This window comes from Vombatus ursinus, unplaced genomic scaffold (genome assembly GCF_900497805.2).
Source record: "Vombatus ursinus unplaced genomic scaffold, bare-nosed wombat genome assembly UNPS02014816.1, whole genome shotgun sequence".
Lineage (NCBI taxonomy): Eukaryota > Metazoa > Chordata > Mammalia > Diprotodontia > Vombatidae > Vombatus > Vombatus ursinus.
The window spans coordinates 20621108-20689707 of NW_020954594.1; the positions used below are offsets into that span (position 1 = coordinate 20621108).

Below are 68600 nucleotides of genomic sequence, written 5' to 3' on the forward strand. Positions count from 1 at the left end.
ATAGGGAGACCTGTGTCACTCCACTAGATCTTTTATTTAGATTCAGGGGACTGGTGTTCAGAAGTTCCTTTAAGATTGTTTAGTACAACACTGTCATTTTACAAATGAGGGAATGGAAGCCCAAGGGGTTAATTGACTTGCCCAAATTCATCCAGGGTAGTAAGTAACAAAGCTGGGGTTTGAACCCAAACCTTTGTTTCTCCTCATCTCTCTGCCCAATTCCAAATCTGTTGCTTGCATCAATCCATTAATCAACACTTTTCAGGTCTAATCATTCATTCAAATAGTTCTTAAACCCAACCAACTGTACTATCATTCAGCATGTATTTTTTGTCATTTTTATCTTCAAGAATATCATGATAAATTTTTTCATGCCTTGCTAAAAATGTACATAGTCTATACCTTCAGAATTGCCCTGATTTATTAGTCTAGTTATCCTGTCAAAAAAGAAATGAGGTTATTCTAGCATGATTTGCTCTTAATGAACCATGCTAGCTCATAATTATCACCTCTTCCTTTTCTAAGAGTTCACAAACTGCTCTTTAATAACCTGTTTTAAGAATTTTGCCAAGAATTGATGTCAAGCTCACTGACCTATAGTTCAAAATGTCTACCTTCAGCTTTTTTAAAATTAGGGTATTTTCCTGTCACCAATGCTATGACTATGTTTCCCCAAAGAGCATTAACAGCTGCATTGGCAACCACTTCCTCAGATTCTCTGGATCTTTATGAAGCAGTTTATCAGGGGCTGGTAATCTGATGTAATTGAGAACATTTAGGAAGGACATTTAAGTGTTCTCTTACCATCTCCTTCCTAATCTGGAGTTTCCATTCCCAAACTGGAAGTAATATTGGGAGCCTCCACGTTCAGGCAAGTCTGTTCCTTAATTTTTCTCTTGTCCCCAATATAGATTTTTTTTCTTACTGCCTTTTTCATTGCCTTTAGCAGTTATTTTAAGCTCCTGCTTACTCTGGACTTTAGTCTTCCTGATAATATTCTTACAAAGCCTTTCCACTTATAGTCGTAGACTCATCAGTTATCTATTCTCATTTATATCTCTTGTGAGTGTTCTTTTTAAAATGTGAGCTGATTGCCTTGTATACATTCTGGTTAATAAAATTATTTTGAAAGAAAGCCAAAAATTTATTAACTGCTCAGCTTTTATGAGACTTACTTTACCAGACTTCCATATATTTCAAAGAATTAAATTTTCCCATTGCAACTATAGTCTAACTTTCCAGGCTTTGTGATCTTTGTCAGAAACTTATCATCCAGTTCCTCCAGCTGCCTTGGCAACTGAAATGCAGGGTTGCCAGCTGTGGTCACCAATCACTGTGCAGCCATGGAATTATTGCAAGGAATTCACAAATCCACATACAAATCTATAAATAAGAAAACATATCTTGTGTAGGCTTACTAAATAATATCCAACAACTGCACTATGTACAGTGCCCGACAGATAGTAAGCATTTAATAAATGATTATTAACTAAATTTTGTTTTATTATTGCTTTTCAAATGAAGGTGGATACTGTTTTGAATATTAACATTGTCTGTTGTTTGTTCTTTGTTCTTGAAGAGGACCATGACATCAGGAAGGTGATGCCATGACATGCAAGTGAACTGGATTTAAATGAGGGAGGGCTGTGCAAAGTCACCAGCCTCACTTTCTCCTCCACAGTTATCTGGGTCTAGTGGCAAGATATAGATCAGGACAACTGGAGAAGGCCCTGGATGAAGCGGGAGACCTTGGCCTTTTTAAGTTAAGGTCTTTAACAGGTCTCAGTTTGACTGGGGCAATACTCATTCAGTGATTAAGGCTAGGTAAAAAATGAAGCAGAGAATGGCCTCTGGTAATAAAGTACAAATTCATTTAAAACACTACTGAATTAATAGGGTTATTTTGCCATGTATGTTTTCCATGTTACTAATGGTGCAATTACTTTAATGTATGTCTGCAGTTGTGTTTTTTTTTTAATTTTCAAAAGAGGTCTTCTTATATAAAAAGTTTAAGAACCACTTGTCAATAGTATGTTCTCACCACAGTGTCACATCTTTTTCACTACTACCCAAATTCTTTCTTCTTTTAGGTTCATGAATTTCCACACAATCGTATATTTTATGAGGCAGCTAGGTAGCCTAGTGGATAAAGTGCTGGACTTGAAGACAAGAAAGGCCTGAATTCAAATCCTGCCTCAGAAATTTACCAACTATGTGACTCTGGGCAAGTCACTTCACCTCTGACTGCTTCAGTTTCCTTATCTGTAAAATGGGAATGATAATACTCTGACTCATTGAATTGTTGACTAGGATAAATTGAAATAATATTTTTAAAGTGTCTTATAAATTTTAAAGTGCTATATAAATGATACCTATTTTCATAATGATGACTAAGTACAATACAACCTTAGGCCTCCATTCATATAATTTCTTCCTTTTGAACAAGGGGTCTATTCCATTTTTAAATACCAGTTTAAATAAACATCAGTGATAACTATGAGATCATATTTACTATAGTTAACTATGTTTATTATCCTTCTTCTTATTTTTCCCCTCTTCTTCAGTCAAGCTTCTTGGAGAAGTTTTCTGTCTAATATTTCCATTTTCTCACCACAAATTCTCTTTCCAATCCTTTGATATCTGATTTCAGTACCCACTACTCTATAGCAATGGTCCTCAAAAGTCAACAAACTGGGGCAGCTAGGTAGTGCAGTGGATAGAGCAGTGGCCCTAAAGTCAGGAGGACCTGAGTTCAAATCTGGCCTCAGACCAAACATTTGACACGTACTAGCTGTGTGACCTTGGGCAAGTCACTTAACCCCAATTGCCTCACCAAAAACAAACAAACAAAAAAAAAAGCCAACAAACAAACCCAAAACTCAGGTCTAATCATTCAAATAGTTTTAAACCCAAGCAACTATACTGTCATTCAACCCATATTTTTGTCATTTGGTCTGCAAGAATATTGTGAGAGTCTTTGTCATACCTTGCTAAAATCCACATATTCTGTATCTACACATTTTATGGCTTTTCTAAAATCCTTATCCTTGTTTTCTCTTTAGTGGCATTTGATATTGTTAACCATTCTCTCCTATGGAATGCTTTGTTGATCACACCTGATTCTCCTACCTTTCTGACCACTACTGTGGCTGGCATTGGTTGCTACTACTCTTCCTGATTCCTTAAGGCACTTCAATCTTTATAGGCACTTCAATCTTTATAATCCCTTTCCCTTGGCAATCTCATTCACTCCCAATTGCTTCTACTATCACCTCTATGACTATGACTCCCAAATCTATATACCTATCCTCTCTCAGGAGGTGATATACAGGATACACTTCATAAAGGACATACAGCACAGCTCCATAACTTAACTTTAGTTAGTTAACTTAACTTAACTTAAATTCAGTCTATGTAAAACCAAACTTTTCTTTATCCTTCCACTATCCTTCCAGTCACTCAGGTTTTCAAAACCATGTATCATCTTTGACTCCTCACTTTGTCTCACCCAACATCCATATTCTACTTCTACCTTTTTCAAATCTGTCCCCTTCTCTCTAAACACAGTTACCACCCTAGTCCAGGCCCTTATCATCTTTCACCTGGACTATTGCAATAGCCTCCTAGTTGGCCTTCCTGTCTCAAATCTCTCCTCACTACAAACCATCCTCCATGTGACTACCAAGGTGATTTTCCTAAAGTACTCATCTGAGCCCACCATTCCCCTACTAAATAAATTTCTTACTGGCTGTACAATAAAATATTATTTCATCATTATGTCATCCTTTTTGAACTGTTTTTTTGTTTAGCTTTTATAAAATACATATTTATTAGTATAGTAGCAATACACAGTTACAAACAATTCAGTATATACAGATTGGGTATACGTGCTCAGGAATGTTTTTACTGATGGGATATGTAAACAAAGGAAAGGTTAGATACTACTGATTTAGACTATTCCAATAGCCTCCTAATAATTCTTTCAGCCTCCGCTCTCTCCCTCTTCTAATTCATCCTTTGCCTATCTTGACATATTTAACTTTCTTATTCATGAATTTGGTCATTTAAGTTTTCTTCTCAAAATCCTTCGATGGCTTCCTACCATCTCCTAAACAATAAACTTTCCATCATTCAGCGTCTTCCATAATCTAGCATCATCCTTTGTTTCCAAACCTATTTCATTATATCTGCCTTTACATGATCTATCTACATTCTTGCCAAGTTAGACTAATAGTTATCTCCTGTACCTACTTGCTACTATACTTGCTTCTTTCTACGTCTTTCCTTAATTTGTTTCTCATGCTTGGATTGTGCCCTCATAACAATACATACCAATTCAGATATTGTCAGACAGACAGACAAACACACACACACGCACACACACACACACACACACACACACTCCCCTCTAATACTCAACCACCACTTTTCCCAACAGTGTATTTCTATCCATTCTTTAAAGCCCAACTCAGTTGCTGCCCCTGACAATAAGCTTTCTCAATCCTTCTCCTACCAGTAATTACCTTATTCTCTCAGGTTTCACATAAGAGTTTGCTTTCACTTTTCAGATTATATTTTATTTTGTACGTGTTATTTGTATGTGTGTCATATCCTACTATGCTTTAAGTTCAATGAAGGCAGGAAATTCTGCCTATCTTAAATTTATTTCAACTCCTGACATAGTCCTTTGCACACAGTAGGTATTAATTAGTATTTATTTAATTGAATTTTTATGCTGGACTGGGAACCTAACTATAGTTTACAATGCTGTTTTCTTGGAGAAATGTACTCTGTTTCAAATAGCAGCCTTCCAAATGATATTTTGGAACCCAGCTCATTCATAAATTGGTGACTTCCTGTATTACCTTCTAAATAAGCTTGCTTTGTTTAAAAATATATATATAAAGACATAGGAAGACCATGCTTACTACATTATAAAAATCAAGTTATATTTAGATGCTAATATTAAATCAGCACTGCTCTTTGAAATACTCATCTTAAATGTAATTCTGCCAGCTCTCTGTTTTGTTACCTATCTGCTTTAGTTTGTAGGAAAAAATAAAACATATCATAAAGTCACCAGTCCAAGAACTGGTTGATTCCATTAAACTTATTCAAGTAAAATTTTCCACAAAAAGAGAAAAAATAATATTTACTTTCTCTACAATATCCGATTTGCCAAAAAAGTGTAATAACATATTAACTTGATTAAGTCTTAGGTTTCTAGTTCAAGAATTTACCTAATCTTATTTATCCTTGCTATTTACATACCTATGCAAATAAAGACTTAGCTGGTGTAGGAGAAGCTTATTATTTCTGAAAGCTCAGTTTCTACTGTTTGATAGGGAAAATAATACAATAATAAGGATTCAGATATTCATCCAACCCAAATGTTTTGAGGTGATGAGCAAGATTACTAGCCTGCTATTTAACATTGATATTTTAATGGCATTCTGAGTGAACTTGTTCTTTTTTTTCATTAGGCAAGAAGATTAATTTGGTGGTAGCTATAAAATAAGGATATCTTAGCATCTCTTCAGTGGACTTTTTCCTATTCTAATCAAGTGTTATCAGAATTTTACTTAGTGTTAATTAGGCTGATTGCTTTGTGAATGAGACTTTTAATGCTGTTCAAGGACTATATTCAGTTTTAATGTATTCATCATGGTACCAACTAATAACTATTTTAATTTATCTTCTCTTTAATAGTGGCTAGCTCCTAATAATCCCACTACCCCCTCACCAGGTAGGCAAATAGCCATAACATTATAGGAATCTATCAATGAACAGGCTTGTTCACTGATACAGAGTTAAACATATGAAGTGGTGCTTATGCTCATTATACCAAGCAAACATGTTTCCAATAATTTTAAGGTTCTGGTAAGTGAGAAGATTTGATTTTCATTTGGAAAATAATATCTTAATACAGTTAAGGCTTAAGCTGTACAAATTTAAAAGATCTCATTTAATGGAAATGGGGTTCTCTGTACCACTCTAGCATCCTAATGCATTTGATCATTCTCTAAGTGAAAATATGAAGGTCTTTTTTTAAATTTTTATCAGGAGACAACTCTTCTTAGTTATGGAAAAAAAATGAAAGCATGGATTTTAATGTCTTATTTGAATATGAAAATAATACAACAATTATATGTCTGATTCATTGCGCCAGTTGCTAGAGATACAGAAACCTAAAGTTTGCTATTCACATGTTCACAAATAATTGTACTATGTATCAGAATGTGGTAGATGAGGGAGAAGTTAGAGAAGTACAGTATAATAAGGATAATAGGATACCATTGGTACAGAATTTGAGATTTTGAAGGCACATCAAAGGCCATTGTATACAACCTATATGCAACAGTAATCCCCCCTGTAATATGCTTTACAAATAGTCATCCAGGATCTGTTTGAAGACTTCTGAGGAAGAGGAACTCATCACCTCTAGAGACAACCCATTCCAATTTGGGGCATTTCTAATTGCTAGAAAATATTACCCTCTCAGTAAAGTTCTTCCTATAAAGTCTCGATGACCACTTGTCAGACAAGTGCTAGAGATAATTATTATTGACATATGGATTGGTCCCTGAAGTCCCTTCTGACTCTCAAATTCTATGATTCTGTGTTTCTTTGAAAGATGTGAAGAAGGAGTAAGGAGAGGGACCGTGTGTGTGTGTGTGTGTGTGTGTGTGTGTGTGTGTGCTAAAAAGAGAATGGGATGTGGAATCAGAGAACCTGAGTTGGAAGCCTGACTGCCACTTTTTACTTGTTCGATCTTGGACAAGTCATTTAACTTTTCTGATACTCACATTTTCATCTATAAAATAAGGGATTAAATCATTAGATTATCACTAAGGGGCTTTCCATCCTTCTATCTACTATTCTATCAGTGTTACAAAATAAAGCTAGAAGGATAGAGTGGAACCAATTTGTAGAGGATACTGAATGCCAAGATAAGAAGCTTAATGCATTATTTGATAAGCAATAGGGAGCCAGTGATAGAGTGATATGTTCATGGTGAAGCTTTCAAAAAACATTTCAACACACATATATTACTGCATACCTCCCTCTCTAGAGACAGCACATGTTGGCCATGGAAGAGTGAACCTGTTTTTAAGTGGCAAATTGTCACTATTCTCTCTTTTTCTCTTTTGTTCTTGACTCTGAATCTGTTTGGCATACTTTCAGCAGGAATGTCTGCCCAATGAACTTCTGAGCTTCAAATATATTGTCATGAGATCCTACTTACTTTCCAGTTGCATGTATATTTCAGTTGGTCAATCAATAAACATTTATTAAGAACCTATTATGTGCCAAGCACTGTGTTAAGCACTGATAAAAAAAAAAGGAGGCAAAAGATAGTGCCTGCTCTCAAAGAGCTCACAATCTAATAGAGTGTGGGTGTGTGGGGGGGATGTGGGTATGTGTGGGTGTATGGGTGTGTAACAAGCAAACAAATGCATACAATCAAGCTATGTGCAGGATAAATGGGAAATAATTAACAGAAGGAGGAAGGCACTAAAACTAGGAAGGAATTGGAATTATTGAATTCAGCCCTGGAGCTGCTGAAAGATTCAGCAGTGCCTTCACCTGACCACATTCTACATTTTAGTAGCATTAACCCTGGGCCTCCACTTTAGCCAGGCTTAGATTTAGGCTGTGACATTTCCTCTGTATGTCCAGTAGTACTGCTGTGACATTTTCTTTGTGTATCTTCTTCGATCATTAATGATGGTTTTGAACACTTAACTTTCCCCATCTTGCATCTCAAATACTTTCTTAAACATATTTGGTATAATGGAAAGAACTCTGGTTCTGGAGTCAGAAAACCTGGGTTTCAATAACAACTCTGCTTTTTACTACTTCTGTTGCCTTGGACACATCATTTCATTTCTCTGTAGCTGTTTTCTCATATGTAAAATTAAGCAGTTGCACTCAGTTAAGGTCCCTTCTAGTTTTAAGTTGAATCATAGGTTGATGATACATAAATGATCTTCTGCCCTACATAAATGATCTTCTGCCCTTAATTGATAAATAGGTTTGACTGTTTACTAAGTGAGAATATTATCTTTTACACAATACTTTCTTCAACCAGAAATTGGGAATAAGGAATAGAATGTTCCTGCTCCTACTAGCTGCCTAATAACTATGTTCCTCACCTTATTTAACTTAGTGTGTGGTGTAAAGGTAGGAGTGGGGAGGGATAATTTGGGTTCATTAAAACCTGTTTAGGTCTCTAATATGGAAAAGAAGAGTCCATGTTTCCAAATGCCAAATTCATTAAGAATTCAAACCATGTTTGTATTGTATATGTGCATATATATATACACACATATTTATTCCATATTTTATAACATATGTACAGTAACACACGAACATATGTACCATCACAAACTGACATATATGTGAGTCCATGTCTTGGTACTTTTCATGTCATAATATCTCTCAAGTGCTGATGAAAACATTACTCTTAACATTACATTATAAGTTAGGTAATCATGTGTTCTGTCTGGTAGTCTCAATCTTCAGGGGGGATTACTATGTACCCACTCATAGACTATAATCTTCCTTTCTCTATAGGCACAATCAACTTTTGATCAATCAGGAATCAGACGCCAGGTGTCACACTGAACAGTGACTGCTGGTTTAAAGGCTTCCCCTAGACTTTTATGGAGCTAAATTCTCATTAACCTACTAGAAGCCTTGGTAACATCCAACTAGTTATTTTAAAACATTTTTGCTTCATTTATTTATTGACACAGTTTATACTTTGATTATAGAATACTCTTTATTAGGGTAATACCAGTCAGTCTGCTTAGTTAAACCACAGCCAATTATTCAGGAGGAGAAAATGCCTGGGTGGGGTTTCTCCAAAGGCTGAATAGAATATTTGAATTTTAAGCACCACGACAGCAGAACTTATGTGATAAATATATACTTAGACACATCTAGGTGGCATAATGAATATATCACCGGAAGTAGAGTAAGGAAGACCTGAGTTCAAATCCTATATCAGACACTTACTAGCTTTGTGACCTGGGTAGGTCACTTAATCTCTGTTTGTATCAATTTCCTCAACTGTAACTTGGGGATATTAACAACACTTACCTCAGAGGGTTTTTGTGAGGATCAAATGAGATGTTATTTGGAAAGTGATTAGCACAGTACTTATCACATAGTAGGTGCTATATAAATGCTTATTCCCATATCTTTCTTTATATGCAAAACACATTCTGTTTTATCTATGCCATATAGGGGCAGATATATTTGAATTAAAACACAAGTCAAGATTCTTCATCCTCACCTCCAAATTTTACAAGAAAACTTTGAAAAGATTTCTAACATCTACACACAGAATGACATTTATTTCTGTACCACAGTACTTGATTCTTGCTTAAAATCTAGCACACAAAACAGTTTTCAAACCACAAAGAAATATAGTCAACCTGAGTGAACAGGCTCCACTGAAAGAGATGTTTTCATGGAGAAAGGCAACAGATGATCAGGATTATTAAGAACAGGGCCTACTATGAACTAGTACTTAGAAAAGCTGAAGTTCTTTGGGGGCACTGGGGGTCCAATGGAGGGGAGGATTTGAGGGAAATAGATTAGTCAAAGGGTAATACTGGTCAAGAATTGGATAGGAATTTTGGTGAATAAGTCACTGGAATTAGACCAAGACCCACCCTTTCCCCCACCTATGATCACTGAAAGTAAATGGCATTCACTGGCACACATCAGTCTGGGACAATACTGAACTTGTAAGGACTTATTTCAGTGACTTTCTGGGAAATGAAGTGTCCAAAGAACTCCTCCTATACTAAAAGGAATGCTTTCTTAATAGCTATGGATTTGGTTAAGAATGGAACAGAATACCTGTAGAAGTCACAAAAGGAAATCTGGATATTAGAAGTGAATTACTTAATGACTTATAAGGTTTTAAAAGATATGTAAAAGATTCATAATACATTGGACAATGGAAAGTACAATAAAGAGCCTGAATGGAATGAGTGGACTTGAAAAGACTACCACATACAGATGAGATAGTAAAAATTGTATTACCCCACAGAGATGGAGCTTAATAAACACTTTGGCCTTAAGGTATTGATGTATTAGAGATCAAAGGAAATCTGAATTGAGGATAGGGATGAAATCATGGCAAATAGTCTATATAATCACACTTCTCACCCTCTTCATTTTTACAGAGAACTAGGAAATCTAATGAAGAATCGTGATTCAGATGAGTAAATCTTTCAATTTTTGTCAAGGAAATCCTGATGATCCTTTCTCTTAAATTCCAACAGAGATTATACACATCCTACCAGAATATATTTGCTGGGCACTATGTTGATTGCATAGTTCTAAGGATGATGTATTTGAGAAAATGTCCACTTCAGTATCCTAAAAATATCATGGAAGTTCTCACATTTTTGTGAAAAGCCTAGACTATATTCTCTTGGGGTGGTGCTTTCTACCACCTTCACTGCTCCCTAAATGGGCTTTTGGTATAGAAGGCAGTGTAGAATTATGTAGTAACATTGGTCTTAGAATCAGAAAACTTGAATTCAAGACTCATTCTGACATTGATTAGCTGTGGAAAACTGACTGGACAAGTCAGTTGACCTGTCTGTGCCCCAGTTTCCTCACCTATCCATGGGATTAAAAAAAAAAAACTTACACTATTTACATGAATTTGTATGGGGGAAATTGCTTTAGAGGTTTTATAGAGATATATAAATATTAGCTGTTAATGTTGTTGTTGTCATTGCTGTTATTATTATCATCATCCCTGGAGAAATTGCTTTGACCTAGGAGCACTACTTGTTCCTAACACAATCACTACATAAGCAAGACTAGAAGGGTAAGAGGATTTACATATCCATGTAAATCTCCTCCCACTGCCTACCTATGTCTTTCACTACCATACAGTTTTCATAGATGACTAAACCAGAGGTGAGGAGCCAGTAATTCAATTTGGTTTATAAGACTATGGAATAGTAGATTTAGAGCTAGAAGAAATCTTAGAGGCCATCAAGTCTAATCCCAGGTTTAGATGAGGAAACTGAGGCACAGAGAGGTTGTGATTTTGCTAGTCATACAGCTAATAAGTGTCTGAGGAAGGAGTTGAACCCAGATGTTCTTGAACATAAGCCTAGCACACTATCCACTATTATCATGCTGTCTCAACTGAGTTCAATTTAATTCAATCCAAGTAAAGTCAATAAGCATTTATTATGTACCTTCTGGGTCCAGAGCACTGTACAATATGGTGAGAGAAATATAAAGTTTAGATAAAAATGGTACCTACTATCACAGAGCTTAGAGTCAAATAAGGGGATGTGACATTTATAAATAATGATAAGACAAAATACTACATGACTATTTGATCATAAATATAAACAAAATGGGATGTGAGATCTTGATTACTGTTGTAGCAGTGAATGAAAGTTACCAAGAAGAGATATTTTTTGAGTTGGGCTTTAAAAGGACAGGTGGAGGGGCATCTAGGTGGTGCAGTGGATAGAGCACCGGCTCTGGAGTCAGGAGGACCTGAATTCAAATCCAGCCTCAGATATTTGACACTTACTAGCTGTATGACCCTGGGCAAGTCACTTAACCCCATTGTGTAACCAAAAAAAAAAAAAGGACAGGTAGGAATTTGAAAGGTAGAAAACAGAAAGGGGAGAAAATTCCAGACATGAAAAGGAATACTATCAGCAAAGGAATGGAGATAGAAAACTCAAGATCCGTATATTGGAATGGTGAGCTGTTTAAAGTGCATAGAGGAGAGTATGAGATAAATCTGGAAAGGTGGGATTGGTGCCACATGAAACAGGTACAGGTAAAAGACTTTGTGCTTTTCTCAATATGCAATAGAGAGCCACTGAAGATCTCTGAGCAGGGAAATGACATGATCAGACTTATACGTAAATAAAATTAGGAGGATGAAATGTTATGGAGGATTAAATAGGGGAAGGAAAAAATGGAACCAGGAAGACCTGTTAGGAAGCTATTACAGTAGTCTATTTGGAAAGAAGTAGTAGTGGTAGTAGTTGTGGTGGTAGTGGTGGTGGTAATAGCATTTATATAGCACTTTAAAGTCTGCAAAGCACAATACAAATGTTATCTCATTTGATTCTCACAACAACCCTGTGAGGTAGGTGCTAATGTTATTCCCATTTTGCAGGTGAATATCGAAGCTACGAGATGTTAAGTGACTTGCCCAAGTCACAAAGCTAGTAAAAGTGTGAAGCCATATTTGAACTCAAGTCTTCCTGACTCTAGGTCAAGCAATATGTAATGGGGCTTATAATAGTAGGAATAGAGATTGGGGGACAGACATGGAATATTATTTTTGAGAAAGACAAGACTTGGCAACCAATTATCAAGTTTAGAATCATTGATTTAGAACTGGAAGAGATTGTAGAGGCCATCTAGTTCAACCTTTTTATTTTATACACGAAGAAATCAGAAGTTAGGTGACTTGTCCAAGCTCATATATGTATAGGATCATAGATCTGGAGCTAGACAGGGCTTAGAAATCATGTAGTCCAATTCCTTTATTTTACAGATGTGGAAACTGAGATCCATGAATGTTAAGTGACAGGTCTAGGTCTTAATTAAATGTAAGTATTAAGGCCTAGGTCTTAAATGTAGGTATTAAGTGGCACAGATGAGATTCAAAACTAGATCATTTGCCTCAGATCCACTTTTTTCCCATTATATAATGGGAAGGGCAGAATCAGAAATAAGCATTAAATTTCCAACATAAGAGCCTTGATAAACAATAGTGTCACTTACAGAAGCAGTAAAATCAGGAGGAAGAAAAGGTGTAGAGGGAAAAATAATTAACTTATTTTGGACATGGTGCTTTTGCACAGCCAGGAACTGCTGATTGTTGTATGTATGGGGAGTAGTGGTGTTATTGGAATACTAAGGAAACAGAAAAAGTTGTGGATTAGTTGCTGTGGAGAATGAGTGAGTCAATAGCAGTACAACAGTAGAAGGATTGTTGAAGAGTGATGTAGAACCAGATGTGGTCACACCTCATAGATTTGTAATGGGGGAAATCAGCTCAAGTTCATGATTTTCAAGTGAAGCTTAGTGGACTAGGACCAGGTGTGAAGACATAGTTTCATATTGTCTTTGCCTCTCTAGCACTTACCACAGTACTTACACATTGCAGTCACTTAAAAATGTTTGTTGAATTAAAATATTGAGATATTGGCTGCCAGGTGTTACCAGAAATTAAGATAATCACATTAGAAATAATGGAAAACCAAACAAAGAGGAATTCTAGGGTGATTACTAGTGCAATATTAAAGTGGCAGAACATGGGACCAATTAAACTGGATATGGAGTCAAATTAAACCAGCCTGAGGGAGATTGACTGGGAGAAAAAGGTGTGGTGTCATGGTAAGAATTGTTGAATCATTTCAGTTGTGTCTGATTCTTTGTGACTTCATTTAGGGATGTTTGGCAAAAATACTGGAGTGGTTTGTCATTTCCTTTTCCAGATCATTTTACAGATGAGGAAACTGAGGCAAACAGGGTTAAGTGACTTACCCAGGGTCATACAGCTAGTAAATGTCTGAGGTAATATTTGAACTCAGAAAGATGTGTCTTCCTGACTCCAGGCCCAGCATTCTATCCACTGTGCCACAGTAAAAGTTCAGGAATAGGATGTGTGGAAAGATAAGATATTGTGGTCTGAAGGTAAAAGTATAAAGTTCAGGTTGTTGGAGGTGTTGTAGTTCTGTGAGATGAGTTCATGAGATGTTAAAGTGTGAGGTAAGACAACGCCAGTGCATGTCTGAAATAAGATGAAGAAACTCAAATGCTTTGTCTGTTGCTAACTGATCCTTCCTTCACCCTGACAGGTATACCAGTATCTTTTGTAAAGTTTTAGTCCATAAGTTTTTAATGAAACTTATTACCATGACATGAATTTGTATTTATTGGCTAAACCCAGTGTATCTAAATGGAATAAAGTCATTTCAGACTGAGATTGGTACTTGGATAGTACCTTAATACATCCAGCTAAGAGATTGGTTGTCCCTGTCATCTCCAGGCAACCAGCATTGGTCAGGCAAAAGTTAATGGTTGGCAGTAAGGACCTGCTGTTATTTGGGAAGATACCTGGGAGTTCAGACAACAGTGAGATGATCAGAAAAGGCTTCATGCAGGAGACTGATATTTGATTTGTACCTTGAGATACTGATAGGTTTTTGACTGGCAGAGATTGATGGAGATATCATTCCAGGGATAGGTAATATATAAAAGCACAGTTTGTGTTTGGGGAATTGAATGAGAAGTTTGGTCTTTCTTTGTTAGGCAATCAAAAGCTATTAAACATTAAAGCAGGTAAGTCACCTCATCAGAACTATATTTTATCATCAGAACTATATTTTAGAAAGATCTGGTAGCCAGGTGTGGTATAAATTAGAGAGGGGAAAGAGTGAAGAGACTATTTAGGTCACGTGAGAAGTAATTAGAATCTGAAGTAGGGTGGTAGAAGTGGGATGCCAAGATGGCAACAAGGAAAGATTGTTACAAATGGAGGAAGGACTTTAGTGTTCAATTCAACTATACCAGCTGATAATTGTAGTATATGGAATCAAAAACACACCAAGAAAACTTTCATTTAGAGCAGTAGTTCTTGGGGTCCATGGATAGATTTTAGAAAGTTCATGAACTAAAGTGGGAAATTTTTATATTTTTGTTTCAGTATAATTGGTTTCCTTTGTAATCCAGGCATTTTATTTTAGGTCTTTAAGAGCATAATTCTGAGGAGTCCACACTAGATTGCCAAAGGAATCTGTGACACAAAAAGGTTAGGAATTCCTGCTTTAGAGAGATGGGAATATTTAATTAGGAATAGGAAGCACATGCACTTTCAGACAAATTTCTAGCCAAACTATAAAACTTTTAAAACCCTTTGACCTACTATTAATCAATTATCCAAGCAAGAAGTATTTATTAAGTCCCTACTATTGTCCAGGCTTGTTGATACAAATACAAAGAATGGAACAATCCCTGCTGGCAAAGGGCTTATACTATACTAGGAAACAAAAAGTTATAAAGTGTAACAGAAGTCTTAGTGAAATTTTAAGCTTCTTAAGTTTAAAACTTTAAAAAAATTAAGCTCTTGAAGCTTAAAACTGCATTGACTTTTGGGATACCCTGTATAAGTATAGAGAACAAATATGAAGATAATAAATAATCAAAGTAGTTAAATACAAGATAGTAAGGCAATAGTAGTTGGTGGATTAGGAAGGTCTTCATGCGAAAGATAGTGGTATTTGAGCTGCATCTTAAAGGAACAGGGATTCTACAAGGCAGAGGTGAGAAGGAAGTACATCCCATTTATAGAGGATGACCAAGAGATGGAAAATGGAATATCACATGTGAGAGACAGAAAGTCAATTTGGCTGGATTGCTGAGTAAGGGAGGAGGAGTCATTGATAATGAGGTCAGAAAGATAGATTGGGTCAAGGTTGTGAAGATTTTTAAATATCTAAACAGAGAAAATTACATTTGATCCAAAGAACCAAAATTTACTGAGTAATGTGGTCAGATCTTTGCTTAAGGAAAATCACTTTAGCTGCAGGGTGGAGAATGAACTGGAGTTGAGAAAGACTTGGAGCAGAAGCTCTTTTTTGTAGTGGTAAAGAATTAGAAATTGAGGGAGTACTTATCAATTGAGGAATGGCTGAACAAGTTGTGGTATATGATTGAATTTGCATTTGTGCTATAAGAAATGATAAGCAGGCAGATTTCAGAAAAACCTGGAAATACTTACATGAACTGATGCCACTTACATGAACTGATGCCGAGTGAAGTGAGCAGAACCAGGGAAACATTGTACACAATAGCAGCAACATTGTGTGATGATTAGCTATGATAGACCTTGCTCTTCTCAGCAATACAATGATCAAAGACAATTCCAAAAGACTCATGATAGAAAATGTTATCCATATACAGAGAAAGAATTATGGAGCCTGAATGCAAATCAAAGCATGCTATTTTCACTTTTTTGGGGGGGGGGAGGAATTGTGGTTTTTCCCTTTTGTTCTGGTTCTTCTTTCATAACATGCCTAATGTAGAAATGTGTTTAACATGATTGTATATGTATAACCTATATCAGACTGCTTACCATCTTGGGGAGGAAGCTAGGGAGGGAAGAAGGGAGAAAAATTTGGAACTCAAAATCTTATTTAAAAATGAATATTGAAAGCTGTCTTTATGTGTAATTGGAGAAAGTAAAATACCATTTACTAAATAAATAAATAAATGATTTTTTTGAAAAAGACTTGGGGCAGAGAGACCAGTTAGGATGTGTTTAGTGTAATTTAAGTGAGAGGTAATGAGGGCCTGAAATAAAACAGTGCTCTGAGAAAAGAGAAGGGGTCAGATACAAGAAGGATGCTATAGAGGTAGAAATACCAAGATTTGATAGATGTTTCATGAAGTAGGTAAAGGACATGAGGAGTCAAGGGTAATACCAGGGATGCAAATCTGGAACCCTAGAAGAATGGTGGTACCTTTGAACAGAAGGAGGAAGTCTTAGAGAAGTAGGAATTTTGGGGGGGGAAATACTGAGTTATATTTTAGACATATTGAGTTCAAGGTATTTACAAGATGCCCAGTTCGAAGTTTCAAATAGTAAACTGGTGATGTGAGAATGAAGCTCATGATGGAACTAGGACTATATCTCTAGATCTGTGAATTACCAACATGTACTATAATAGGCTCAGACCTTAAGAATGTTAATAACAGTAGATGCTATTATCATTCCTATTTTACAGATGAGGAAACTGTGCCTTGCCCAGGGTCACACAGCTACTAAGTATCTGAAGTCAAATTTGAACTCAGGTTTTCTAGGCATGTTTCTCTTCCCACTGTTCCCTAGCTGTCTCCTCAAAAAAAACCATCCAATGTGGCATATTATGGATTAGAGACTGACTTTGGATTCAGGAAGACCTGGTTTCAGCTCCTGCTTTTGGCTATACTAGCTGGGCCAATAGCTCAACCTCTCAGTGCCCCAGACAATTGTCTAAGACTAGATTATAGACAAGTTGGTGATATTCATAAGTGTAATATGCACTCCACACCAGGAGTTCCCTATACTAAACAAATCACTGGGCCATCTCTTTCCTTCCCCTTTCCCCTTCCCCATTATAATAAAAACCATGTAGATCTATTAGAAAGAGTATCTGTAAATTGAGACTAACTTTAAGAATAGCTCAAAGATTATAGGCATATATATGTATGTATACACATATACATATGTATGTATGTGTGTATTATACACACCCATACATATACACACATTCTCACAAAGATGTAATTAGATTATTAACTAAGTAGTTTTCCCAGGCCCTATCAGGCATATTTGACTTTGAACTACCCCAATTTCAGATGAGATTCCTTAGAAGCCAGTGGATTCTCCCTCAATGGAGGTCTTCAAGCAAAGGTGTATAATGACCTTTTCTCACTTGTCAGGTAGGGTATAGAGGAGATTTCTATTAAGGTACCTTCTGAGGTCCCTTCCAACTTTTAAGATTCTGTGACAACACACAATCTAATAGTTCAACCATGAGGACAAAAAGACAAGATGGGGATCAAGAAGTTGTCAGACCACTGATGTGAAGGGAGAGTGAGAGAGAAAGAGATGAAGTGGTTGGGACACTTACAAGGGAAAGGAAAGAAATATGGGGAAAGGGAACAGAGAAGGAAAGGGAGAGAGATGAGGCCATAGGTAAGGAGGGAAGGAACACACACACACACAAAACTGAGGTTCTGCCAGAAGCCTGGCAGGAAGCCAGAGCTGGAGAAGTACTGTCTTTGTATTCAGTATAGTCTTCCAGTGCCTTCCAATATTGTCAAATCATGATTTATAGCCAAACAAAAATTACCTGTCCTTTGCTAGTTTTTCTATAGACTTCTTCTTAATCCCTCCTCAAGGTTGAAGGGGGTAGGGGGAAGTGCATTTTCTGTGTTCCAAGCTGGGAAAAGTGAATGGAATGATATGAAGAATACAGTGAAACAGTTAACCTTGATGAAGGAGATACTTTTTTCCTCTGAAACAGGAGGGAAAGAATCAGGAATAGAAATATAGAGAAAATTGTATATATAGAGAGAGAGGGAGAAGCTGAGGAAGCTCATGTCAAAAGGCCCCTACCTATCTTCTCACTAAAATAGGGAGGGGCCTAAGGCTTTGGTTTATGGGCTTGGAATGGAGAAGATAGTATCCTCCTCAGGGGCATCTCCTTTCTTTAGTACTAAGAAAATGACTTAGATTAGGGCCAGCAGGGTTGTTGTGAGCTTATCCCAAATAGGATTACATAATGTTTTCTGAATTTGTTTCATTATGACAGGATCATTACAATAGATCAACAATTACTAAGTACCTATTAAGTGTCAAGCATTGTGCTGGAATGCAGTAATAAAATGCAGTAAAAGAATGCAATAATTCCTACTCTTAATGAATTTATATATTACCAGGAGAAACAAATAATTAGGATGCATATATGTATATGCAAAATTTTTGAATGTATACTCAGAAAGTAATAATATAGTCTGAAATAGGGTCATTCTCTTGACACAATTGTTGGAGCTATATCTTGGTAGCCTTGATGCAAAGTAGGTTCTCAAAGGCCCATTATAATTCATGGTATGTGTGGCTATTGATAAATTCCAATGTAAGAAATCCTCAAGTAAGCAATTCCTGAGAAGTCTGCAGAGCAAGGTCATTGATCTACTCTACTTTACATCTGCTGCTCCACCTGGTTTCAACTCCACAGAACAAAATTCCACCACCACCACTCCACGCCTCAGAATAAGCTCATTACTTCTAATTTTATTACTATGCTGCTAACTCAAGCCTTGATTGACATCAACTTTCTCAGCCTCCTCTCCCCTCTGAATGGAGGGCTGGAGAGTGGAGTACTAAACCCCTTCCAGTGCCTTCCTTTGTAGAGAGAAGACTGGACTTTCAGCTCATTCCAATTTGCATCTGATGTTCTGTCTGGTTTTAACTCCCCAGAAAAAGATGCCCTACTGCCAGGTACCCCCTGGTATTTTGCCCACTCTCCCATGCCCATTTTCCTGCTTCCTTTTGTATGTTGTCTTCCCTCATTATATTGTAAGCCCCTTGAGGGCAGAAATTGTCTTTCTTTTTATTATTGTATCCTTAGTGATTAACACAGTGACTGGCATCCAGTAGGTACTTAATAAATGTTTATTCTGTTGAATTGAATACTTACCTTGATTCTCCTTAAAAATTCCTATATATCAGAACCACATCTGAATTTTTAAAATATATTTTATTGAGCCCAGCCCTGACCCACCACCCAGCAGGAGATACCCTGGACTAGCACTGGGCAGTTAGTCACAATGTCAGGTCAGTCACTCACCCACCAGATCACAGCTGCACAGCACAGCCTCACAGAGTCATTTATGGCCAAAGCTGTCTGCAAGGCAAGCACTCATGAAATGTTGGGGCCCAAACAAAAATACCCATACTGGATTTACCCAATCCAGTACACAAATGAGATGACCATGAGCATATCACAAAGGGCCAACACATCCCTGCACAGCCAACAGCAGCTGATTGGTCAGTTTTGAGGCTCTGATCACTACCTACCACCTCATGATGTACAGCAATGACCATTTCATACAGTACTTGCATGACAAAATATTCTGTTCAACTTAACCAACTTCCTGGATAAAAGTGTCATACAGGGTTATGATACATCTACTTTCATCGGGTAATATGGCAGATACTTGAATGAAAAAGCCCTTTCACATAGATTGGTAGCAGTTGCCTTCACCAAAATGAAGAGAGGGCCCGATGGAGTCATGAGGACCAAGAGTACTGACAAGGTCCTGAAAGCCCTTCAAGTTATTCAGAACCAGCTCAACATTCTGCTTGATTTTGATGTGCATCTCAATGAACTCACTAATGGTGTCATCAGTTCGGCCTTCATACACCTCATTAAGGATTACTTCGAGCTGTTTGTGGACTACAATGAAGGGATTATTAACCTACTTGAAAAGTACTTTGACATGAAGAAGAACAAGTGCAAAGAAGAGCTGGAGAGTTAAAAATAATTCCTGGGGAAAATGGCCATTGTTGGAGTTCCTAAAAGTTGCTGAGCAAGTTGGCATTGATCAAGCTGATATTCCAGATTTTACTGAGGCCGCAAGGAACCTCTTTAAAATACTAGAACAACATATAGTTTCTTTGGAAGGTCACAGGACTGAGGAGCTTTGGGCAGCTTTCAGAGCAAACAACCTATTGAGTGCTATGTGCACAATTATAGGCACCCAGAAGGCCTTTGAGAGAATGGGCAAGAATCAGAAGAAATGGATGTTGGTTGAAGATCAGGCAAGACTGAATGTCTTGAAGAAGTAACATTTAAAGGAAATTCCAGTGGTCCCCAATTCTGCCCCTGTACCTGAGTCTCTGAGGATTTTAGCAGGGAAAAGCATGGCCGCCTCTCTTCATGTAGACCTTTTTGCCCCCGTGATGCCTATACTCGTCTGGCCAATATCTCTGGTGATTTCTTTGGTTTTGAGCCTTCCTTTATTTTGAACCCACAAAACACTACAAAACCAAACCAAAGTTGGGGAGCAAACCAAACTCTGTCAGCTCTTTTGAGTTCTACCCCTTTAGAAGTTTCTGTGGATTTTGACTATGTGTTTTGAACAAAGTCAGTGGTCTCTGAGTACAGAGCTACAAACAATAACATCACAGTGCCACAAGCCTTATCTGCTCAGGAGCACAAAGAAGTTACTGCCAGCCAGCACAGTGGGACAATCCTAGAATGACCTGGACTCCTCCCTTGCTAACTTCATGGAAATGACTTTGGGATGAGCCCCCCAAAATCTGATATACAATGGAATCAGACCACTGAGAAGACACTGACTGGGGAAGTAAATTGGCATATGAAGATGAGTACATCAACCACTAGGAGTCCTGCTACCATCTTTCCTGTTCCACATATGATCCACTTTCTAAGTAGTAATTACTCAACACTAGCAAAAAAAAAAAAAAAGAGACCGAACACTTGCCATTTGGGTAATGTAGGATTAGAAGCAGGATACTCTTTTCCAGTATAATAAAAAATTATATAATATATATATGTATGTATGTATGTATGTATGTATGTATTTTGTTGCTATCTCTGTTTTTATATCACTTAAATTCCCTGTTGTATCACTCTCCCTCCCAAAAAAAAATCATCCCATATAACTAAGAATTTTTAGGAAAGGAAAATCCTATCAATACTGATCAGTACACAATAAAAAATTCTAACAGTATAATGTTCCACTTCTGTTAACCTCCCACCTCTGCAAAGAAGTTGGTGGGGGGAGGTCTTCTCATATCTCTTCTTTGGGGATATGCTTGTTCTTTATAATTTTACATTTTAAAAATAAATTTTTATCTTTTTATTTTTACATGGCTTATATTTCTCTATTTATCCCACTACCCCAGCAAATTATATTGTATTATAGAGAATTTTTTTAATATAAAAGAGGAAGAAAAGGAAAAAAACAAAAGTAAAATTTATCAATATATGCTTTTAAAAATCTGAAAATATATACAATATCCCATGCTTGTGAACCTCCAACCCTTGCAATGGAGGTGGGGAAGTATCTTCTCATATTTCTTCTTTTGGATCATGTTTGGTCTTTGTAATTTTGCAACATTAATTTTCAATTGTTTTGTGGTTCTTTGCATTTGTATTGTTGTGATCATTGTGCATATTGGATTTTTTTTGGCTCTGCTTACCTAACTCTGCATCAGTCCATGTAAGTCATTCCATGATTCTCATGGAATCCATCATATTCATCACTTCTTCAACACAGTAATATTCCATTATGCTCATATACCATAATTTATTTTTCCATTTCCCAATCAATGGGCATCTACTTTGTTTCCAATTTTTTGCTACCACAAAAAGAGTTCCTATAAATATTTTGATGCATATGGAGCCTTTTGTTTTTTATCTGTTACGTCCTTGGGCTATATATGCCTAGTAGTAGAATTTTTGGGTCAAATGATATGGACATTTTAGTCCATTTATTTGCATTTTTCCAAAATGTTTTCCAAAAATGTTTATGCTAATTCACAGATTCACCAACATTGTATCAGTCTCATACCCAATTTTTAACTCTTGAGTTTGGATATCGACTCTACCCTTTCAGTATTATAATGTTGGAACTCTATTGGCTTTGATTCTGGCCCTCCCCTCTGGATAGTATATATGTTCCAGTTTATCTAGTTTGAAGCTTCCTGTTTCTGGCCTTGGACCATCCTTCCTGCCCTGACATTTTGCTTGCTTCCCTTATAACTCCCTCTTCCCCTCCCCATTACACCACAGAGGCCCCGGATCCCATTGTTTATTCTGACTCCACTGGCAGAGGCCATGGCCCTGAGGCAGAATGTCTCTGCATTATAAAAATAAAAGAAGCAGATTTGTCAAGAAAATACTAGCCTACAGAGATGGTAAGTCAGGTTACCAGTTCAGGATACAAATAGGCGTCCTTATAACAAATCCACATAGTAGTGAATTCTCACACTGTACATGACCAAGAATGTCTGTCCCATTCTACATCATGTATATATCACTTCTATGCCAGGATGTAGGTAGCTTAGATCATCAACAGTTCTCTGGAATCATGGTTGTTCATTGTATTAATGAGAGATCTTAAATCTTTCAAAATTACTTATCCTTATATTGTAGTTATTGTTGTATAAATTGTTTTCTTGGTTTTGCTTTCTTTACTCAGCCTCAGTTCACACACATTTTCTCAGGTTTCTTTGAAGTCATCCCTTTTGTCATTTCTCATGGCACAGTAGTATTACATTACATTCATTTACCATGATTTGTTCAACCATTCCCTAATTATTGGGCACACCCTTAGTTTCCAGTTCTTTGCCACTATGAAAAGAACTATAATATTTTGTACATATAGGTCCTTTCCCCCTTTGTTTGTTCTCTTTGGATTATAGATCTAGTAGATATGCACTATAGATCTAGTAGACGCATTGGTTAGTGAGTTTGGGGCATAGTACCAAAATGCTTTCTAGAATGACTAGACCAATTCACAACTTGACAACAATGCATTCATATACCTGACATTGATCATTTTCCTTTTTTGTGAACTTTGCCTATCTGATGGGTTTGAAGTGGAGCCTCAAAGTAGCTTTAATGGGCATTTATCTAATTAATAAATATTTGGAATATTTTTGCATGACTTAATAGTCTTCCTTTGAGAACTGCTTACTCATAAAGGAATTTACATTCTAATGGGGGAAATAACATAGCCATAACTAAGAGAATATATGATATATACAGAGTAGATGGGAAGTAATTTGAGAGTGGAAAGCATTAGGAGCTGTGGGGACCAGAAAAGTCCTACTATAGGAGGTCATATTTGAGCTGATTTTTAAAGGAAGTCAGGGAAACAGAGGCAGAGGTAAGGAGGCAGAGCACTCTAGGCATTGGAGACTGATCATGCAAAAGTGATGTGACAGGAGATAAGAGTGTACCATTCAAGAACTGCAAGTATGACAATGTACCAGAATTACAGTGTACATGGAGGGAAATTGTATGTCAAAAAATTGGAAAGGCAAAAAGGGGCCTTATTTGAGCTTGAAAATAATAGGGAGCCACTGAAATCCATTGAGCAGAGGACTGACGTGGTGAAAATTATGTTTCAGAAAAATCAATTTGGCAGCTGAATGGAGGATAGACTAGAGTGGTGAAAGATTTTGAGGCAGAGAGACTGGTTAGAAAACTATTGCAGTAGTCCAGGTGAATGAGGACCTAAACTCAGTTGGTGGCTGCATGAGTAGAAAGAAGGTTACATTTATAAGAAATGCTGTGAAGTTAGAAATGAAAAGATTTGGCAAGTGACTAGATGTTTGGGGTGCCTGGGTCACTTGAAGGATGGTGGTATCCTTGATAGTAACAGAAAGTTTGGAAAAGGGAAGTATTATTTTATCACAGCTTTCTTTCTTTTTTTTCATTTTTTTATTAATTTATTTTGAATTATCAACAATCACTTCCATAAGCTTTTGAGTTTTAAATTTTTCTCCCCCTCCCTTCCCACCTCCCTCCCCAAGATGGTGCACAATCTGATATAGGATATATATATATATATATTATATATATATATATATTCCTATTAAACAAATTTTCACATTAGTGATGTTGTAAGTAAGAATTAGAACCAATAGGAGGAACCACCAGAAAGAGGAAACAAAATACAACAGAAGAAAAAAATAGCAAATAGTATGCTTCAATCTGCATTCAAACTCCATAGTTCTTTCTTCTTTGTGGATAGCATTTTCCATCGCGATGCCTTTGGGGATGTCTTAGATCCTTGTGTTGCTGAGAAGGGTTAAGTTTGTCAATATTAGTCATCACATAACATGGCTGTTATTTCTGGTTCTGCTAACTTCACTCAGCATCAAACCATACAAGTCTTTCCAGGTTTTTCTGAAGTCAGCCTGTTCATCATTTCTTATAGCACAATAGTATTCCATTACATTCATATACCACAACTTGTTCAGCCATTCCCCAATTGATGGGCATCCTCTCAATTTAAGGGAAGTATTTTGTGAGTAAGGATAATAAAGTCTGTTTTGAACATATGGATTTGAGATGTCTGTGGTACATCTAGTTCAAGATGTCCAAAAGGATCAGGAATCTAATATCAAGAGTAGCTCAAAATTAAATATAAAAGTTCAAGACGGCCAAGCACAGAGACCTGTCTAGTACTATGTATACCTGGTTGTGGGTCAAAGATAGCCTCAGGCATTCCAATATCCCTTTGTTTTGCCTGTTTGAAGGAAATCTGGGAGCTTTTATTCTCAGAGTATTGGATTTTCATTTGTCTCTGTCCTCTCTCTGGAATTTTCTATTTGTTAAAAAGGGTAAACCCCTTTTGCCAAGATTAGTTCTGATAAAATCAGGGATTTTTCCTGATAGCCTTAATATCTGTCAATTTCCATAACTAAAGTAAGGCAATATTTTCTGATCTGACTCAGGGATCCCACCAAAGTGTCATTTCCTTCAATAATCTTACAAATTATTAGGGGGTAGGAAGAATGGGGTCACATTATACTCATCTTGAGATCCGGTTTGTCTTCTTGGTACCCTATATTTCTCAGGCTATGATCATGTAACCCCTGATTAGTGTTCCTATAGAACAAGAAAAGTCTTACCAATTATAAGTGTATAAGGTAATTGAAAGCCAAGTAGGCATTCAGATCAACAAGTAATTTTTTTAGTTTCTACTACATTTAAAAGACTGTTCCAGGTGCTGCACTGGATATAAGGAAGTTTAAGATACATTCCTTGTCCTTAAGAAGATTCTAGTCTGTTCTAGTCAAATCAGTGTTAATATTAATGCAATCCCACTAAATACATCATTCCATTTAGGATCATATTGCTTCACTTGAGATACCAAGGGTGGATGAGCCAGCATTAGAGTCTTGTTAAGGTATACTTCCTAACATGGCAAAAGCTTCTTTTTTTAAAAAATTCCCAATTACATGTAAAAATAATTTTTAAAATTCATTTTTTTTAAATTTTGAGTTCTAAATTCTCTCCATCCCTCCATCCAGCCTCCTCTTTAAGACAGCAAGCAATTTGATATAGGTTATATATGTGAAATCATGCAAAACATATTTCCATATTAATTATGTTATAAAAGAAAACACAGACCGAAAGAAAGAAAGAAAGAAAGAAAGAAAGAAAGAAAGAAAGAAAGAAAGAAAGAAAGAAAGAAAGAAAGATGGTATGCTTTGATTTGTATTCAGGCTCCATCAGTTCTTTCTCTGGAAATGGATAGCATTTTTCATCATGGCCCCTTTGGGCGTGTCTTAGATCACTGTATTGCCAACAATAGCTAAGTCATTCAAAGTTATTAATTGTACAATATTGCTGTTGCTGTGTACAATATTCGCCTGACTTTGCTCACTTCACATTGCATCAGTTCATGTAAGTCTTTCCAAGTTTTTGGGGAAAACTTCTTGCACCATTTATGTGCCTATTGTGAAATTCCAGTCACAAAACCTGTTCACCTCAAGCTATTTCTTCATTAGTTCAGATCCTCCTGACTCCAGAGCTGGTGCTCTATCCACTGTGCTACCTAGCAGTCCCAGGCCTAACTCTTTTGAGTTAGTTTTGAGTAGTATTGATATCTTCTCTATGGCTCTGCAATGTTCTGCAGTTTGATGTAAGTAGCCCAATGTCACTGGCAAACAGAAGTAATTAGAAGAATTCTCTATCCCCAGAGAAGCCCTCTTCAACTTGGACCCTGTGCTGCATAACTTCACTGCAGTGATGACCTTTGGTGAGCACACCTCTCCTGGTCTGATTAAGACATGACTGACCTAGACACCCTCCTTAAATGGAGATTCTTGGGGGAGCCATCCAATCAGAGGGAGAGACCTCAAGGGTGAAAGTTATTTCTAATGTGTAAATTCCTTGGTTGCAGTAAGCTTCCAAATGAAGAGATTTCTGGGGTAGAATAGAGAAAGTACAGTGTGCAGCCTGGAGAAGATTACACATTAGTTTCTTCAATCAATCTTCAAATGACATAATCCTGAAGCATTTCAACCCCCTGCTCACCCTCCTTTAGACACTGTCCAGTTTTATACAAGGCTTTTCTAAAATGTGTTGCCCACAACTGAGCACAAGCCTACATATGTGGCCTGACCAAGGCAGAATCCAGAGGGTCTATCACCTTCATTATTCTGGACATTAATTGTTATTGTTGCTTGACATTATAAAATAAAGACATGTGACATAGAGAGATGGATTTTTCATTAAAATAATCACTTATAAAAATATCAAAAAGTGTCCCTCACAGTACCCACCACATGTTATATCTTTGGGGACTGTATACTTCCAGGAGACCTAAACTATGCAAAGTTAGCTCTGCTAAAACAGAAGCTTACCTCTTTTCAGGCAAAGAGATATGTTCCAACAGTTTTTCCAAATAGTTTGATGGGGGGATTTTTAGGATGAAATGTATTATGAGCATAAAAATAATCATTGTTACTTATAGATTTCTCTCAGAGTATATAAAATCTCAGAGCTCATAACGCTTTTTAAAGTCCAGAACTTATGTCAATGGTCTAAGAGAAAGGTCTGGGATATATGCCACCAAATGAAGAGAGGGATCTTCATTTTTTCTCTACTGATGCCTTGAAATCATTCAGAGTTCTAGCATCTATACTTCACTTTTAGTGGTTTATAACTCTAATTATGAGCTCAAACAATCAAATATGATTCTTTACAAATTTGCTGCTGATTCAATGGATTTTTCTGAGCCTTTGCCCCTCCACACACACACACCATTTCACCAAGACTTCAGTTTCATCATCTTCAATATTAATTTTATCACTTAATTTGCATATGACATAGGGTATCTTGAGAATTAACTGTTTATTAAGTGTTTAAAATTAAATTATTTGCATATATTTCCTGGCACTTTATGCCTCTAGAGAGGAACTAAAAGTAGAACACAACATTGCAGCTTTTTCTATCCCAAATTTATGAGCACCTACTGAAAAGGGAGAAGTAGAAAAAATGATGGAGTAATTATAGGAGACAAGGCATAACTTGCATATCCATAAAGAACTTTCTTTTGAAATTGATAAATGGATACTAAAAAAAAAGCATCATTTTAATCCTTATCATGAAAAGACCTAAAAATCATAAGAAAACTTGTAGTGCAGAATGAACAAAAGGATAACACTACTATCATTCTTGAACTTAGTCATCCTAAATATTTTCTGGTGTGTGTGTGTGTGTGTGTGTGTGTGTGTGTGTGTGTGTGTGTTTCTTGCATAGGACCAATAATAAAAACATCCTTGAAACTAAAGAGTTTGCTAATGAAATGGAGCCGATTCTCCAACCAGTTCCACCTAATTCAAAGGACTACACACAGAACTTTAAGTTTCTAGTCAAAAATTGTCTTTTCAGGATAGCTTAAGCTCTGAATAAAAAAAAGGTAAGTACTTTTTACAAAACTTCTAGCTACTGGGATGATTTAGACACTAGGAAATCATTGCATTGCTCTTAAATTAAGTTGGCAAAAAAAACTTTCCTCATTTAAATTCATAGTTTACAGGGTACAGAACTAAGACTATGCTATTTTCATAAATGAAATATTTTCACGTCAGTGGAACTTTATCATTTCACCCTTGAAATTGTATATCATGCTGTTAAACATTTTGTGATTTAAAAATACCTTGGTTAGCCTTTGGTTCAAGTTAATAGGCCCCTAAATCTGAAAGGAGATTTTTAAAAGTAATAATTTAAGTGATGGGAGGGAAATTTCCTTAATTTTTGAAAATATTTTCTGAGAAGTTTTACTGAAAATCTTGCTGCGGGGACAGGATATGTTCTTTTCATGCTTTGCTTTCCTGTAATATCCATCCCTGGAGGATCTCAAAATATATTGATCAAATAAGATAATGTACATTAAATTACATTTAAAAGTATGACATACTATATAGATAGAATGCATTGCTCTTATTAATATCATAAAAATGTATAATGGATGGTAGAAATTACAGGACTACTAATTATAATATTTTTATAGAAGTTTCACTCATGTATGTGCATGTGTGTTTATCTAATATGTATATATACATATGTATTATATACATAAACTTTTTTGCCATTAAATACAATACAGCTATTGTATTTGTTCTATCAAATCACAGTTCTGGATGTGATTGTAGATAGATAAAGATGTCTCTGAAGAGAACAGATGGGAAAAGCAGTTAGATTGGACTGAATATATGCAACAGACTTGTGCTGGAGGAAACACAATTACAAGAGTATTGAGGGATTGTTTTTAAGGAATCTCAAGGAATTGAAGATAACAAAAGGATAGTAAAGAAATCTTAGACCTCATTAATAAAACAAAGTAACAGTCATCAACTTTTACCAACCTATATGCCCACTTTCCTATCTATACATAATCACCTCCACACACATTGAAGGCATCCTCAGTGAAAATATTAGTAGGCAACGGTCAAGATTTCACAAATAATATTCTACAACAGACCACTTTTTTTTTTTCCATCTTTCAAGTGACTGAAAGACTTAGGGAACAAAAGATTCTACTGAGCTTATTGTTTGTTGATTATGACTGAATTCAATAGAGCAAAATGTTAGCTTGAAGGCTTGTTCCCAACAGTCACCTATCCCTTCATCAAATAATTGAAAATTAAAAAAAAAAATCTTACTCAACAACCTTCTGATCATAAACATCAGGGAGTGCATCAAACCAGGAGAGGTATATTCACCAAAGGTCATTACTGTGGTGAGGTTATGCAGCACAGAATCCAGGTGGAAGAGGGATTCTCTGAGGATAGAGAATACTTCTAATTGCTTCTGTTTTCCAGTGACATTGGGCTACTTACATCAAACTGCAGAACATTGCAGAGCCACAGAGAAGATATCAATACTACTCAAAAGACTTAAGCCTGACTATCCATAAAGGAAAGATCAAATGAATGAAAAATATCTTTTGCCCAGACTAAGATATGCAATTAGATGGAAATATATATAATGATTGTTCATCATTAAGTAAAACTGAAGCAGACAGCACAAACGGACAATGAGTTAGAATGAAAATTAAACAAAAGAAAAGGAGGATTAGCTTTAGGAAATTGCTAAGCTCTTTTAATGGCCCCAAGCTTCTCCCAGAAACAAAGGTTCATATTTCTAATATCAGTATTTTACTGTTGTAATTGTGTGTCTACGAAACATGAAATACAACAACTTTCTTCTGACATGGTCAGGGAGCCATTGCAGTCCACTTCACTGTCCTCCTGTCATTCTCACTCTGACCACGTGGCTAGTTTATGACTGCTCTCTTCCAATCATACATTTCCTTGATAATATTTTAACTTTATTCTTATTTGAAATTTCTCATTTGTTACATGCTGTAGCCTTCTCACATCAGAATTACATATCAGCTACATAATAAGTGATTATTGGTTGATTATAGGGTAGATAACACATGGTGGAAAAACAGAATGCAACACAGCCCATGTCTCTTAATTTTGTTTTTGTTCATCATTCCTCTGGTCCCAGAAGATGCATCATCTTTCAAAATGTATCCTTCAGGGGCTAACTTTGTGTGTTTTTCATCTTATAAACAAAATGCTATTTTTATTTAATGTTTCCATATATTCTTATTTTTTAGTGGTCATGCCCCCTTTGGATTTCTGAAATCAAAGTTCTGTATTTAATTGGTAAAGATGCTTTAGTTTATCATTTAAGCTGAAATCTTTTTTTTTGCTTTTCTCACTATTGTATTAGCAATTAAATGTAACTTTATGAAAAGAAATAGCAGTTCTACTAGTTCACATTTTTAGTCCAACCACTAATCTCAATAATCCTCTTTTCCTAGTCTCCTGTTGTTCTTTGTTGTTTTTTTGTCACACACTTTTAAATTGCTCAGACTGTTACTTTTCATTTGGGCTGTTTATACAATGCCAAAATGTTTAGCTACATTAGAGAAAAGTCTTTGACTTCTCTGGCTGCATTTGTTTTGGATATCTTTGACTTCTGGAGGGTGACCTTCCCCGAGCCTCTTTGTAGCCTTTCCAGTGTTGTATTCCTCCATTAGACTGTGAGATCCTTGGGCAAAGACTTTCTTTTTTTCATATTTGTATGCCCAGTGCTTACCAAATTCCTAGCATATAGTAGGCATTTAATAAATGTTTATTGACTATTGAATGTATCAGTCATAATGGTTGTTTCTACTACCATGTAGGCAGTGATTGAATTCCTACTTATATTAGCCTCTAATTAACTGTATGAAATGAAGAAGGAATTCCAAATAATATGGATTCTTGTTTGCTTTCTATAAGAAAGCCTTCCATGTTTTCTTTCCCTTTCTCCTCCCTAGGCAGAAGATTGATCCTATCACAAGCCCAATTGTGAATTTATAGAATGTCTTATGAAAGAGAAAAAAAGGCAAATGTATCACATGGGGAAGGGGAGGGGGAAAGGAGGTTTATATTTCACATGTAAATCTATGGCAGCTGTGAGCCATATAAAGATTTCTGACTTCAAGCCCAGTCTCTATACCATCAGCAATGATTTCCTTCACATTGTCAAAGTCAGTGCTTGAAATTAAGAAATAAAGGAAAGGGGATGGATTTATTTTTTGTTTTAAATAAGACTGGGGTTGGCATCTTCTTAAAAACTAGTGAAATGGCATCCTTCATCATCCAATCCAAGAAATACAGGTATTTGTTATTTGTTCCAAACCTCTAAGGATGTAGATTAGCAATTCATATTCAAGTTATAGATTTAGAGCAGGTTCCCCATCCCCAGTTTAGAGAGTTGCCTGGGGCACAGACAGGGTTTCTTCATGGTCACATGACTAGGATATGTCAGAGGAAAGAATTGAACCCAGGTTCTTCCTAATCACTACTCCATGCTTACTTTCAAGTGTCAACATAGCATAGTCTGAGAAGCCACATAGCCGAAAGAACACTTAGAAACAGAATCAAAAGATATGAATTTGGGTTTTAGTTCTATCATTTACTAACCATGAGACATATGCAAATCACCTCACCTCTCTAGGCCTGAATTTACTCTTTTATAAAACAAGAGGCATGTGTGTATCTGTGTGTATGGAGGAGATATTACCTGCACTCTAAAGTCCCTTCCAGCTCTCAATCCTGTGATCAAATAATGCCCAAGAATTTCAAGATGAACTTTTAATGAACTTTTTTTATTCTGGTTGTATTTTCTTTAGTGCAGGGAGGAACCCTCTGGGTGATGCAGTGGAAAGAGCATGAGACCTGGTACTAGGAAGGTTTAAGTTCAAATGCTGCATTGGACACTATCTGTGTGACACTGTGCAAACCACTTACTTTGTCTGCCTCAGTTTCCTTGTTGGTAAAATAAGGATAATAACAGCACCTTCCTATCATAGCTATTATGAGGATAAAATGAGAAATATTGATAAAGTTCTTTGCAAACTTTAAAGTGCTGTATAAAGACTATTGTAATTAATGTAGATTGTCACCTGTTCTGCAATTTGTAGTTTTAGAGGACTATCCAGAGGCACTGAGACATTAACTCACTTGTCCCAGATTACACAGCCAGTTTGTGTCAGAGACAGGATTTGAAAACAGACCTTGGCACATAGCAGGTACTTAATAAAGATTTGTTGACTGAAAGGCTTACACTCTTAGGAGAGCTTTCTCTCTAATATGCCATGTGACCTCTCAGAGTAAACTTAGATTTGTAAAAGTAACCAATATCTCGCTGTAATAGGGATAGATAATTTTTAATTCGCACAAATTCCCTTTTTTGTAAAGTCGGAAGAGAAACTTTGACAGGATCTTAAGTCTCTTGAAGCAAACTTCATATTGCTGACTTTGGAGCCATTTCTTAAACTAGGTGACAAATTAACTAATGGAAAGAAGAGTAGAACAGACCATCAATGTCCATACAAATGATCTCAATACACTTGAATTTAGAAATTAACATGGTGGGTAAAATGTGTTTTGTTTTTTATTAGCCCTGAGGTAGACCAGTATTTTAGTTCATCCATCACTTTCATTTTTCTCTTGTAGCACAATCAGTTTCTGAGATGCCTGTGCAGCAGTCTCCTTGATTCTGACTTTGAAACTTTAGATGTTCAGGCAGTGTTGGTTCTAGAAAACCTGAGGCTGGATTAAAATTGTCAACCCTTTTTAGACATATTTTAGATATAAGAAGTTATTTTGTCATAATGGTGGGTGTAGAAAATATATGTAGAGTGTGTGTGTGCAAGATTTCTTTGACTATACTAAGTCAGTGTGAATAATGGAAAGTGTGCTGGAACTGGAATTAGGAGAAAGAAATGAGTTTACATCCTATTTCTGGCACTTAATAAATGTGTGTCCTAGAGTAAATCACTTGCTCTCTCTGAAACATATATAAAATGAGGATAATAATTATCCTAGGGCTTACAAATGAGATAATATATAAAGTGCTTCAAAACTTTAAAGAGCTTTATAGATGTCAGCCATTATTAAGATGTGTCCATTGCTAACTAGGGAACATGATTTATACAGCCTCATAGTTTTCTTGAATCTTACAATCCCTTTTGTCTGCATGCTAGTATTTTAGATAAAATTAAATCAACTCCTGAAAGTGGACCACCAATGGAAGAAAACTAGGGGTGGAAATATTTAGTCTTATTTCCTCTGAACATCATTATAGAACCTATCATATCATTATGCAGAAGCTTTGGAATGCCTCCAGCCACCAGTAGACATTTAAAAAAGTATTCATTGACAGGGACCAGAATCCTGCATAAGTTATGTTCTAGTGCCTTTTTAAAAAACACATATGACTCATAATACAAAGATATTTAGAATAGTTCTTTTTCTAGTGGGAAAAAAAAGGAAACTAAGGATGTGGCCATCACCTGGGAACAAATTATGTTATGAGAATATAATGGAATACTGTTGTACCACAAGAAATTATGAAATGTGTAGTTTCAAAAAAATCTTAAAAGACTTGTATGAACTAATGTTGAATGGAATGAGGAGAGCAATTTATACAATAACAACATTGTAAAGGTGAACAACTTTGAGACTTAAGAATTCTGGTCAATGCAGTGATCAACCATCATTTCAGAGGACCATTGAGGATACCCTTTCCTGATGCATTTGTGGATGTGGCCAATGCGTCAATTTGTTTTGCTTGACTATGCAGATTTGTTATAAGGGTTTTACATTTTCCTTTTTTTCCCTTAGGGTAGGAGGATGAAAAACATAAGAGGAAGAGAAAATAAAAATTTGTTAATTAAAAAGATACAAATGCTTTCCTCCTTTTGTCCACAACTAATTTATTGTTTCTCTAAATTATTTTAAATCTCTTCCTTATCCCAGAGTAACTTAGTATCATAACCTATACAAAGTACCTTAGGAAATCAAGTCTTCAAGACTGCTATCTGTCAATTAAGGCGATTGAGGATGGCAATTTCGGACTAATTAACAATTATCTTGCATCTGTCAGTTGTCAAACGTCTAGTTTTGAAAGTGTTGAGGAACAAAAAATGCATAGATTTTAAATCGAAGGCTTTTTAATCCCAAAACTGTTTGTTCAATATAAGCTATGTTTTATGTTACTCTCATTCCTTTGGACCTATTACAGTGCTCAGTACTAATGGCAAATTGTAGCTGGCTTTGAAGAACCGCTATGTAGAATACAATGTGCTCTATTTTGCTGAAGGCATAGCTATATATTAGCTCTGATGGGGTTTTTTCCACTGTAAAGATAGCTCTCATCACCACATTCTAAGACACTATATATAATGCATTTTCTGTTATTGTAGTGATCCACTTCTATCTATCCTACTTTCAATTAAATGGTTTGAAGGGGAGAGACAAGATGGAATTTAGACTCGTTTGTAGGATGATATTCACTGCTTATTGTCAAAAGCTCAGGCTAGTATTGATTCTAACTTTTACAAAAAAAAAGTGTACTATGCAGTTAACCACACTGAGTCATCTTAAAATCTTTGCTACCATGCACAACCTAAATTTGTTTTTGTTTTTGTTCAACAAAGACACCTCTACTAAAGTGCTTTGCATACCTTAAATATCTTTAATTGATATGTAAGTTGTATCAATTACTATCAATATAGAGGCTAAGTACAAGGTACTACTGGCATGAATTGGCTTAAAATAATTTCATTTATTTCTTCACAATTAGCATCTTTTTGGGGCAGGCAGGTGGCACAGTGGATATAGCACTGGGCTTGGAATCAAAAAGACTCATCTTCCTGAGTTCAAATCTGGCCTCAGAAACTTACTAGCTGTATGACCCTGGGCAATTAACCCTATTTGCTTCAGTTTCCTCATCTGTAAAATGAGTTGGAGAAGGAAATAGCAAACAATTCTAGTGTCTTTGCCAAGAAAACCATAAATGAGATCATGAAGAGTCAGATACAACTGAACAACAAAAACAACAACAGCATCTGTTTATAATATGAAGACAATGAAAAGGGAGATAGTTTGGTGATCAAACTTAATTCCACTGAGAGATTTTTTAAAGTTTTTTTAAAGCAACAATGGAATAAAAGAACAGAGAAACTGTGAGAAATATATACACATATGATATAATATAATAAATACATATACATATACGTGAATACACATATATATGTTTGAGTGTCCAGAAAAGTGAAGAAAATTAATTAGAAATTGTATACTTTTAGTGTTCCCTAAAGCAACAAATTTTTGCTCCTCATCATCTCCCCCATAACGACTTTAGGATTCAAGAAAAATTGGTTAACAGTATTTGACATAAATATACAATATACAGACATATTTATAATACACTTATATTCACATATATATACATGTGTATATTTATGTGCATGCACATATAAACATATTTTATGTATGTTATATGCATATATATGTGCATGCATGTACACATGTGTGTCTGAAGTCACCTGAACTCTGAAATCACCATGGGGGTAAAAGATGAGGAGCAAAAATTATTGCTTTAGAGAATTCTAGAATTATGCCATTTCCCCACTCATTTTTCTTTCCTTTCTTGACACTCAAACCCACTGAGTTATGTGTGCCAAGGAATTGATACACTGGATGAGGGAGTGTGACATGGCATGAGCCACCCACGGCTCACTACTGACAGCACTTCCCAGAACTATCTTTGGCTCTGAAAGACAACTACTACTGTCTTTGGAACCCTATATAAACATTGAGTAATCTTCACTGCATGCTTTGTTTCTGTTCTACCAACAGGAAAACTATGGAAAAAAGAAAATATTTCCAAGACCATGTGAGAAACTAGGCCAACTGTGGGGAAGAAGACATTTTCAACTTCCAGTCCCATTTTCATGCCCATTGATAATGTGTTTTGATTCTATGGTATTACAATACCATAGAATTAAGCACTGAACTGAATAGAGTCATAGAAAGAGCACTGAACCAGAAAGTATGGGTTCAAGTCTCAGCTCCTTCATTTTTACGTGTATGATCTTGGTAAAGTTATTTATGTTCTCTGTCAGTCTGATTATCTGTGATAGAAATGATATCTGTCATACCTCACAAGACTATCATGTTGGTCAAATGAGGTATTTTATGTTAAACTGTTTGGTAACAATAAACAGAAAATAAGATATGTACTTATTATAATCACATATAGTAAATAAGGACACAATTAAGTGAATTCTAGGAAGGGATTTCTAGCAATAATCATTTTGACTATTAAAGTAATCTGAAGAGGTTTAGACTTTGAACACTTAGAACTCCTGGGCTTTTTTCTTAAGCTGGCAGTTGAATTTTTTTTTTATGTGTTGTGTCCCCAGTTACAGTGGTAACTCCTTAAGAGGAAATATGTAGCTTTATCTCTTTGTGTCCCCAGCAGTTGGCACAGTTCTTGGGCTATAATGCTTTTTCATTCATTCATTCATCCATCCATTCATTCATTCATTCATTCAAAGTAATGCAAAGGTCTGATCCTGTCATCCTCCTACTCAATAAACTCCAGTGGCTATCGTCTCCAGGTTCAAATGCAAAATAGCATTCAAAGTGCTTCATAACCTAGCCCCCTCCTACCTTTCTAGTCTTCTTACACCTTACTCAACCCCACATACCCTTTGATCCAGTGACATTGTCCTCCTGGCTGTTCTATGTACAAAACACTCCTCTCAGCTCTGGGCATTTTCTCTGCCTGTCCCTTATTCCTGGAATGCCCAGGGCAGCTTCTCCTCTCCCTCAACCCCCTCCCCAAAATATACTGCTTACTGGTTAAGATTCAATTGGTGCCAAAGAGGAGAGGGTCATCCATCATTAACAGTATTGATTCAGTAGTGGGGAAAAGGGTGGTTTTTAGATCTAATACATTTGCTCACCCCACCCTTCAATTAGCTTAATCCCTTTTCTGATCTATAAAGCAAGCAGGAGACTTTAAACTTTATAAAGCTATAGGAATCAACATTTTTGATGATAAAAGTTATTACACAAGAATAAGCTTCTCAAAATCAATGAAATAAATTAGGTTCCCTGCTTAGCAGCATATGGCACTCTCAGAATCAAGTTCATATAATTATAATTCTGTTTATTAAAAAGAATTATGTAACAATATGGTTGATTTAGTCTGATGTGATTGGCTTCCCAATTTAATTGGACTATGCAATATACCCCGGAAAAATTAATTTAATTAGCTGATTCATTTGAGGGTGACGAGAAGCCCCTCTCCACACAGTCTGATAATCTTCTTAGAAGGTGTGTAAGTAAATAAGGAAAGCTCAAGAACAATTGGATACCTGCATGGCATATTAATTGAGGACACACACCAAGTGTCTGGTGGAAAAAAGCTAGAAAATGGTTCCATATCTATGCTGTCCAGAAAACCAGCAATTATAACTATGCTTCTAGTATTTTCTCCTTCCAATATTTTATTGTCTCCTTATAAAAGATATTAGTAGTTCCTCCTATAATTACTATTCCTCTATTTCCTTTGCTATAGTCATAGCCTACAATTAGCAAAAGCATGGTTCTAATGAGAAGAGTTTGGGTTTAATCCCAGTATGGGACAGGTAGCTTTATCTTTTTCAGTGGCCTTATTTTGTATGCCCTATTTCGTTTTGTAACTGTGTGTCATTGATCACAAGTGTTACAACAATGAAGAAAGTAGAGCAGTTAAGCCAGGAGAGCAGGAAGGTAGCAGCTAATGATGACCCAAGCTCATTCCTACTCTGAGGCTGCCTCTGGGCAGTTTACAAAAGCAGCTTGTCCAAGCCTCTGGGCTGGTTTTTCTTAAACTGAACTTCACATTCAGAATTGAATATGTTGACAGAAGGGAGACCAAGAGATCCAGGTGACACCTCTTTATGGCAGAGCAGTGATGCTCTCAGGAGTCTGGCTACCAGGCTGAACTTCCCTGTATGTCTGTGTTTGCCTTCCCCTCTGCTGTGTGTGTTCCTGGAGGAAATCCTATGCTGTGCTGTAAAGCTGGGCAGAAATGCCTTTGTGTTACAAGGCCGTTGACAGCTCTGGACTTGATACCTTCTGAGATCTTCCCAATTCTCTTGGGCATATCTGTTAGTTGTGTTAGGATCTTGACAAAAAGGGGAAGTTGATGCAAGTGTGGAGGAATTAAGACCAATCTGTCACTGAAACAACTTAATAGGCACAATCTAATGACTAATCCTTTCCCCTTATCTGAATTCCTGACACTCAGTAGAATGGAACTTCCTTAAAGGCACTTGTATTTGTATCCCAGTGCCTAGCATATTGCCTTTAAGTAAGTGATACAAATCTGCTTGTTCAGTGATTGATAGATTCTAGGTTTTCCCCCTCTAATCTGCTCTGCATATGTACCACAGCTACTTTAAACATGGTACACCCCAGCTTAAAAACTCCCCATTGTCTTCATAAGTGAAGACTAATTCACTAAGCCTGGAATTTGAAGCCTTCCAGAATCTGACCTCAATTTACCTGTTATGAGTTATCTTTAACATCACCTTTCTTAAAAAAAAAACAAAAAAACTATCTTTCACTCCATGTACTCTGACTCCAATGGACTACAACACATACAGACTCATGCACACATACACACACACACACACACACACACACACATTTCCATTTCCTTCATACATGTGAGAAAATGTTTGGAAAGAGGAGACTAAGATTCTAGTATACTCTGCAACTAACTCACTCTGTGACCTTGAGCAGGTCATTTAATCAATTTGGGCTGCAGTTTCCTCATCTCTAAAATGGGAGAGGAGGCAGAGAGGAAGGATAGAGTATAGATGTTCCCTAAGATTCATTATAATTCTAAGGGTTCATTAATATTTTCTATGCTTGACTTGTCCTTTCTCTCTGCCTTTCTATGCTTATAGAAATACCTTATAATACCCATCCATGCACATCTACTTGTTGAAATTCTAACAATCCTCCAATCCTTCAAGAGCCAACTCAAATGTTATTTCCTCCATAGAGACTTCTCTAATTCTTCCCCTTAACAGAGATCCTTCCATTTTAGGAGCCCTTATAGTAATTGCCTTATAGCTCCCATGCACTTAGCAATGTATTTGGTAACGCATCTATTTATGTGCATTACCTTCCTGTCCTACTATGTAATAAGCTTTTTTTGTGAGCAGGGCCTATGTCTTATTCATCTCTCAATTTTTTTTAGGGCCTAGAACAATGCATTGCATACAGTATTTAGTAAATATTGAGACATTTTGGCTTCTGCCCAGTAAAGAATTCAGCCCTTCTATCCCATGTACCTTTTCTTGCAAATTAATCCCATCTGAAAGACAGCTATATACAACTGGAGGGGGGGGGGTGTAGTCATAGAGTGAAGAATCCTTGGTTATCCAAGATGACACTGGGATTTTCAGTGGCCATCATGCTTGGAAATCTCACCCTCCTCATCTCTACTTCCCACCTTCCCTGGCTAACTTACAAATTCTAGCTAAAATCCCATCTTCTACAGGAAACCTTTCCTAGTTTCTCTTAGTGCTAGCTCCTTCGCTCTGTTGATTATCTCCAATTAATCCTGTGTATATCTTGGTTGTACAAAACTATTTGAACATTGTCTCTTCCCACTAGACTGTGAGCTCCTTGAGAACAGGAACTGTCTTTTGATTTTCTGTTATGTCCCCAGTGTTTACCACAGGGCTTGGCACAGAGTAGGTGCTTAATAAATGCTTGACTGACTTCACAAACCTTAATGCACTCAATAACTGGCTATTAGTATTATCTTAGTTTATCATAGTGTGTGGCAATGTGTTTCTAGTCCTCAGGCACCTAGCTTGTTAAAACTGTGCCAAAGGAGCTGTAGAACACAGCCTCCTACAACTGACCCTCGCTCTGCCTCTAACCCTGCCTCTTCAGAAGTCTCACTTCTAAAACAGACCTCTTTTCCCAGAAATACTTAAGTTACTGGGTTTTAGAAAAAAAAATCTTGAATTCTAGTTGGCCTTCACTGTACCTTCTCTAGTCCCTCAATAAATGGCAAAAACAAAATATCCCTAAGAGCAATGTTAAAGATCTGACCTCTCCCCATAAAAGCTGCTCTGAGGTTGAAATTCCAAATATAACACATCCTGTTGCACCTTGATATTGCAGCCCATATGGCGTGTGAGATAACACACTGTTCCAAGATGCTGTACTAACTAGGCAGAACAAGGGAAATGAAGGCCAGAGATTTACCCTTAGCTCTGTGCTTCCTAGCTTTGGTGTAGTTAGATCAGACTTGGACTGCAAAGCATTGATCTTTGGTGGTTTGGTTTCCTTTGTTATAGGAACAAAACTGTTTTTAAAAAAAAATAGAGAGAAAGGAAGAACAGAAAGCATTTCTATAATGAGCATTTAGGTGAATCTAGGTAGTCTGTATCTCACAAAAGGCTCATTTATCACTGCCTTGAAAATCCTTTAGACAGACCCAGCACTTTGTAAAGATTCTTTACCCTCTTGGTTTATACACTGAGCATGCCACCAAAGACTAGATGAAAGTTGTTAGGTTTGTTTTGTTTTTTTTTTTTCAGAATATAACGGTAGGGGGCAACAAAATGAAATGAACCTTCTATACCCTTCATTTACAATAGAGTGATATTTTATTTCATGGGAGAATCAAACAATTTATTTAGATATGATCATTGGTTTCTTAACACCAAAAAAAGACTACCTTGCCAAAATGTTTCAGAGAAATATACATGGTTAGGGAAGATGTAGAGATGATTCATTTATTTGATCCTTGTCACATAAACATTGAAAAGACAATAAATATTCTAACTTGGATCCTAAGGCAGCCAGTGCAGGTGGCCATGTAGAGTGATCGTCCAGCTTATTTTAAACCTCTTTTGAGGCTAGGAGGGAAAGGAGGGATGAAGTAAGGAGATGGGGAACTTGAAAGAGTCACCAAGTCTTTTAAAAAGCCAGAGCAAACAGTGAAGCAAGAAGGGTATTAGGGAATACCAGATAAGTTATAGAAATCCATTTTTATGATAACTCTTTGGAGGATTCTAGGTTGGAAGCAGCCCCAGAGTTTATTTAGTTTAGCCTCCTCTACTCTGATGTGGGAATCCCCCTACAATGTCTCTGAGAGAGATCATTCAAACTTTGGTCCCATTGATTTTGAGAGCTATAATTTTTTTAAGTTGTTTATTGAACTGACATCTACCTTCCTGTAACTGCTAGTTCTGGCTTCTCTAAGCGGTAAACAGTGAATCAATTCTGTCATCTGCATTATAGTCTTTCAAATATTTGAAGACAGTCATCATGTTCATACTAAATGTTTTGTTCCAGCTTGTATCCATAATGCCTTCAATCATATTTCATGTGACAATTTCCATAGCCTTCTCCATTCTAGTTGTCTTTTTTTTTTTTTTTTTGGTCATGTTCTACTTTATCAGTCTTCCTGTTAAAGTGTAATATCAGGGGCAGCTAGGTGGCACGGTGGATAGAGCACTGGCCCTGGAGTGAGGAGGAACTGAGTTCAAATCCTAACTCAAAGTCTTGACACTTACTAGCTGTGTGACCCTGGGCAAGTCACTTAACCCCATTGCCTAGCCCCCCCCCCAAAAAAAGGAATATCAAAAAGTGAAGAAACCATTGTACATGTGAGCCGACCAGTGGAAATTACGACAGCATTATTTCTTCTCTTGATTTGTTCTCCTGTAGATGTAGTAAAATATTAGCAACTATGTTGGCTTATATAATCCTGTACTATTTATTTTTTAATCCAAATACAGGACTTGGGATTTATTCCTATCATATCATTTTGTTAATTTTAAAGTTTTAGCTGAGACCATTTTCTGACACAAGTATAAGATCAACAGTCTTAAAAAGCAGCTCATTTCAGCCCCTGTTTTCACTTTTGACATATGCTGGATCAATACCCAGATGTCTAAGGGTAATCATCCAGTTCCTTAACCTACTTCACCACATTAGTCACATTTTTCTCATTTCTGCTCCCCTGGCCATGCAGATTTCTATCCCCACCACCCACATGAACCAACCTACACAGAGCTGGCATTCAGACTTTGGCAGAGGTGCTTGTAATCCAGAGCAAGCAGGTTTAGATGACGTATAACTCATGAGTACTAAGGGAATTAGCTTAAAAGAAAAACCCTTAAGCTTTTGGAAATTAACTTACAGAAGCTTCCGAGAAGGAGCAAAGAGTTGAATAAAGGAAAACAGAGCTTCTGAGACAAAGGCCCCCATAGCTTGAGGGCTCTGTTACACTATGAGGGTTGTTACATTTATAGTGGCCTGAGATACCCATCTAGAAACATGGAGGGGCAGCTAGGTGGAGCAGTGAATAGAGAACCAGTCCTGGAGTCAGAAGAACCTGAGTTCAAATCTGACCTCAGACACTTACTAGCTTGTGAACCTAGGAAAGTCACTTAACTCCAATTGCCTCTCAAAAAAAAAAAAAAAACAGGAGCATGGAAAAATTATTTCATTGGACAGCCCAGTCCAATGACACAGATTTCTGCCTTGCAAGCACGCCAACTACAATACACTAAAAAGTAAGCTTGGCTTCTTTTTTCAATGAAAAAACATGATGTAATAAGAAAATAATAACAATAGTTCATGTTTACATGATGCTTTATGACAGTGTGTTTTATCTAAATTAGCTTATTTGATCCTCCCAGTGGGGTAACTATCATTACCCATATTTTACAGGTAAGGAGACTCAAGCTTAGACTGGTTAAGTTGTAGTAGTCAATCAGTCAATGAACTAGCAATTATTAAGCATTTACTATGTGCAGACACATGATAAATGCTGAAGATACAAAGAAAAGCAAAAATCAGCTCCTGCTCTAAGGAGCTTACTTTCTGATGGAGGAGACGACATGAAAATAAATATGTACAAAAAATTAAATAGAGGATAAATTGAAGTTGTTTTACAAAAGGAAAGCACTCAAATTAAGGGAGATCAGGAAAGGTTTCCTGTAGAAGATGAGAATTTAACTTAAATTTGAAAGAAACAAGAGAAACTAGGAGGTGGAGATGAGGAGGGAGAGAGTTTCAGGTATGGGGGCCAGCCAGTGAAAATGCCTGGAGTTAGGAGATGGCATATCATGTGTGAAGAACAGCAAGGAGGCCAGAATCATAGAATTTAATTTTTCAGATGAGAAAGTTTAGACTCAGACAAGTTGTCACTAATAAGTGAGTCAATAAAGATTTGTTAAGCACTGTGCTAGTCCAAGATCACACAGCTAATAAGCGTCAGAGCTGAGAATCATGTTTTCTATCTCCAGATCCACTCTTCCATAGTCACACAGCTAACAAATATTAGAGCTCATGCTCCTTCCACTACACCATATGTTATATGTTCTTATTCCCACTTCTGGACACTCCTTTCTGTGATGGAAAATCAGGAATAACATCAGCTGATAATATTTGTTTAATGAGCACTTGACAAAATCTGACCAGCTTTCATTATCACTTACTTCTCCATTCTGGTACATGTTCATGTACAGAATCACCGAACACTACTTAGAAGAATACTCATCAGACATCTATTCTAACTCATACCTGAAAGGAATCTCCACCAAAATGTTTCTGATGTGGTCATCTAGCCTCTGCTTGTTAAATTCCAATGATGGTGAAATGACCATCTTATAAGGCAGCCCATTTCACTTTGGGTAACTTTTATTGATAGGAAAGTTTTCCTGACATCAAGTTAAATTAAACTCTATAACTTTCATCCATTGCTTCTGAGTCTACCCTATGGGGTTAAGTAAGACATGTCTAATCACTTTTCTACAGGAGTACCTTTTAAGATAGTCTAAGACAGTTACCATATCCTCCATGAATTTCTGTTCTCTAGGCTGAACCATCCCCAGTTTCACCAACAAATCTTCATATGACATGTGCTTAAGGCCCTTTACAATACTGGTTGCTCTGACTGTTCTCCATCTTGTTAACATCCATCTTGAACTATGGAATTTAGAACTGAGCACAATGCTCCAGATGGTGTCTGATCAGGACAGAATACTTAGGGATCATCTATTATCTTTTTTCTGGAAACTGTGACTTTTAATTCAGTCTAAGATTTTATGAGCTTTTTTAAATTCCACATCATGCTAGAATAGTACAGGCTATGTCTTTAAACTGACCCCACTAGGAGTGAACATCACCATTTACCACAATGGCAATATAAGAAGAAACCTACAACCAAACATTCAGACCAAAGTTGCACTTTCCCTGCCAGCCTCAACCAACTGTTTCCCTTCATTCACTCCACTCACTCTGACCACATACCTCAAATACATTGAGACTTACAATAAGTTGTTACTCATCTTAGCTATTTCCTACAGTTCCCATCACCCAGGTTGTTTCTTTCCTCTCTAATGTGTTGATCTCATAAAGTCTTTTCATCCCTTTGCAAATGACTCCTAAATCTACATACCCAGACCTAATTTCTCTCCTAAATTTCAGTCCTACATCATCAACCACTAACTGAACATCACCTGAATGACTCATGGCATCTCAGACTTGTCCAATATACAATGCATTTTCTTTCCCAACAAAACCAACCTCTTTCCCTAATATCTGTATTTCTACCAAGGATACTACCATCCTTTTAGATAACCAGGTTTGCAAAATCAGAGTCATCCTCGACTCTAGCCTCCAAAGGTTCAATCAAATTATGAGTTTTGTTGATTGTAACTCTATGCTATTTATCAGATCTATCCCTTTCTGTTTACTTTCATAACTCTTACTTTAACATAGCCCTTAATCATTTGCGTCTAGACTAATGCAATAATCTCCTGGCTTGTCTCCATGCCTTCAGAACTTTCTTCTCCAATGCATCTGCTGTAGTTGCAACTGATCTTCCTAAAGAACAGCTTCAGAAGTTTCCTATAGGATAAAATACAAACTCTTCTATTTGGCATTTAAAGCTTTCCACAATCTGGCTTCAGTCAATCTTTCCAAACTAATCACAAATTACTGGGCCCCTCCCTCACATGCACTCTCCATTTCAGCCAAACTAGCCACCTTGCTATTTCTTCTACATAACATTCTGTCTACAGCTTCTTTGCCTTGATACAAGCTGTTTCCCCTTCCTCATATGTCATCCCTCCTCACTCTTGCCTTGTAGAATCGATAGTTTCCATCAAGGTACTGTTCAGGTGACCTCCTATAGGAAGGGAAAGGAGTCCCTGAGAGTCAAGGAGAGATGTGCTGAGTAAGCAGGAAGTACCTGAAGGAGGTAACCTTCTCCCTTAGATGTCCTTTAACCCATTCTGAAATTCCTTTGTATTTATACTATATGTGTTTCATATTTACTTGACCTGTGTACACATTGTTCTCCTCTCACCTTAGAATATAAACTCCTTGAGGGTTGAGACTATTTTGTTTTTGTCTTTACAAATCCATCACCTAACAAAGTTCCAGACATATAGTAGACACTCAACAAATAGTTACTAAACTGAACTATAAAAACACCTTTTAGATATATTGACCAAATCCAAGAGAAAGCTCCTTGTTCCTATACACTTGTTTCCTCTGGAGCTGCTGTCCTGAATCTAGTCAAGATACTGTGAGTGGTGTGTGTGTGTGTGTGTGTGTGTGTGTGTGTGTGTGTGTGTGTGTGTGTGTGTGTGTTTAATTCAAATAGGGCTGATGATAATTCATCTTGTCCTGGTATCACTCCAACCTTACCAGAATGGGATTCAACATCCTGTCCTGGGAAGAACATGCCCCAGCTATCTAAGAACTGACAAGGCCCAACGACTGTTCTTCAGTTTATTCTCCATGTATTTGATGTACAGAAGTTGCATCCCTGCATGTGATCTTCCTCACTCTGTTTTGGGTGGTGTAATGGAAAAATAAGGGAACTGGGGATCAGGAGAGACTTAGATGCAAATAGCACCTCCAACATTTATTAGCGCTATAATGACGGGCAAGTCACATAACTTTTCCAAACTACCTCCACTCTCTCCCTCACACTGTAGTTAGGGGAATTGAATGAGATCATGTATGTAAAGACATAAATGCTAGCTGTCATCAATATCATCATTGTCACTATCATCACTGTTATTTTAAGGCTCATAGTTTACAGGGACTGGACCTGTGATTTCACTGATATAGGGAACTTCTAGATGAAGAAACACCCTCTATCAATGAAGTCCAGCATCTTCTCTCCAACTTAAAGTCCTTGGAGAATTGTTTGGAACCCAGAGAGGGTAAGTGACTTGTTTATGGTTAAACAGCCAGTCTGTTTCAGAGGTGGAACTTGAATCTGGGTCTTCTGGCTTCTGAGACCAGCTCGCTATTCACTGTAGCCAGGGGTGGGGAACCTGTGACCTCAAGGCCACAGATTCTCTACCCTGCACTATACTGTACTGCCTCTCAAAACTCATTAGATCCCTAAATAATTTCTATGGAGTAAATTAAGCCTTGGGGTAGTCTAGTGCAAGAATTTTGGATATGTACATGTGATGCCAAAGGAATAGATGAAAAATTAAAAATTCAATTAAAAGTAACTGGATGTTCAGAAAAGCAATGGAAAAATAAAAGCAAACCTCAGGGTTTACTAGAGTCAAACCCCTTTTTGGTGGACTTTCACCTTCCCTTCTCTGAAAGGGACCCCAGAAAAGGGGCAGAACTTAAGATTTCCTGGAGAGGCAGGAGACACCCTCCTTTTGATGATTTGTGCAATTCATGTGTTACGATATCACCTTGAATGGGTCTTCAGTGAGGGGTGAGGTCTGAGTTTGTTCCTCCACAGTCCATTCCACATCAGCATCTATCCCATTAGCACTCCACCATGCTGTGGCTTTTGTGACTCTACCTCCCAAAGATACTCAACATCATGCATCCCTTTCTCATTCTCTTCCTGCTGTGGTGATCATGGCCTGTTCTCCAAACAGTTTGCTCTCCTCTGCCATCATTCTCTAGCATTTATTTCTTTTCCCTAGGAGATGATGCCATTTCTTGAACAGTCACTCTCCCCCTCAAATAAGCTTCCAGGGCCAAAATGCCTCTAAATCTGTTGTTGGGCTAGACTGCTTTGGGGCCTTCCCACACTTTCTTCTCTTTCACTTGAATCCCACAGCTTCATTTACTACACAAAGGGTCACCTCAGGTAGTTCTCTATTCCTCTGGCTCTACTGAGTCTCTAAATTTCCCTCCCTCTCTCCGAGGTTGGGAGTAGGATGTGAGTAGGACTGGGACAGGTGGGTACTTCCTGTTTACTCAGCCTCTCTTACTGAATCTCAGGGTTCTGAGGGACCCCCTTCACTCCCTCTTCTCACTTGTCTTTCTATCAGGCCATGCAAATTAATTTAGAGGACCTGGAAAAGCCTCCTACAGAAGATGGCATTTAAGCTAAGTCCTAAAGGAACCTAGTAAATTACAAAGAGGTGAGGGGTCAATGCAAAGGAACAGAGATGGAAGATAGTGGAGTATCCTGTTCAAGGAACTGCCAGGAGGCCAGTGTAGATAGATTGCAGAATGTCTTGAAATAAAGACAGATTAAATCATTCTGTTGAAAAGGACTTGGATATTTGTACTGTCTGAAAAAATCCAAGGATAATACAACAGTGTAATAATAAATTAAATACAGGAAATGGTCTAGCATAGTAATATAATCTCCACACCTTGGCTTATTATGGAGGAGTGGGGAAAGGGAATATGTCTGTATGGTATGTTAATTAAGTTCCCAGTTGTTCCAACATTGGGAGGTGTTATGAATTGTACCAGAGAGAGGAAGATAATGTGCAGGCATGGAAAGGACTTTAGAATATTAAGATATAGGCAGAAAATACTAACACAGACAAGACAAACTTGTATATCTGTGAAGGAATAACCTAAATGAAAATAATTCAAAGGCAAGTAAATACTTAGAAACAGACAAGCAGAAACAACGGTAATGCTTCTTACCTTAGCATTTGAAAATTCTTCATAAGCAGTAATTGGGTTTTACAGAGGAAAATAAAAAAGCACAGAAAGGTTGTCAGAAAAAGCCACTGATCATTGAAGTTCAGGTAATAAGATGTACTGTCAGTAGCATTATATTCTAATATAGAGGAAAATGACATACATAATTTATTTGGTGGCAGTGGGTTGGATCCGGGACGAGTATATGAATTAAAGGCTGTGTATCAGGCTACGGGATACATAGTGTAGCTTATTCTGTCTCTGTTTCTCCTACCCTTGAGAGGCCCCCTGAAAAACTGGCAGCTCCTCATTAACATGTTCATAAATAACATCAATTTTAAATAACCTATAAATGAATTATCTACTTTCAATCTAGTTCAACAAATGCTCATTAAATGTCTGTTATGTAAAAGGTGGACTACTAGATAGAGGGCTGTAATTTCTTGGGTTTAAGTCCTAATTCTGATGCATATTAGCTATGTGATTGATTATGGGCAAGCCACTTAACCTCTCAGTGCCCCCAAGCAACTCTCTAAGACTATAATTTACAGATAAATGAATGATCTGCATCAATAAAAGGAATTTCTACACTGGAAATTCATCATACCAATAAAATCACACGACTGTACTTTTGTAAGACACTTTGCTAGACCCAGGATACAAAGGCAAAAGTGATAGAATCCTTGCTTTCAAAAAGCTTAGATTCTATTAGGTGAAGTAATGGACCATACATAGAGCAAAAGGTAATTTGACAAAGGCACAAGTGAGACTATGGGAAATTGGAAGAGATGACCTCTGAAATAAGACTTGAAGGAAGATAAGAATTCTGGGAGGCAGAATTGAGTGCATTGCAAACTTGGAGAATGATGTGATAATACAGAGGCAAGAAATGGAATGTCCAATTCAGAGAACCCAACTGGCCAGTTTAGCTGGAATGGCTAGTGTATGAAGAAGAGTAATGTGAAATAAGGCAGGAAAGATATGTTGAAATGGGATTGTGGAAGGCCTTAAATGCCAGGCTAAGGCATTTCTATATTAATTTGAATGCAATAGGGAGCCACTGAAGGTTTTTTAGGCCTCTATGCTCAAACTTGTACCTGAGGAAGATTACTTTGACAGCCATGTGGAGGATAAATTGCAAGGAGGAGAGATTTGAAGCAAGGATAACAAATAGGGGGTTATTATAATAATCTAGGCAAAAGATATTAAAGATCTCAACTTTGCCAATTACTAGCTATGTAACCTCAGACAAGTAACTTCACTTCTCTGCAACTATTTCCTCAACTGTAAAATGAGAGAGTTGGATCAGATTTTTTTTTAGCAATGAATTTACTATGAATGATGTTTGGCTTGAACTAGAATGGTGACCATGTGAGCAGAAAGAAGAAAGGGCTTTATGTATTATCTAGTATTTCTCCTTTACCACAACCCCCATCTCCTTATTCTTACCAGACCAGGGGTTCCTAATCTGGAACCTATGAACCATCAAGGGGTCCAGGGATGGGTTTCAGGGGGTCTGTGAACTTGCATGAGAATATATATATATATGCACATATATATTTCACTAGTCTTTTGGTTTCCATTATAATCTTGCATATTTTATTTTATGCATTTAAAAACATTCTGAAAGGGGTTGAGGTGGTAATAAGCTTCACCAGGTTGCCAAAGTGGTTCATGATATTAAAAAAAAAGGTTAAGAACCACTGTACCAATGAATTCCAAACAAATCCTAATTTACCAACAAGAGAGCTATGCTTAGACAGAGTTAAATGTGGTGGGATTATGTGAGTATATTTGAGTGCATGTGATTATGTGTGAGTGTGTATCTGTGTGAATGAGGTTGTACTAACTCTACACCAAAGCAAAGAGGGAAAAAAAATATTTAGTTCAGTATAAGTGATGCTAAATATCTGTATGTCTAAATATCTAGGCGTTTAGAGCAATGTAGATAAAACAGTCATTTGATTGGCTGGATTTCATCTGATTAAATTGACAAAGTATGGCATAATCAATGTGTTTGTGACAAATACATAGGCAAAATTACATATTGTTCAAGTGTTTAATCCCTCTAGTGATGAAGATCATGACCCAGCTCTGATTTTAGTAGAGTTGCTGTGGCCTATAATTTCATCAGTTCGCAACCAGTCTAGTGACAAATCTCTTGAACTTAGCTAGCTAGGCTTGTCCTTAACCTGCAGATACACAGTCTGTCACTAGACCCATTTTTTAAGCTTTTCCATCTTGGTAGAATCTGTCAGGGCTTTACTTCTCTGATACAGTCTTTGAAATCTCAGGGTCAGTATCTTTCTATGGAATTACTTATATATTAATATAATTATTTTTAAGTTTTGGTGGTTGAAATAAACCTGATTCAAAAAGGGAAGAAAAAAAAAAAGAAACCCCAGGGTTACCACCTCCACATAGCAATGAGACATTGGCATAGGACTTTGGTAATGTATGCTTTTGATTAAATAAAAAGATAACATAAAATTATTTGAGGATCTTAAATTTTTTGGGATTATCTTTGCTCTACTTCCTTTCATTTACATGGATAATTCAGAGTTCCCTGTAATTATTATTCCTTCTCACTGATAATAAATGTCTTTGTAAGTTATTATTTGGGTTCTATGGCACTTAAGTAGTACAAATTAGGGAAAAAAAATACAGCATAAACAGATATAAACTCTTCTAGAGAAGTTTACAATGAACTTCAGACAAGACCGATACTGATGATAATAACAAAAGCTGTGCCAGACACTGTGCTAAGCACTTTATACTTCTTATCTCATTTGATCTTCACAACAACCCTACAAAGTAGGTGCTATTGTTATCCCCATTTTATAGGTGAAGAAACTGAGGCAAACAGAAATTTAAATGAAATGCCCAGAATTACACAGCTAGCAAGTATCTGAGGCCAGATTTGAACTCAGGTCTTCTTGATTCCATAACTAGTTTTGTATCCACTGTACCATAAGATAATAATATGCAGTTTAGTCTTACCATGAGACAGCATTATAACATTATAACAAGATTTGCTCATCTTTTCTTGTGCTATTAATTTTAATTAAGAAAAAAATTATCTCTAACTCATGTAACTCCATACTGAATTGGAGCAAGCTATATATTATATTCCTAAGAATCATGTACAAATTATGTATAGAAATGGATATACATATAGATGATGTAGACCCACTATTTGGAAAGTAGTAGATTAATTAAGTTAGGTCCAGAGTAGACTCAGTTTGCCAAAGCCTAATTAGAGAAGTGTAATTCCAGAGTATCCATAATTTGAAGGATATTGGGAAAAACATAATCGATGTCAGGCCCCGTGAGACATGGTACATACATGATGCATAAACCTGATACCATTCTATACATTCAATGTTATTACTGAGGACATTGAGTATCTTTAAGGACTTAACATGAGAGGTTTATGAAAAAAAGACATTCAATACATGCACTTTATTCAATCTTAGAAACCTCTTCTAGGTAGGTAGATTGAGAATGAGTACCATGTGCTATAAATAGCTTAAATATGTTGTATGGGAAAAGGCCACAAGAAGCAAGTATAGATGGACATTTATTAATCAGGCTATTAATGATATTGGATATTTAGAGAAAGGTTTATACTCATGGAGGGTAGCCTTATGAAATCATGAAGAAGCATGCAGGCTTTTACAGATGATTTTCTATAGAAGGCTACATGTTCAGTCAGTCAACAAAGATAATCAAAAAGCACATATTAAATATTACATGTCAGCCACTAAGAAGATAAAGAAAGGAAAAAAAAAACAACTCTTGCCCTCATTTACAACATGTAAATAACTAGATATGTACAAAGTATCTAGAGTAGATGGAAGACAGTTTAAGAAGGGAAGGCATTAGTAGGTCAGGGGATTGAGAAAGACCTCCTGAAGATTAAATTTGACCTTGGTTTTGAAGGAAGCCAGGGAAACTGAAAGGTTGAGGTGAGTGGGCATTCCAGACATAGGACACAGCTAGTGACAATGGCAATGAGATGGGAGATAGAGTGTGTCATGTCCAAGGAACTTCAAGTAGACCAGTGTTGCTGGATCCTGGATTATAAGTACAGGGAAAAAGTACAAGAAGACTAAGCAGGTAGGAAGAGGTCGGGTTATAAGGAGCTTTAAATGCTAAATAGGGGAATTGATAATTTTGGAGAGAACGGTTTCAGTTGAATGATGCAGTCAAAATGAATGACTGGATGAACAAGCCTTTACTCTGTGTAAAGCACTATGCTAAATACTGGGGATACAAAATGAAAAGTAACAATCCCTGCCTTCAAGGAGCTTACCTTCTAATGGAGGAGACAACAGATATTTCAACTGCAAGTCATATGGAAAGATGCCATGGTCCTTTGGACTCAATGGAAAAACAAATGTAAATACCTCTTTTTTAATGTCATTGCTACTGATGAAATCATATCAGTATGGCATTGAATTATTTGACAGTGCCAAGGACTTTGTTGTCAAAAACTCTCTTTTCTGTTGTGGATGTAGCACCTACAGGAGTACTTTCTAAGCTGCATCTCCAGAGGGGTTTGCTTCCCAAAATAAGGGAGTGAGAGCACTGGGCTGTCAGCATTGCTGGTCCTAAGACTCTTGGGTTCAGCATCCTTGGCTATCTCCATCAAAGTAGGAGGGGAAATAGTGGTCAAGTTGGTATAGTATATATGTAGTGGTATAGTATATATACAGTATATATGTAGACAAGCTTTAGCTTGTCTAGTACATGATGCCTCCTTTCTCTCCCTTGGGGTGTCTAACTGCTTCAGGTAGGCTGTCTTACCTTCCCTGAAGCCAGATTGCACAGGATTTAGAGAAAGTTAAAAGACTGAGTGTTGATGGTTTTCTCTAGTAGTTTTGCCATGAAGGAAAGGAAAGGTATGGCTAGTGAGGATAGTCAGTCAACAAGCATTTATTAAGTACTTACTATGTGCCCCACACTGTGCTAAGTCTGGGAATACAAATATAAGCAAAAAGACAAAGAGTTCCTACCCTCAAGAAGCTTACATTCTAGTGAGAGAAGACAACCCATGAAAACTGGAAGCTGAATCAGGGTGTGGAGGAGGGGAGTAGGAAGGGAAGAAATACCAAGATGTGGGGCTGAGTCAGGAGAGTGAGGGATAGCTGGTCTGAGGCCTTCTCCAAAATGAAGGGTCCTAGAAGAGGGGACCAGTGGGAGAAGGAGTAGAATCAGGAAGCAGCTAAGTTATGATATTTAAGTCTGGAGAACTAGGGATGTCTGGCCTGGGGTAGTAGGATCAAAAGGAATTTTTTAAGGATGAGAGAGACATTGGTGTTAGGAGGCCATAGAGAGAAAGAGGCAAAGAATGAGAGAGAGAAAGGATTGGTCATGGAGGCAATCAGCTAAAGAAGTCAAGAAGAAAAGAGATCAGGTGTTCATCTAAATTGGCTTTGGTAAAAGAAAGGCCCTTTTCAAACAAGCCTGGAAGAAAGGAGAAGTGGAGGAAGGTCTAAATGATGGATGGTAGAAGGAAGAGTTCTTGGTAAAGGGCCTCAGTTTTTTCAAAGTATGATATGAAGTCCTCAGCTAAAAAGGTAGGGGGAGGGTATACCATGGGAGATTTAAAGAGAGACAAGAAAACAGTTCGGAAGGAATAAAATATTTACCTTGCTATGTTAGGAACTAGTTGAGATGATGATGGTGGTGAAGAAAAATAACTATAGCAATTATATTTATTATATAAAATAATTGTTATTTATAACTGTATTATTTATATTTGCTGATTTTTCTAATTATATTATCTATATTTATAATATAATTCTTTATATTGTATATAATATAATACTATAGCAATAATTATTAATGATAATGATAACTAGTATTTATATAGAGCTTTAAGGTTGGCAAAATATTTTACAAATATCTCATTTTATCCTCAAAATAACTCTGGGAAGTAGAACAATTGTGTACCCAATCAGCACAGTTTTGTGATTTCTTCTAGTTCTGTTTTGCAGCACATGGATAGTAGTGAAGATAAAAGATGGTGGTTGCCAAGATATATCCATCAACAGAACAAGGAAGTGAGAGTGTAAAAAAGGGTAGTTTTGTTGATTGACCAAGAGGTCAAGATAAGAAGGGAAGGGGAAAAAAGCTTAGTCTATGCAGAGATCATGGACTGGAAAAGAACAGAAAGGGTAGAGTTCATAGTGAACTTCAAGAAAGAGGGATATGGATTGTAGAGCATAGGAAAAGATGGAGTAATGAGAGATTATGATCAAATAAAATAATTTTGAACTTTGTAAACAAAGAAGTGGAAACTAGTGATTGATGGCAGGATCGAGGATATGCCTATTTCTGTGACTAACAGAGGCAGACTGGAGGAGCTCAGTAAGTAGATTGAAGAACTAGGAAATTAGGGGATTTCAGGAAATATCTATATATATGTTCAAGTTCCCTATTAGGAAGTCAGAATATGTGGAGGAGAGAGAGACTGGGAGACACTTAAATCACTGAGGAAGGATGGAGAATGTCTTTGGAGTTGATTAATTACAGCCAGTGATAAATTTAGATAGCATGAACCTCAATGGTAAAAAGATTTATTAGTGAAGATGCCAGAGAAAGAGTCTGGAATTTGCAATAGATACTAAAGAGTACCCCAACCAGTGAACTAAGAAGAGAAGAGTAACCAGAATTAGAAAGGAACTAGTATCAGAAAGGAACCAGGTCTCAGTGAAGGCCAGAAGAGGGAAGAAGTCCTAAAAATTTGAACCCTGATGACCTTTTAGCCAACATTCCAGGTGGGATGCTGCAGCCAGCCAGTCCTGAAGAATAGCCCTGGAGAAGCCAGGGACTCAAGTCCAAGGGGACATTTGGATTTGGAAAGCTCTATATAAATTCTATCATTGTTATTAATAATTATTATTATAGTGTCACATTATTATATATAATATATTATAAATAAAAATAATAGAAATAGAAATATCAACAAATATAAATAATACAATTATGTAGTGAGATATTCTGAGTAGGGTTGAGGTGAATAGTCATGAAGAAGTGACCAGTTATAGATGGGGAATGTAGTTTGTGCACTGGCAACCCGGGGTTCAGCATCACTGGGATGGGGTAGATATAAGGGTGTGGAAGTGTGCTGACCATTAACTGTGTTAACCAATGTATTCCTAGACTCACTCCTTAAGGGAACTGAAGGAGGTGTGAGATTAAACTTCACATGTCCTCCCATGAGATTCAGCCTTATGAAAGGTAGTTATATTGTGTCTTATGAGGCCCCAGGAGACCTGCCTTTAAGCAGGCAGAACAAAGAAGATGTATAGAAGCCTGGTCAGGAGGCCATGGTATTTTATTTGTCCTAGAAAAGGATCCAAATTGAGAGGACCTGAGAGGTCCAGGCAGGGATAATTTTGTTTTGATATTTATATCTCTAGCACTCAGTACAATACCTTGCAGAATGGAAAATATTTAGTGAGTCTTATCATATGCCAAAGATACGTGCTAGGCAGTGGGGAGACAAACGAAAAACAAAACAAAAACAAAAACAAAACTGAAACCGTCCCTGTTCTTAAGAGCTCACTTTCTAATTAGGAGAGACAACATATATAGGAAGGTTCAGATCCAGGTCAAATGGAAAGGCCGGGGGGTCCTTAGGGTACAGAGTGGACCTTAGGGTAGCAATTACGTGGCAGATGATTCTCAACCAATGTCTATTGATTAGGAGATTATGGACACAAGGTTTAGAGTAGATTGGGGTACTGGGTTACCTAAAGTAAAGGTAAGAGGAGTGGAGATCAGCATTCAACCAAGAGTGGATATCTAGCACCTAGTGGAAACTGGGAAGTGGAAATGGAGCTGAGGAGGGATAAGGTTCCCTGAAGCATACTCCTATTGTGCCTTTAGGCAATTGTTGGCATGTGGATGTCAGGTAAGCTGAGGAAGATATGTTTCCTGATTCCCTAGTGGCATGTAGTCCTGCTGGGTCTCCAGTTTCTTTTTGGCATGTATTTGCTTAATAAATTTTTGTTAAACTAAAACAAATTAGAGATCCTACTGTCTCTTGATTACACCAAAACATATGGTTTGATAGAGAAAAATGGAAGCTCAAAGGCCATCCTCTGACTATGTACCTGCCATACATATATTGAGATCAAGTGATATGTTAGAGCAGAAAGAACATTGGGTTTTTGTGAGAGAACTTGAATTTGAATCACAGCTCTTCTACTTAGTTCCTTTGTGCCATTATTTATTTAACCTCTCTGATCCTTTGTTTCCTCATTTGTGAGATGACAGATTGGGACAAGACTCCCTCTGACATCCCTTCCAACTTTCAATCCTAATAAATCTATTAAAAACTAAGATTCCAAGACAGATGGGACCATGGAGATGATTTTGTTCAATGCTTGACTGAATATCAGTATCAATCAAGGCATCAAACAGGGAGACAAGGAGAAAATATTCTATATTGATCAATCAATTAATTAATGAACCTTTATTAAGTATCTATTATGTGCCAGGCATTGTGCCAAGTGCTGGGGCATTATAGATACTTCTTTTTGCAGATGTTACCTTGAAAAAGGTAGACCTAATTATTCACCATGGAAAAACCACATGGGTAAAAAATGAATACTACCCACATTATCTTATATGGTTAAATAAAAAAAAATCTTCAAGTTAGTGTATCAGTATACACCAAGAGCAGATGTCTAGCACTTGCTAAAAACTAGGCGGTAAGTTTGGAGCTTTGACAAGTGCTGCAACTAGACAATGAGCAGGGCCCAGAAATGAACGGGAGGAAGTGATCAGTATAAATGACATTTGGAAAAATTTTCAGCACTTCCTATGATTGCAAGAAATTCACTAGCACAAAAGCCCAACTATTTAGCATCAGTTTTATCCTAATGATAGCTCCTTTTTCCCACAATAAGGATTACTTTTCCCCAAAACATTAAAAAATAAAATAAAATAAAAAGCTGTTCCTAGGACTTTATTGGTCCCTGCCTCTTTTGATATAGACTCCTGGTCACCTATGAGGATTAAAGAAGTCCCACTTATGGGGATTTGGGGCCCCTATGACTTGGTGAATTTGTAAAGACCACAGAAGTCACCATGTCCTTCACCATACCCTATTCTGCTAATAGAATACATTTCCATATGAAGATGAGAGGGGTTGCACTCAGAGAAGCTAAGTACAACCATATCCTTATTGTATATCTTTGCTGTATCGGGACAAAGTAAACCTATTTTCATGAACTGTTCAATGACATCTAAGTGCCTCCCTTCATCAAAACCTTGAACCTAAACATGGTATTAATGATAAACTACCCCCAACACTCCAAAAGATGGAACACTCAGAAGAATCAAAGTTACAAGTGACCCAAATGACAATTGGAATGTTTGGTATAAACAACAATGTTTTGTGTTCAAAAATTTGTGGGAAAGACAATGTTCAGAAAATGGGTGGCTGGCAAAGAAAAGGAACTGGTGATGTTAGCATTAAGGAATATAGTCTAAGTATTGCACTAGTGTCTGTAAAAATATAAGATTCAAAGAAGTCCTCTAGTGCACTGGGGAGGCTTCTATGGAAGATTTATGGAAAAAATACAGACAAGAACTTGGAAGATGGGAAGCTTAGATAGGAAACAGTTTGCACTGGAGGAAAGAGTATTCACATAAGAAATAATGGGTTTATTGAGGAATGGGATGGCTCTTGTGTAATAGGGATAGGGGGAAGGGGGGAGTTGGTGTCAGCTGCTGGAATAAAGAAGTCCTTCACCCTCAGATGCAAATGCAGCAAAAGGGGCGACTGTGCTCAGTCAAATGATTTTAGAAAAACAGACAATTCCAGCTATGCACCCTATAGAAAAAGGCTGCTCCCAGCTACATGCAGGTTTCCCACCCTATAGGAGACAAACACAGAATGTTGATACATTGCTGATTCTCCTGTCTCCTAAAAACAAGTCCTTGGCATCTTCCATGTGGAGGACTCCATCTTAGGTGATCTGGGTATGCACCAAACTCCCATTATACTTGTATATCAGTGCAACAGCATGAATGAATCAATCAGAAATCAATTGATCAGATATAATAGTTGCCTAATAATTAGTTGAACAGGAATTGCTTGTTTTGTATGAAAAAAATATTAGACAAATTTGGATAGTAAGAAAACATCCTCATAGTTGGCTCCAGGTGACTTATTAAAAGAAAGAAGCCCCACTGGTTTAAAAAAAAAAGACCAAAAAAAAAAACTTAAAACTAAGTTTCTAGAAATCTACAATCAGGTAAATATTTTTTCCAAGCTGGCAAACATGATACTAGGCATAAAAAGATATTCTCACACACACTGTCTATAATTATAATAAGAAATAAATATATTCTCCTTGAGATTCTTTTTTATTTGATCATTTCTGCAACTACATCCTATGCCAGTTTGGGTTGTTGCTTTGCAGGGCTCCATCAAAGCTATTTGTATTAAGCCTTTGAGCCTTGACTCACACAGTTCCTTTTTATTTGTGTTAATGTGAAACCTGACAATGAATGTCTGCATTGGCTAGGCTGACTATTTTCTGTGCTTGCCTCTATAAAACATGAAAATATCCATTCTCAGCCATTTCTTGTCTCTACTGGCCAAAGACACAAAAATAAGATAATGTAGTGCTTCATCTTACAATTTTTGTTCATGACAGCAAAAATATAACAAAGGGTATGAGAGGTAAGAGAAAACAATGACAATGGCTCAAAGTGCCACATTCCATACCTCATGGAAAACAGAAATGAGTCTACTTCTTAAACCACACTGTGACATGGAGGCCCAGAGTTCCCAAAGAACTGGCTTGCTAAACAAATATCCACTTCTGTTCATCAATTCTGCTAATTCAATAAGGAATATTTATGCTACCTAATACAGAAAATAACAACAACGCTGTAGCATGGCAACTCTATCCACTTCAGCTAAGTACCTGTGCATTTTCAGGAGTTTACAGTAGAGTTGCTAAAAATGAATTACTCAGCTTGTTGAGGGTTAATTATTCATATACTACATCACGCAAATCCAAAAGCTAATTAAGAGCTAAACAGATTCATAAAAGAGAACTACTAACATTTATTGTCTTTGCCATTTTTGGAGCATTTTGTCATATACTATCTTTCATCAGTTCTTGGTTCACTTACACTTCATCTCTCCCAGTGAAACAATAAGTTTTCTGAGAGCAGGAACTATGTCTTTCATAATTTTGGTGTGCCTCATACCACCTAGAATGGTAGGTATTCAATGAAATGAAGTGGAATAGCTTAGGAATGGTGAATAAGGAGAAGTTCAGTTCAGATAATGGGTGTAGAACAGTTAAGGTGCCACATAAATGCCACCTGTTAATATCATTTTTGTTCATGAAACATTACTCTATATTATCTTAACTAAAACAGTATTAGAAAACCCTCAGTTTTTGCTAACTCACATTCTTCTCTTCTGTTCAAACTTGCCTAAGAAACATGTATAGGGCAGCTAGGTGGTGCAGCAGAGAGCGCCAGGTCTGGAGTCAGGAAGATTCAACTTCCTGAGTTCTATAATCATGCTAGGTAACCAAAACTAGCAAACATGATAAAAGCTCATTGTTGGAGAGGTTGTGGAAAGCCAAATATACTGATTTATAGTGGTGAAACTGTTCATTATTTCATTCTTTCTGGAAAATTATTTGGAATTAGGCAAGAAAAGTTACTAAATTGTTCATATCTTTTGACCTAGATCTCTAACTATTGCTGTCAGTAACCCAGAGAGGTTATTAACAGAAGGAAAACATTCATGTCTGCAAAAATATCCATGGCAGCATAATTTGTGATAAGAGAAAGAAGAAAGAAAGAGTGAAAGAAAGAAAGGAAAGAAGGAAGAAGAAAAGAAAGGAAGGAAGGAAGAAAAAGAAAAAGAAGAAAAGAAAGAAAAAAGAAAACATGTGCCCAATGATTGCACAATTATTAAAAATATTATGGTACATGAATGCAATGGAATATTACTGTCGCATGAAGAATGACAAACACAAATAATTTGGAGAAGCATAAGAAATTGTATAAATTGATGTAAAGTGAAAAAAGAGCCAAAAGAACAATATACACAATTAATAAAACAATTGAAATAAAATCAACATTTTGAGGCAACAAAATACAGGTCAATGTTAGTACCACACCATCAAAGTTAAAGTATAAATCTCTCCTCTCTGTTAACAATCAACAAAATAATTGTTTTGAGGGAATGTACTTTGTCAGAATGGGAATGCATAGACCTTTGTTGGGAAATTTTTTATGCTGAAATAAAATCTAACAATAAATTTAATAGTGAAAAGATATTGAGGAAGTAACAATGAGAATTACTCTTCAGAACTCCGCCCTTCCCTATAATAAGGAACTGATGCTGAAAAAAAAATTATAGGAAACTAGGGAGAAAGGGATCATTTTATCCAGGTCTTCAAAATAGATAAGGACTGGAAACCTAGGCATAATCTCATATGAATTCTATATTTGGGAAGAGTAGATTTCTAAGAGTTCAAAGAAAAGATAGGTAAGATGCCATGACTTAAAATTCTAAAGGGGAAGTAGAGCCAAGAGGAATGTGATTCTCAAGAAAAAAATTCTTGTGACATACACAAGAATAGTTGAAGGAGAAAAGAATTAGTTGTCTAAAAAGAACAAGGTGGATTGGACAGAGTATTCATAGACAAATTCAGATTTTTAAAAAATTTCTGTAAACAAGAGAAGTGATGTCAAAGGATTAAGGGTGAATGTGGGCACTGTCTTATCAGAATAGTGTCCACAGCAATAAAACTCAGAAAACTGGAGAGAATAGGGTTTGATAGATGCTACACTGGGTGACCATGATCTCGTCATAGCCTCACAACTTCTTGTCTTCACTATGCTGTGAAATATTCCAGCTCCCCTTATCTTTACAATTCTCATTCACTCCAGTGCTCTCAGTCAGTACTGTAAACTAGTCTTGAAGAAAGAAAACTCATATCCATCCAGTAACCATTTTCTGATATTCTTTGATGGCACCTCCTTTCAGTCACTTAGTTTCCTGACCTAAGAGTCATTCTTGACTCTTCCCTCTCCCTCACCCCTCATATGCATTTAGTTGCCAAGTCTTATTGATTCTACCCCTTTAAAATCTCTCAAATCCATCTCCTATCACATAACAATTCTCCTAGTTAAGTTCCTCACCTCTTACCTAGACTATTGCAATAGTCTTCCAATTAGACTCCCTGAATCCTATCTCTCTCCTTTACCATTCATCCTCCACAGTATCCAAATTGGTAACACCAAAAATTGAGGTTTGACTATGTCATTCCTCTTTTCAAGAAGCTTCAGTTGTTGCCTATTATCTCTAGGATAAAATATAAAGTACTCTGTCTTGCATCTCAAACCCCTCACATTCTGGCTCTAACCTGTCTTTCTTACTCCCCCTCATCCACTCTGTAGTCCTTCTGGGCCAGCCTACTTGCTGTTCCTTGTAGACAGGTCTGTTCTGGTAAATGTTTAACAACCAGTTCTCAAAAAAAGTATGCAAAACTCACTTTTAAGTTTTATCTGCATTATTAACAATTTATCACATTCTTAAGCCTAGACAATCAAGCTCTGATCTGAGCTTTGGTGTAAATGGTCACACTGAAAATTTAACAATCAACCTCATGAGCCATCTCAGGCTCAAAACACTCCTGCTTGTAGACAACATTCTCTCACACATGCATAGAATACTCTTTCTCCCTTCTTTCACCCTTTACCTAGAAACCTTAGCTTCCTTCAAGGTTTATCTCATTTCATGTGTCATCTATTTCAAGAGACCTTTCTCAAGTTGTCTGCCCTCCCCAACCCCAAATCAATGTGTGTGTGTGTGTATGTATGTATATATACATATACATACATATACATATATATATAGTATGCTTAATAATAATAGCTAACATTTACATAGCACTTTAAGGTTTCTATTGTTCTTTATATAAGTTATTTCATCTTATCCTCACAACAATCCTCTGAAATAGATGATTTTATTATTCCCATTTTAGAGATGAAGAAACTGAGGCTGAGACAGGTTAAGTGTGTCCAGGTTAGTACAACTAGTAAGTGTCTGAGGAAGGATTTCTGATTCCAAGTCCAGAAAGGCAACATAACATAGTAGAGAATGGGTTAGACTTTGAGTCAGGAAGGACTGGGTTTAAATCCCATCTCTGACACAAATTACCTATGTGATCTTGGGTAAATCACTTTGGCTCTCACTTACTTCATCTAAAAATTAGGGGGTTAGATTAAGCAATCTATAATTCCCTTTTCAGCTCAAATATTCTGTAACTATAACTGACACACAATTGTGACCCTATTTAGGACCTGAACTGACTGAGCATAGACATTTATAATCTAAAAGATGAACAAGATAATAGATACTGCTCTTGGAATTATCTACAAGGCACAGTTCTTATGTCTGCTTTCTAAATGACTTGAGTTCTGAATGTAAATTAAATTCTAAATGCACAAAGGAGGTCAAGAATCAATATACATGAAATTACAAAATAGAAAAGTATATTCTTCTCAAGATCTTCTGTTCCAAGAAACTTATTAGCTTGCCGGCAATGATGAAAGGTAAAACAGGTGTGTCCACAAGCAAGATAAAACAATTACTATGGTCAAGCTACAGAGAAAAAAAGATTTATTTCAGTGTCATTACAATCTTACAACCCTCTGAGCAGGCTGCAAATATTTATGTTGTCCTCATCAATGAGAAAGGGAAGGGAATAAGCATTTATTAAGCACTGAGTATTTGTCAGACACTGTGCTAAGCACTTTACAAATATTATCTCATTTGATCTTTACAACAACCCTGTGAGGTAGGTGTTATTTTGAGCCCTATTACACAGTTCAAGAAACTATAGTAGACCATCAGCAGTTTATTTCAAATCTCACTTCCTATTATCTTGTACCATATTAACACATTAGTAATCTGTATGTGGAAAATCCCTCCACTGATGCCACTATCATATCTATGTATAGATATCATACCTATGTATCATGTATAGTCTGACAGATTTTCCTGGAGATCAGAGAGGTGAGTGATGTGGTCATGGTCACACAACTTGCAGGCATTAATTAGAGTTGAGATTTAAATTTAGGTCTTCTTGACTCCAAGTCCAGCATTTGTCCACTATGCCATTCTTTTAAATCCAAAATAAGGGGAAGCCCACACAAACTTGTGCAATATAGTCTTTCTGCATATACCCATGATTCCTAATCTTTGTAGAATTCTAACACTGTCATTGCTTATTGATTCTAATACCATAATAACATACCTTTATTCCTTATTGAAATAAAGTACATTTTTGTTTTAAGAATTTTGTGACAGCCTTTGAGAGAATTAAAAATACCCAGGGTGCTGTAAATATAGAATTAGGCTAACTTGATTCATCATCACTATGCAAACCAAGTGGCTAGAATAATTGTCTCAAGCTACTTAAAAATTGCTACGAGAATAGTGTGGTCAACGTGGGCATGGCAGCCCATTCGTTACCATCAGCAAGAATCTGTGGTGGCAAAGGATGGTATTAATATTAAGTGGACCACCAGTCAAAGAAATTATGCATGGTAGATTAGTACTTAGATCATACTGTTACCTTATTAATTACAATAGAAGCCAGTCTTCCTCTCTGTTCTTTTTTAACATTAGTTCAACAGCTAATTTCTAAACCCTTAAAATACTTTTTTGGCCCTAATACCTTTCCAGCTTTTCATTAGATAGTGTGAAGAAAATGTGATAACACATCCTTAAAGTTTTTTTTAGCATTGGCAGTAAGTAGATATCATCTTATCAGCTTATGGAAATGTTTAACAACCTGCAAAGTCTTCACCAATCCTCTCAGCATTTCCCCACGTCATACCAGTGATACACCTGAGGAGAGTGAGCATCGTCAGTGCCTGAAGAACTCCAATACTGACACACCAGTTTGTAGCTCAGTTTTTTATTAAACTTTTTTCATGGAGTCAGATTGTTTTTTAACTGAATCTACTCTGACTTTTATTATATACTCATAACTTAATTTTTTTTAATAATTGAGAAACTAGATTTTAGTGAACTACTCTCCAGAGAAAGAGGAAGTAAACCTTGACCAAAAAATCTGAGATCAAAGAGGCCATTGGAGATAGAAATGCTCAGTGTTTATTCACCCCCAAGAAGTGTCAGCCATCATGGCTTGCCTTTACATTGGGTGAACTGATGGGTGCCTGTTTAGAGAAGAACGTTATTCAGATGCAGGTGAAACCCCATGCTGAAGGCAGTGTGATGGCAGGCTCACAAGAGGACAGCATGAACCTAACCTTGTAGTCCCAGGTCACCCGACTTTCAGAGGAGGACTCAAATTCTAATCTAGGGCAGTGCTAGGAAGGAAGAAACAACCATTTAAAAAAGATACTTTAAAAAAAATTGGCCAAGAACAGTTACTTCAGGTAAATTACAAGGAACCAAAAAGGATAGCTCAAGGGCAAGAAAAGGAGATTCTAGGAAACAGACTATAATGGTTTCAGAGAGAGGAAGGCAGAAATTGTAAAGCTGATAAAAAGAGACATGAAACCTGGCAAAAACTCTTGGAAAAAAAACTAAGGAAGGATTTTTCTTGAACAGGGAGCCAGAAGGTCAAGAATAGGACTTCCACAGATTGTTCTCAGATGTCCCTCAGATGATTCGAGGTGAAAAATATATGACTGTTATTTTCCTTATAAGAAAGAAGCCAAGGAAGTCTTATCTGTGATTGGGAATTGATTCTGGAGAAAGACTCATAATTAAGTGAATCTAGTAAGTAACCTAATGTTCACTATACCCAAGGACACTGACTACTGAAGATGCCCTATTCAACAAATCTGCTGAGAAAACTGGAAAGTGGTTTAGCAGAAATCAGGTTTAGAACAACATTTTATACCATAGATCAAAATAAGGTCCAAATGGATACACAAAAGAAAGGGTAGTATTTTGCCCTTCACTGTAGCCTTAGCTTACAAATCTGGCACAAATGGATGGGGAAGCAGATTCTAGAAAGGTTAAGACCTCTAAACTTCCTTGCCAAATCAAACCTACCAGCTACAAATCTCACTGTCTGTCAACTGGGCATCGTCTTGTTAGATCTATCATACTTAACATACAGAAGTCAATCAGCTGGGCACAGTATATAGAGTGCTGGAGTTGGAGTCAGGAAAAGGGATTTGTAGCTGATATGACTATGGACTATGCTCTTAACTTCACCAAGTCTCAGCTTCCATTGTGTACTTCACAGCATTGTTATTAAGTCTGGATGAGTTAAGGGGTGTAAAGTACTTTGCAAACTTTAAAGTGGTAAATAAATTTTAGCTATTACTAGTAATAAAAGGGAGTCAGGAAAAAGAAGGAATTAAAAAAGAATAAAGATTTTCCCATATATTTGCATCTAAGAGCCAAATTAACAATAAGTTGTCTATAACCTAGCTGTAGACTAGATTATACCTATACATACAACATGGTAGCTCAATGGATAGTCTGGGGCCTGGAGTCAGCAAGTTGTTCAATAGTTTCAGTTGCATCCAACTCTTTGTGGCACCCCATTTGGGGTTTTCTTCACAAAGATGCTGGATTGGTTTGCTATGTCCTTCTCCAGCTCATTTTGTAGATGAGGAAAATGAGGCAAATGGGGTTAAGTGACTTACCCAGGATCACACAGTTAGTAAGTATCTAAGGCCAGATTTGAACTCAGTATCTTCCTGACTGGCACTCTATCCATTGCACTGTCTCGCTGCCATATGTAAGTGTTAGCCATTATTATAAACTTTCCTCTTTCATTTGTTATTGTGAGCCTTCTGTATGCTTCCATGTACTTAATAGCAAAACTCTTAAAAGCACATGAGTTGTCTGATATCAAGTAACAGGAAAAGGCTTGCATCCTCTACTGTGGAAGGAATACAAGTTAGATCAGAGAATTTTAGGAGTAATAAAGAGGCTCTTAGATACCATGTAGTCCAACCTCTTACTTTGAAGATAAAGAAACTGATGCCCAGGAAGGTTAAATTATTTTTCCAAGGTCATACAGATAAGTGGGTGGCAGAGTAAGAATTCAAACTTTGTTCCTGTGGCTATAAAGTCTCTTAACCTCCCTGGACTTCAGATTCCTTATCTTTTAAGTGAAGAAGTTGGATTGGGTTGCCTCTGAAGTCCCTTATAGCTCTCAATCTCAGATTTTATGATTCTAAATGTGCCATTATTCTTTACACCATCCCTGCCTCTGTTCAAAGCAGGGAGGCAGTAGTAATGAGAAATTGGTAAGAGACATCAGTGAGCCAGATCCTCAGGTTTGCTACTTGGAGCAAAGAGCAGGGACCCTGGGGCATAATGGGTCATGTTACCTGAGGGACTCCAATGTCTTTCAGGCCCTGGACCTGTGGTCATCTGCTAATTGACTTTGAATCTGTTACAATGCTTTAGGTGATTTGAGCATTGGGCTAATGGAAGAAGAGAGGATAATTTCACTTGAACTAGCATCATTATTATTTCCAGAACATGTGAGACTCCTCATCACTTAGCCATTGGTTTTAGGAAATGGAGCTGGAAGTATTGCCATCTCTGATCCAATTTGGAGCCATATGGTGAGCTTGTCTCCTGTTTTAAGGACACTGCCAAATGGTTTCATTATTTTATTTTTTCTATCTCACACAACTAAAAAAATGATGACAGCATTCCTACTCTGTTGGGTAAAGAGAAGTTGTATGTAGATGGAAAATATGGACTTTCTCTAGCTGCTGCTAATTCAGAGAAATTTTGGTTTATAGGAGATAAAAGGACGCTGTGTTGGTCACAGCAATGCTCTGATATGGGATACTACATTAGTAATAGCTCTATGATGAGTCCTGTTTTCATCGATAACTAGCTCACTAGGTAAGTAGATAGACAGACAGATATTCAGTTGTCTTTTTTGTTATGAATCTCAAATAACCATTACTTGGAGACTGAGCGAGGTGATCTCTGGCATCAGAACATACATTTTAGCTCCTGCAATTTTACAACAAAAAAGGGAAAAAAAGAAGCTCTTCCCTCATTGCTGATTCTCTTGACTGTTTTGTTCCACCATCTGCAATCAAATTGCCTGCACGACCTTTTTACATAATTTGAAAGTGGTAGGGCTGAATAGAAATGTGCCAATAGAAACTGACATTTATCTTGTGGAGAGATATAAATCAGTATCTAGAGACTTGTTCAGTAATTCACACTAAAAACAAAAAAAGGTCTGATAAGAAACACATTGGATTTCCCTGATGGGGGCATTGTAGCTCTGAGTGAAACAAAAGGATTGGAAATGATCCCCCTGAGTTAGCTGTTCATGTCCCCTTCCTATTGTGCAGGCACACTGCATAATTACAGAACACAGTTCATGATAGCATTACTCTTGGGATGCAAGTTGAATGAAGTTTTTGCTTCCATCAATTTAGTAAGATTTTTAAAGGCTTCTAAGATGGACTTTAAGTGCATTTAAAGCCTGCCTTTGGAAAGGTTTTAGGTTTGGAGCTTTTTTTTTTTTTAATTTCCCTTCTCTCTGAATGCTCCTACTTTTTTGTGCTGTATTTTCCTCATAGAAATCAGAAGGTGATGAATGCAAAATACACTGAATAGCCTGTATAGCAGAGCTTCAGGTAAAGTTTCCTTGTACAACAAGTCTATTTTCTTTCCTCCCCTAAGGCTTCTATGTGCCATAGGAAAAAAAAATCTCACTAGAAGAGAGGTTACCAATTTATAACTACTCCTTCTTAGAGCTGTTTAGAACTGCTCATAGAAGTTGTAGTCTGTAACAGCTTAGTGCCTGTCCAAGCATAGGTCAGACCAAAATTAGAAGGGCATTAGACATCAGGGGAATAATACTAAGAAGGATATCAGGAAGGAGAAGGGACATAAAACTATGTCATATGAGGATTGACAGAAGGAACCGGAGATGTTTACCATGGAGAAGAGCAAATTTATGGAGACATGGTAGCTGCCTTCAAATATTTGAAGAGTATTCATGTAGAAGAGAAATTGAATTTGTTCCTTTTGGCCTTTGAGGACAGAACTAAAGCCAATAGGTAAAAAATACAAGGATTTGTGCTTGAGGTAAGAAAGAAAAAAACAAAAACTTCCTAACAATTAGATATATCCTAAAATGAAATGGTCTGTTCACAAAGTTTTGAATTCCTCACCCTTGAATATCTTCAAACAAAGTCTGGCAACCACTTGAGACAGTTGATATAGAGAGGATTTCTGCTCCTGGCAGGCTGTGTGGCACAATGGAAAGAGTCCTGCACTTGAATTCAAAAGAAAACTAGGTTCCAATCCCACCTCTGGCACTTACTGGCTATGTCAACATAAACAAGTCACTTAATGTCTCTGAGCCTAAGTTTCATCATCTATAAAATAAGAATAATAATGTCTTGTAGCATTAACTGACAAGGTTGTTGTGAGGATCAATTGAAATCATGTATGTAAAAGGCTTTAGAAAACTTCAAGTGCTATATAAATGTCAGCTATTATTATGGATATATTGAGCTAATTGACTCTGAGATGCCTTCAAAGATTCTGTGTAAATATTATTAGATAGATAGATAGATAGATAGATAGATAGATAGATAGATAGATAGATAGATAGAT

At 36.8% G+C, this 68600-nt stretch overlaps 1 pseudogene; it reads left to right on the forward strand.

Annotated features, from left to right (window-relative positions):
* Positions 1-19395: 19395 nt before the first annotated feature.
* LOC114023057 lies at positions 19396-54761 on the forward strand (annotated as a pseudogene).
* The last annotated feature ends 13839 nt before the right edge of the window (positions 54762-68600 follow it).